Source organism: Eucalyptus grandis, chromosome 8, assembly GCF_016545825.1.
Source record: "Eucalyptus grandis isolate ANBG69807.140 chromosome 8, ASM1654582v1, whole genome shotgun sequence".
NCBI classification, from domain to species: domain Eukaryota; kingdom Viridiplantae; phylum Streptophyta; class Magnoliopsida; order Myrtales; family Myrtaceae; genus Eucalyptus; species Eucalyptus grandis.
Genome location: NC_052619.1, coordinates 5,482,477 through 5,538,596, shown reverse-complemented (window position 1 = coordinate 5,538,596; position 56,120 = coordinate 5,482,477). Strand labels below are relative to the sequence as shown.

Below are 56,120 nucleotides of genomic sequence, written 5' to 3'. Positions count from 1 at the left end.
AAAAAAACTACCTTATTCGTTTTCTTAATTGAAAATTTGAGAAGGGTGGAATGCACTTTGCAAGCAAAAAGACTGGAAAGTCTTTACATGTGCTCTCTCATTTTTCTTAAGGCTGATTCTTTACCCCTACCTTTGGCAAAGATCTCTCCCTATTATATTCTAATAACTACTGCATTTTGAGGGAGACGAGACTATTGATAAATTTGGAGAGAGGGAGAGGGAGAGAGAAGGGGGGGAGGCGGGGGTGGTGTAGGAGAGGGGCCACTCCATTGTCTGTTGCTAGCCTGCTGTATACATTACCACCTAGAAGTCACCAAAAGAACGAGGACTTGACCAGTTTTACTCTCTTCAAAGGCAAAAACATCCTTGTCTCGCCGCTCTTCTTGGTCCCTCAAATAGTAATATCACTGGTTCATGGACATTGATACTCTTGAGGGTTTCTTGGGGTTGGTTCATTGGTTTCTCACCATTCATGGCTGAATGGTATTCAAGAAGATCATCACCACAAGCATTGCTTGTGTTTCTTGGGCTTCTCTTGATCCTTCCAATCTTGGCTTGCCCGGCAGATCTACCCGAAATATCCTCACCATCATCTCCGACGCACAGGCCACTCCTCTCTTCTGCTTCTTCTCTTGAAACCATGGAATTGCACCGAAAACTTGCAGAAGCTGCTGTCACTACTGCTTCAACAACAACAGCAACTGCTACTACCACGAGTCACACGAGGAGTAGGGAATTTGAAGCTGCGGCTCATGAAGTCCCAAGCGGTCCAAATCCGGAATCAAATAAGTAAGTGATGAATGATAATGAGATTATTATCACCTGTTTCATTGGGATCAGATGTCTCTACCAAGGTTTTCTGCTCCAATTTTCAACTATGTATATATGTTGAAGGATAGACCCAAAACATAAAAAGGTACTCCTATTTAAGGTTGTCCTTATCTGTTCTTAATAACTTATGGGTGTGGATATTCATGGTGATATGGTATATGGAGATGATTTTGGGTGATGAATGCCAATGGTTTGGCACAGAATGTGCAATTCTCTTTGCTTGTTCTTTGCCTTCTTGTTTTGCAACCTTCTCAATTTTTGAAACCCTGATCATGGAGATGCAAGTTGTAAAGGAAGACTGGCAGTGTCTGCAGAACAATGAAAAAGATGTCAGATCTGTCACACGTGATGCAGAGTTCCATGTGAAGACGCTAAAAGTCATGGCAATGATTCAGTAATCATAAGACCCCCCCTGTAAAATTGTTTACACAGGCGGGTCTAAATAAATGTCATGTTTGTTTTGAAGATATTTTGTGGAGTCCTTGCCCTCATTTTTCGTATTACATGGATTTGTATTTGATTTTTTTTCTTGGAAGATAAGGAGTAAATTAGGTTTGAGACTGATGGAATTATATTACAAAGTTGTTCATCGAACCTGATAATAGCTCATAATTTAGACATTCATCTGCTAAAGAGGAGCTTCAAAGTTCTAAAGTATTTACCTTTTTTCTTCTGAAGTTGCAGCATCTTTCTCGGCAAATTTCTTTCATTAATCTAATTTTCCGGAGAAATTATGGTTCAGAATTTTCAAGGTATTCCATAGGCCTAAGCAAAAAATTATGGTTGGAATGTGTTAGTATGCATATTGGTGACATAGTTTTAGAGTAAGCATGCATTGTCACATGGGTTTGTGAATGCAAGACGGGCAATCAATACATAATTATAAAAATGACTATCAATAAAATATTTTTCGTGAAATGAGAATTTATATTAAAAAGTACGTTTTTTTTTTTTTTTTTTTTGCTAGAATTTAGACATTTATCAGATTGGTAACAAAGATTAAAAAAGTACAAGTCATTTATTTAAAAATAAGATTTACTATTAGATTTTTAATTTTGTTTCGATTTTATATTAGAAGCGTTTCCTCAATTTTTGCTATCATAAGCCCTAAAGTAGTTATTTTTCATAATAAGTTGCACTTTAAAGTTCTCGATTTATTCGATTTCAGTATAAAATGGTATTTATAACTTTCAAAAATAAAAAATAAGACTGCATAAGTATCATATAAGTTCTTTTTCAGTAATATATGTCTTTTGAGTCCTGGTAATCTTTTTTAATGTACTTTCATTTATTTTACTTCAAAATAGTATATTCATTGGCTAAATTATTTGAAATAATTAGTATATACTCAATATCTTCTCTCTTATCCACTTTTAATATAAATTCAAATTTAAAGGTACTTGTAAATAAACTTACTCTATTTAATTCTTAGTTAAATACATTTATGTTTGGCCAGAAAATGTACACTTTCCTGAATTGAATGGGGAACTAAGAACATGGATAATATAAAAAGAACCTTCTTTCTCTCAAATTTCGAATTTTCGATTTCATTTTAAATATGTGTTAATCGGATTCGAGAAATAGGTAATATGGCTACGTAGGTTATAAATAACTTATGGCTAGAGTAAGAGATATTCTTTAGAGTCTTTATTATTAATTTTGTAGACTCTTACATTGACCATAAATCTATTCACTCAGTAATATAATTCGAACTTGAAATAACAAAAAAGATTCAAGTAATTATAGCATTGCAATGAATTTTTTTTTTTTTATATGTGCAGCTTTATAAATCATTAGTCCGAAAGAGTGGATGGTTATAATTCTCAAATCAAAATTGGATAAGACCACTTGTTAAAATTTCCTTTGCACTGGCGGTGTATGCTGTAACTTTTTCGTAAGATTCTTTGCAACGTGTGTCAATTTTTAATATCATACATTTTCAATTTTTTTTTTAATATTGGGATCTTTAAATTGGTGAACTTTAAAATTAAATTTTTTTTCGGATTATAAAAAAAAGCTATACGTCATACTATTAATAACTTATTTATACTGCTCATGTAATAAAGTGTATTTTTCATCTTGTGTTAGTTTAAAATCAAATGGACAACTGTATTATAAAATTTACTGATTACCTTCTAATATCTATATTATTGACGTAATTAGATGTAATACTCATTGACGAGTACTTTGAATTGGATAATAATTCCTCTGTTATAGTTACATTTTAAAGAACCTACAATATTTGAATATGTGCTTTAGCTTCATCAATTTTTTTCTAAAATTTGGAATCAATTAACAAGAGATAAAAGTAGGATTAAAAATTGTATGTCAAAACTTATTGGCGGAATGTGTGCTCACATGGTGAATTTATTAGGACTGTCAAATGAGTGGGCCGCATAAAAAATCATCCAATCCAATTCAACCTATTTAATCCATTTTAACGAATTTATATGCAATATAAATTTAGCAACTCATACTTGATCCACATTATTAAAACACATAAATATTTAAAAACAAGAACTCTTATGCCATGAGTCTAGTGTAGAAGATAAAATTTTTACCAGTTTTATAAGGTTCCAAATAAAATTTTCTACTTCTTGTGACTCTTTCTTTATTGCAAATCTTTTCAGTTTCACAATGCAGTATCTGACATCTCTTAAAATCAATAAAAATTTAGCTGATCCATATATAACCCAATCCATCATATATGGGTCAATAAATGGGTTTTTAACCCATTTTAACACCTTTAGAATTTATGCAATGTCTATGTCAATTGGCAATCACATGTGCCAAACAGCGAGCACGGAGACGAACTTCTCTCGGAGCTATCCTTAATAATATAAGATAGATAATAATGACACATAAATAGATAGATATAGATATAGAGAATGCCATACTGATTGACAGAGAACAAGAGGATATTTATTTTTCGATGTGAATTTTGTTACTCAGTTCAGAGCCTGCAGAACAGAGCCACTGCCCAAGTTCACAGAAACATGCATTTGTCCATTTGTTTGTTGTATAAGATCTCATCTAACAAAACGCCAGATTTACACTTCAGAAGACACAGCAGTGCAGCACCTCATCTGCTGTCAATTTGATTGATGGCTTTCATCAGGCAGACGGCGTTCATGGGCTTTCGCATGTGGAAATCCATCCCGGCCTTGAATATCTTCTCCACTTCGGAGGCTGAGGAATGAGCCGTCAATGCTATGATCGGTGTGCGGACGCCATAATGCTTTTCCTCCTCTCTAATCAGTCTTGCTGCTTCATAACCATCCATTATCGGCATCTAGATAGAAACAGAAACAACCAGAAACACAAAAACAAAAGTGCAGATTCAGCTTTACATTGACTTCAAGATCTCAAGTCAACAGCGAAAATTCCTGATCCGGTGATCCTAGTTTCCGATGGTTTGATCATGTTTGACTTAACCATCGGGGTAAAAACTTTGTAAAAATAATAGGATCTGGTAGTAAATGTGAACGTTTTACCTCGCAGTCCATCAATATATAATCATAAGGACGAACATCATAAGCTCCTCGTTGCCTCTGCTCGCTAAGCCCCCTGCGAAACGATTCAACAGCTTCTTGCCCGTTTTCACAGAGATGGATGGTCGCACCAAGATTTGAAAGATGAGCTACAGCCAGCTTTCGCATTACATTGCCGTCATCGGCAACCAGCACTTTCTTTCCTCTCAAAGGCTTCTCATTGCTAGTGTTTCCAGGTTCTTGCGCTACAAGTTTAGTCACTTCCACATGCTGAATCAATCTCTCCTCCGCCTGCTCATTCAACGTTCTTAATACAGAACCCCCGAACTCCGGAAGAAGCCTTATCACTTGAAACAGACGGGTCCCGTGAAAGGGCTTTGACATGACAATGTCACGGGGATCTAACTTGCCGTCTGTAATGGCCCTTTGGTCGATATTCCTCATCATCGGCTTGTCCAACCACACGACCTTATAACAATTGCTCGGCATAAATTGTCTAAATTCAGCCACGGCCTTACATAGCTCTCGAAATGACCCGGAGCTTGCGTCGATTATAAGTAGCACGAAGCCCGCTTTGATTTTGCGACTATTCCTCTTGTAGTGGACAGGGAGGATTTGGTCTGCTCCATCCGGGGAACTTAGAGGCACGCCCTGGCTTTGCCATTGGACTTGTCACTGGAAACGCTCCCCAAACTCATGTCCGATTTTCCTGAGGAGCTATGGTGCGAGAGGTTGACCTTTGTTCGCACCTTCTTGAGAATTATACGAAGATCCTGCCACTGGCTCGCTATGAGTACTTTTATTCCAAGTCTTTCCATGAAACTCTGACAAATTCTCCTCCGCTCTTCACTCTGGATCAGTAGCACAACACGAGAGCCTTCTGATCTGGGACTAAGGGCTTGTCGAGAGCTACGAAAGCTCGGGGCAGGACTAGGAGTGTGGACAGTTAACCCAAGACTGCATGCCATGCTGTAACCTCTGGGCCCAAGGTCTCTGTCTGATGATTTCTCGGCGCCGGCTTCACATGGAGTGAGAAAAACATTGAACCTGAAGCATGTCCCTCTCTCGCCAATGTCCTTATCCGCTATCTCTATGTCTCCACCCATGAGGCGAACCTGGTATAGATGTTAGTCAGCAGAGGAGAGAGATTCCTCAATTCTATCAAAAATGATAACGTGTTTCCTTTATCTAATCAAACCACTTGATCTCAAGCAGAGAGACTGAGCAAAGGAAGTTTCTTTCTTTTTTTTTTGGTCGGTCTAAAAGGAAGTTACTTTCAAAGAGCAGCATCTGGGACGGTAAAAGCAACAGATACAGAGAAGGGGGACATACCAGAGACTGAACAATGCCGAGGCCCAAACCGGTGCCTCCTTTTCCTTGAGCCGTTTCTTTCACCTGGATATAGTTTTCAAAGACCGACTTCCACTTCTCTTTGGGAATTCCTTTGCCCGTATCATTTACCTCGAATACAAATTCTGCAGAAGCAGGATTTTGCCGGACTTCACTCACTGCTTCATCGTCATTCTCGTCTTTCTCAGAGAACAAGCATGATAAGCATGTCAGCCAGCTATTCCGAGCAGAAGCCTGTATTGAATTTTCGAAGCTGGGTTTTTGAAGCCATGCTCGAACAGATATATGACCAATGTCCGTGAATTTAACGGCATTGCTTAACAAATTAGACAGGATCTGTTTGAGCTTTCCTCGATCACCTTTAACAAGTGAATGCTTGAGGACCGAGCCATCGCTTGGGTCTAGGATCATGTCTACACCTTTTCTCATGGCCACTGGGTGATATAAATCGACCACGTCTTCGAGAAGTTGAGCCAAGTCGAATTCTTCTTCTTCTAGTTGCATTTTCCCAGCCTCCATTTTACTCATATCGAGAATGGAATTTAACAAAGCTGCAAACCAGAAATGCATGAACTTTAACTCCGTCTTACCTCATAACAAATTCATCAATGGGATTTACTAAAATCTACGAACTAGCATATTACCCAACAGGTCCTTCGCACAAGCTTCCATCTGCTTCAGATTTTTCGCTAGCTCAGAGCCTGGGGAAACTTCATCGTAACTTATCTCTATAAGGCCAGTAATTCCAGCTAGAGAAGTGCGAATGTCGTGGCTCGCTTGAGCAAATGCGTTGCTCTTGCTCATGCTCTTACGCTCAGCTTGCCAAGTTGCCTCCATTTGCTTTATAAGTGTGGCACGCATGTGCATCTCTCTTCTCAAAGCCCTCATAACTAAGAATACAAAACTCAAAGTGGTGATGACCTCCATGCTCAGCAATGCTACAAGAAGTGACAATAATGTGTGCTTCTGGTGAGCAAAACCAATCAATGGTTGGTCAGGGACGACTAATACGTACACCTGATATGCAAGAACAGAATTCTATTATCGCTGCAACTTATATTTACTTAAGAAAATATATGAAAATGTCAACTCTGAAAAAACTTTTTAAATAGGTGAACAGGAACCAAATAGTGCTTACAGATTGCTTTCCCAATATATTGACTGGTGCACAGTGGAGCGTATACTTCATTTTCTGATAATTCATTGTGGATGTTCCCGATTTGGCGTCGCCTAATTTGCAGGAAAATTTACTGATATGACCTGCTCTGACACCATCTCTAGCCATTTCCTGAACTGAAACAGAATCATCAGAAATAAATATACGGGTGTTTGGAAGGCCCTGTAGAAGTACTTCCCCATCTTCACCAACCAAGTACAAGCTGCTTCCCCCTAAGTTTATGTCTGAGAAAAAGTCGGTTACTTGCTTGACAAGAATCCCAACAGAGACTACTCCTCTTGCATTGACACTCGCAGCATTAAGAAATACACGGTCCTGCGCGTGGTTCCATCCAATGTCTAATGAGGCGACCCCATTCGTGCTATTCAAGGCTTCTCGGAACCAAGAAGAACTAACAAGAGATCGAGGACGAGATGTGGTTGCATCTCCATGGAGCTTTCCTGTATTAGGGTTTACCGGCTGTTTATACCAAATGTAGTTTGCGTCAGGCGAACTTGAATTGGCATAGAGCGAAGAGTTTGCATACAGCACGAAGACTTGGTTGCGATCAATATAGTAGGTGAAGAAGAGTCCGTCTACTCCAGCATAAGAAATCTGATTAACGTGCGGAACCACCAATAATGCTTGAAACATTAACGGAGCCACCTGTGAAATTTATAATCTCAAATACTTGTTTAATTGTTGTATGCTAAGGTGGGACATATCACATTTCACGGACCATTGATAATGAGCTTGTACCTTAGTTTCGATGTCCACGAATGAAAAATTTGTGTCGCTTAGAGATGAATGCAGAACTGGGGCTAAAGCTGTAGCTGTCGAGTTCATCGAGTGTAAGATTTTTGCTGTGTGCTCGACTTCTGATTTCATTTGGGAACTGAAGCTCTCAGATTGCAATTTTAAGTCATCCTCAACATGCCTCATCATACTTATCCAGCTCGGGAAGATTAAACAAGGAAGAATCAGATCCACGATCACCTGCATTCAGAATTCGAGATTTCACCAAAGTGAAAGTCGTTAAAGGGAAGGGGGAAAAGTTCATAAAAGCACGATTTTGACAATAAAAAAAATTTAACTCTTTTACATCGAGATCATGGAAACTGCACTGCGAGGATCCTTGGCATGTTATATGACATGTTCAATCTTACAATACTATTTTAGGACATACTATTATTAGTCTCTAAAAAGCATGAGATGACAAATTTAAAGCGAGTTTCCAGGAATCACCAGAATAACGAAGTAGTAATCGAGCCGCAACACTGAAGCCGAGCTGAGTTTCATCGGATCTTCCTGCTATGACAAGCAAAATTTCTGCATGGCTGTTCAGAGCACAGAAAAAATAAACAAAGAAGATATGCTTTGGATACATGCTAGTTTTATTTAAGGCATAAAATCAGAATAAATTACTTCCTATCTAAATCTTACCTAATTTCTCAGAATAATGACACGATATTGTATGTTTTCAGCAGAACAGCTGTCTAGATCATGTCTTTTTACTTCTGTTTCCTATTTAGCGTTCTTTGAGGATTTTTTCAGGTTAAGAATCTAGGACATGACATTGAAATTTTGTCTCTCACATAAAATATTAGGTTAAGTTTTATAAACTGAAATATATAGGAAGTTTCATCACTGTACCATATCAAGCATCTGTTAAGCATAGTGATATATTTCCCAACAAGAGTAAATATCTAGTAGCACCCACTTTAATATAGATCCACAGTTTGCTTAGTGAGGTGAAGGATACGAAATAGTCAGCTTACATTAGAACTAAAAGAATGGTTTAACACGAACAGTTATCCTGACAAATGAAACTCGATAATCCCTCAACTTATGGCTCACTGTTCTCCAAAACATCGTATTAAAAATATAATTGGCAAAACCAATTTCAAGGAAAATCACCGTTGCTGGTAAGTAAAGAACTTAAACCCCTGAAAATTCAAGTTTCCAACAGAAAGAAGTGTATTAGAACCGAGGATAAATTACATTACCTGCGAGGGATTACACAAGAAGCATACATGTAGATGATGTAGTAAAAACTCATGAGGAATCTCCCAGTCTAACCTACTTAGCAGAATTCGCAGGGACTAGCTTTAGGAATTCAACCAAAAGGAATGCCCCACTTATTTCACCGTTGTTTTAAAATTAAAACTGTGTATGCTCACACTGGGTTATCAGATTCTGTCTAATACTATTAGCCTATTCCAAGACTTTCTTGATGCAGAAGAAACCCAAATTGCTTAAGATCGATGCAGTGGAAGCCAAATGAAGTACAGACTGTTAACAAGTGGAGTCAAATTCTGTAGACCCCTACTCCATACTCGCCCAATGCTCATGACGTTATTTTGAACAAAAACAAGAAAAGAAAGCCTTTAGGTTAACATGCAGTCTGATTCATCGAATAAATGGTGAGATACATGGTGTGAAATAGCCATGTGACTTTTATTGACATGTACATTGTTGAATCCATGACTCAAAGGAATATATATAAAGATCTTCTATATATGCTACTCGATATATTCAGTTGTATAGATACACATGGTTAATTGCTTCCCTGTCAAGTTATTCTTTTAAAGGAACTTTAAACGGACATCGAATTGAGGGTATGAATTGCATGAAGTGTATCATTATCTGCTTAATATTAGTCAATACTTTATTCTATATCAACTACTCGTTATACTTCATCAGAATAATAACAAACAAGTAGCAACAGTCTTTTGAAAATTCTACTATGGTTATATTTACATTGGATTATGGCAGAAAAATATACATTATACTTTTGCAAAGAAGTTTTGAAACAATGCATGTGCATTTGGACCCAATATAATTGCACCTTATGAAAACTGCAGATCGACTAGGTTTATAAACAATTTATAGTATGTCGGGACTGAGTTTTTATAAGATAGAAGGTTTTGTTTTGGGACCAAGTTTTGACATGATTTTATTACAAATTAGCAGCCAAAAAGATAAAAATCAACCTTAAACAAACATAAAATGATTGATTGTTCATATGCATTAGGTTTCTTGAACTCCGTTCAGGGTCAAGATCTTTGAACTTTGTACTTCCATATGAACACAAGAATGGATGTCCTAAGAAGGAAAATTAATCAATAAAGAATAAAACTACATCCTACTTCTCTTAATTACTTGATAATCCAGGGATATTCATGCAGCTAAAGAGCTAATATTAATCGCCAGAAGGTAGTGGTCCAAAAAGAAAAAGTCATCACAAGAACATAACCGAAATGCATTTGATCAGAGTTTTCATGAAGAAATTGCATTGTAGGGTTTTATTGCAAGAAGATAACCGCAATGCATTTGGTCAGAGTTTTCATGAAGAAATTTCCTTTAAGGGTTTGCTTAAAGACACGTTGAATAAGATTCTTGTACCTTTAAAGCTTCATGAGGAACGCATAGCTAGTCAGATAATCAAATCTCACAATCTATCACGTCATAGTAGTCAAATAATCAAATCTTACAATCTATCACATTGGCGATGGTTTTTTATTTGTGCCCTAGGTAAGATTCGGGCGTATTCTTGTTCTATCTTGTTTTGTGTTCATTATTTTTCCGGATTCCTGGAGAGACTAGAATAGATATTTGTCACCAATGCCAATTCCAAGTTATTTTCTTCCCCAGAATCTAAAAAAGAGTACTCTTCAAAACAATTAACCTCATAAACCAGCAAGAATCAGAATGCAACCCAAAAAAAAAAAAAAGAAATCTGCTTTCACAAAGTATGATCTTTAATACCCTTTCCAGATTCTTGCTTATAGATGTCTAAATCTCCTGCTCCTGCATGATCCAAAGAGAAAAGGCAAACAGATTAGTGACAATTACAACCAAAAAGAAATAGAGATGCAGAGAAATGGAGGAGCTGTGGAAGAGAGTGTAGACTCACTCCCTCTGTCTCTTGCTTTCAGCAGTGCAAATCCTTGGCCCTAGAGAAACCTTTTAGTTTGTGAGAAGGCATGGAACTCCCGCTTTCCTGCAATGCTTTTTGGTAAACGCAATTAACAGCATTAAATCCTCAAGAAAAAGTTCAGATTGTGTTTAGCAGTATTAATTGAAGAGGGAAATAAAAGGCAAATTAGCAATACCGGGGGCCAGTCATGATACAAGTTTGGTGAAGAGAATAGCGAGTCGAACGTTATGAGCGTCATAGATCATGTGCAGCTTGGTGAAGAAAACTAGCGAGGCAAACGTGATGAGCACCGTATATACATCAGCTGGATGTACGATCTATTATCCAAGAGGCAATGTCTACAAACTTTCTATCTTTCAATCGATCGGTTGGGTGGGGTAGCAGCAATCTTTGGTTCAAGATTTTAGATTAAGGGGAGCTAAATTTTGACATCTTTTCTAATCTTCAATCGGCTGATGTTAACATCCACAGATTCGAAGCTGATTAGTCGGTAATTAATGAGTAATGCCAAGTGTACTTGCTAAGTCATTAATGACAACAAATTACTTGCTGATAATGACTTGTCTCTCAAAACCTAATACATCGGAGCAGTAGACATAACAGTACCAATCTAGAATAACGAAAGGATTACCAGCTAATTGTTTTGATCCCAGAGATCCAGCATCAAACAAATGCTATGTGGATCAGCTAGCATCTACATCCACTAAAAATTCGCAACATCCATATTCGCCCTAGTTAATAGTATTAGATGTTCTATAGAGATTTAATTAAATGATTGAGGCTATTTTGAAGAGACGACAAGTTTATTGAAAGCGCCATTCAGCGCTTTCTTTTCTGAGTTAAACTCCACGTACAAGTGCTATCTAAATTCAAACTAATCAAGAAGTTCCATAGAAGTTGATAGATAGTCGAGTATAAGATTAACACAAAAATCATTGCCGACGGGCGACGATTCATAAACTGGTAGGTTTTGATAAACTTTTTAAACCGATTCAATCATACATAGTTTAGGAAATGCATATATAAAAGTGAAACAGAAGAATCTTGACATAAATTAACTTAGCTTTTATAGAGTATTTTGAGGTCGAATGTATCGAATATGGAGAGATCTTCTGAATACTCCAGACCGAAGAAATGCTACATGTAGAAAAGGATTGAGTTAGGCCGATTCTCAATCTGATTCGATCACCAAACAGTGGACTAATGGACAACTTTAGTAGTTCTTCTTTGACAAGAAAGTCAAAGGTTGTAATCGATTTGTTTCCTTTTAAGTGCCGTCTGAGAATCTTAGGTACGTAGTTTAAGGAAAAATATCCGGACGAGCCCAGTGCGTAATTCGAATCATTGTGTCTAATTAAGAAACCAAGAAATTTCTGGCATTTGCTTAACTTGTCGAATTAATTCGGATTCGCTCAAATATTTGTTGACGAATGCATTTGTTTTTTGTCATCTAAAAAGAGTTCTGCATAAATTTGTATTAATAAATCATATACACTCAGGTTGGTGACTAACTCCAATATGATAACATGTTGCCCAATTGAAACGGGCAAGGAGTACTCTCCTAGCATACAATACCCTCTAACCGCCTCCCATTCCCCCGGGATGGGACAACGCGTGTCCATTTGCACAAAAATAAAGATTTGATTTTCATGAGTAATTTGATCAGTGTACGATACCTTTGTTATTTTTATTTTATTTATTTTCATTTTTACTCATTAAATTCAGGAGTAGATTCATTCACATATTATCTCAAATGACAAGATAAAAAGGTGTTATTGTTATAAGGTCACTCTTTATTCTAAAATCAAAAAATAGATTCGATATGATTAAAAAAAATTACTAAAAAACCTGTTGTTGGATTGAATTCTAACAAATCCTTCATGAATTTGTAAGAAACTCTTTATTTTTTATTTAATAAATTCTAATTTGAAGACAAGAATAGAATAGATTATCATATGTATATTTTTATATTTCATGTAGAAAGATAAAAATGAATAAGTCTCATTTATTTAATTATCCATTCCTTACACTTATTATTGAATATATATAGTCACTTCCACATACTCAATATAATTATATACGGATTATAATTATTCTAAGATATCTTTCTAACAATAACAGGTACAAATAACGATATCTTTCTAACAATAACATGGAAGGAGGTACAAATAAGTTTCGACTCCCATGTGACCTTCCACTTGTCCTCCAATGTTCACCCGCACAATCACACAAGATAATAATTTTATGGAAATGAATTCTCCTTGGAAATCATTATATAGAGCCATCTCCCATGGGACGTGAGATTAGTAAAACGTTACGTAACTTCCCTCTCATCTTTCTTAAAAAGATTGGGAGCTGTACTTGATCTCAAAATTAGTCTTTGAAACTTTACTACATCCTTACCTTCCATAGAAAACTCGCCATTTCCTGCCATTCTCTCTTTTTCCCCATTACTTTTGTGCCTTTTCCTGTTGCGTACAGTTTGTCTCTCATGCTAATTGCTTTTGATTGGCAGACAAAGAAGCTTATAATAAAAAAATTTAAATCAATGAAATTTATTGATAATCGATGAGAGTCATATTGCAACTTCGAGATATTGAAAAAGGAAAAATATGGAATATACATTGTTCTTGGAAATTTTTATAGAAATGCCTTAAGGTTATTACAGTCTTTTTTGGGTGGGACATTAAACTCGAGTCGACCCGTTCTTTTGATGTAATAGTGCTCCCTTTTATCTCTCCTCCCTTATCTGATATTGTACTAAAAGTGAATTTTACGCATTCAATGAATTCAATTTTGCTAAAAGGAGTATTTTCTTTTTCAAAATAAGAATTTAAGAGTTGCGAAGAAAAACTAATAGTTTAGAGGAAAGTTTCTTGAACAAAAGTAGGAAAATTGACTGTACGAGAATGAGAATTTTTTTTTATTGAAAAATTCAGAGAACTTTTTTATTAGAAAATCTCATGATAAAAGGGAGTAAAATTGACTTTACAAAAATAAATTCAAGAGAATCTTTTTTAGTAATATATAAAACATATAAGTAGTAAATTCAACTCCGTGAAATTGAAAAAGTAATTATGTCCATAAATTCCCGTAAAATTGACTTATTATGATTGACTCTATTATGCATGACATGTGATGTGATACAAAAAATAATAAATATATCGATGTGTCTATAGAATAATACAAATAGCAAATTGAGTTTGTCCCTCACAATATAATACACCATAAAGAGTGAAATTACTTCTATTCCATCCAATATAACGTCTAGTTAATTGACTACGGTTAACAGCAAGTTAAGAACTCCAATCTCAAACTCGAAATTTTAACAAGACTTCTTGGAAAGCTCATCCCTAACTTAACCATCACAATCCGGATAACTATCAAGATATCTTACTTTCCCAATTTGATCTCAATATAATTATCAGGTATGTAATTCATAATACCCTCATTTTTCCAACTTTTACAACAGCTTAAATTTATATTCTCGTGATGGAGTAAGGGTGCATTTGGAAGAGCATTTAGGGAAAGCCTTTGGAGGAATGCAAAGGGCTTTAATTACAAGGGCTTTTTTTTTTTTCCAAATGCAAATAATGTTCGGCAAAGTGTAATTGAAAAGTACATTTTGATTTAAATACTGTTTGGAAAAAAAATACATCTACAAAGAACTTTAGTTATATTTTCAAAGGGCATTACTTGATCAGATTCATCCCTTTTTTCCAATTTCCAAAACAAGAGCCATAAAAGAGAAAAACAAATCATCTGAAATCTTCGGATGCCTTCCATTAGAGGTCTTTTTCGAGTTCTAACCCATTGTCCCTTACCCCCATCCCACCCCAATAGCCTTCACTGGCTTAATCACGTCGCCGAAGGCAGAGGAGAAGGAAATGGAATTTGTAAACGAAGACTTTTAGAGCACTCATAACGTTAAAATTAGAGATTCTTAGCTCTTTTAAGCCCGTAATTTTCCCATAATACATGTAGCCGATACTTGGAAAATCGATCATGTCCTCGTTAAAGTACACTCAGCTAGTGTGCTCAGAGCACTTACGACTTGCTCTACCTGAACAAATGAACGAGTAAAATCACGATGGAGTGAACATGTTTTGTAGCATTCAGAATCCTTTTGAAAGGGTTGAAGACTTTACTTATGTATTGATCGGACGAGTGCAGCTCAATGGAAGAGCACGCGAGAGGAGACAGATTTTTTATCAACAGAAGAACAGTGCTGATTTACATGAAATGCAAACCTTCAAATTACGTGCATTTATATATAATTTGATAAGATGAAACATTTAAACTAGCTCGCGGACTTTCTTGGCAGATATAGCGAATTACACATACGCAACGAGATGATAAGGACTGTTCGGCAAGCAACTGACTTCATTGAAGAATTTTCTCTTCATACGACACTTAATTAAGAAAACGAAAGCAAATTCGATGTGAAAAAAGAAAAACAAGAAAAAAAGAAACCGAAATGTCCCGTGCGTCATCGCATGCTGCCACCTTCATGTTATACCGCGTAAAGCTCATAGACGCAGTTTTTTGCGGCCTCCGCCTGCTCCAAATCCGGCATCTCCGCCGGCTCCGGCTCCGGCTCCGGCTCCACCATCACCACCTAGACCACCCCCTCCGCCGAAGCCACCACCCGCTCCTCCGCCTGCTCCTCCACCAACGCCTCCTCCAGCACCTCCTCCAGCACCTCCACCGGCACCCCCGCCACCACCAAATCCACCTCCACCGCCCGCACCACCGCCAAGACCTCCACCACCTCCCACACCGCCACCGAAGCCGCCTCCTGCACCACCGCCGGCACCTCCCCTATGCCTCCGCCACCGCCGCCACCGAAGCCACCGCCTCCTCCAGCACCTCCTCCGAGCCCTCCTCCTCCACCCACTCCGCCACCGTAACCACCTCCGGCTCCAGCACCTCCACCAGCCCCACCTCCAAGACCCCCACCACCTCCTAACCCGCCGCCACCGCCACCTCCTAGACCACCCCCGCCGCCAACCCCCCTCCAGCACCCCCGCCGGCCCCACCTCCAAGTCCACCTCCACCTCCACCCCCTAAGCCCCCACCGCCGCCATATCCTCCTCCAAGACCGCCTCCACCCAACCCCCCGTGCCCAAAACCTTTCTTGTAAATCCCATGCCCTAAACCCGGGTGGGGAAACAAGTGCTTGTCGTCTTTGACGCCATCTGCGTCTCCGACGGCGGCACCAACTAGCAACGCACAAAAGAGTGCAACCCCGGCACAACGCGAAACTACCCTCATCGTTGCTCAAACCCGCAGAGAGATCAAAGGAAGCTCAGAAGCTCACTGCGCATGCCGGCATCGAGCTATGGGGCAAAGCTTAATATAGCCAGAGAATCCACGTCGTTCCGCTGCGTTGCGAGCTCTTAAAGGAGATGGCCCCTCGACGCCCCAACTGTCACGCTGTTTCAAGTTAATGAGCCTCATCTGCCCATTGGCCATCGAATTCATTCCTCATCCAACTGTCTGCTTCGCTTGCCCACCACAAAAAACACGGAAGCGTCCTCGTAAGTTAATGCACTCTAGTTAGGGTTTTGACTTGTGGGTGGGCGGGCATCTCGCTTCCTATCCAGAAACGAGTCAACTTAATTTCTTGATTTCCGCTTTCGTGAGTTGGCATGGCAGCGGATCTCTCGACCACTGATCGAGATTTGACGGGAGGAAGGCATTTTGCTTTTAGCAACGTGATCTCATTCAATGGTGCAGCTTCTAAATGCCCATTTATGGATCGACCAAACCGTGTACTGTCCACCATAAACACTCTCTCTCTCTCTCTCTCTCTCTCTCTCTCTCTCTCTCTCTCTCTCTCTGCTTCGCAATAGGAAAAAGATCGAATTCCCGTGTGCCATCTACGTAGGTGGGATGAAAAATGAAAAACTTTGCCTTGTAATTGAAAGGAAGTGGGATGTTTACACGTCAGAGTATGATGGCTTTCATCTTGGAATTTATTTCGAAAGTTGAAAAAATGACTAGGAACCCATTAAGTGTGTGATCAATTGCATCGTGGTTAGACCAAAGAGATCAGCCATATAAAGAAACACATACAAAATCCAACTTGTAAAGAAAAAATCCGCGTGTCCCTACACTTACTTTGATGTACTTAATGAGAAATAGCGATGAACTCTTCTCATAGATATGAAAGATCATATTGGCTAAGTGGCACAGCCTCATTGCTAAAATTTGTGTGTATCGAAACTTTTAGATTTACCATTTTCCAACTGCACTATCCGAATCGAATTTTCAGCTACATATGGTCAAATGGGGGAATAGAGGTTTAGAGTACTTCCCTAAACAATTAAGTGAATAACTAAATGAGGAAAAAGACGCACATGGCATTCACCAACTCAAAACTCTCAAACAACTTAGTAACAATTTTTTCTTATTCACCAAAAGAAAAATAGGAAAGTTTAAAATAACAAAACATGTAATTGAAATATCAGGATACCTTCTAGTATCACTATACATGAAAATCACATATTCCGCTTGTGTGATTACAGCAAGAATCTGCTCTTTCCTTTTTACTCTAGACCCATTAAAGCAAATCATAAACTCATTTCTTAATTCATATGGGGTTAAATGAGCTATATATGGCTTAGTTATATTGAATAAATGAGTTTAAACATAATATAAGTATTAAATGGGTCATAAATGAGTTTACAATTTACCCAACCCATTTCTATAGCGCTCTCTTCATTTTCTCTTGCTTTAACTTGATCTCACACTGCTCCGCATTCTGACCTCAATTGGGAATTGAATTTTCATAAATTAGGTTAAATGTGGAAGTGTTTTAGCAATATAGGTTAGGTCATGTGTGGATCGGGTGGGGTATAATTCGCTAAATTTGCATTATGTGGAAATTGGTCAAAACAGATTAAATGGGTTTAGATTATTTATAACCCAATCCCACCCATTTGATGAGTCTACTAGTCTACAGACTAAATGGGTCTGGACTATTTATAACCCAATCCCATCCATTTGATGAGTCTATTAGTCTACAAATTAAATGGGTCTGGACTATTTATAACCCAATCTCACCCATTTGATGAGTCTACTAGTCTACTTGAGAGAGAGAGAGAGAGAGAGGCACATTTTAGGGATAGGGATTTGTGGGTGCATGGCTTCTCACACTTAAATAAGTAATACAATGTGTCATCTAACCCCTAAGACCTTACTGGTTTTATTTATACAAAAACCAAACGAGAACAGCCGTTTGGAGACGCATTCCAAACGGCTAAATCGTCGACCGTGGGACTTCTAGGCCACCGCTCTTCTAATTTCGGTCCCCCCATATAGTCTTCAAAAAAATGGGCCAAAATAGAGGTCTAGGCTTCTAGCCGACAGCCTGGACCTACTTTATTTCCAAAATAACCTTGGATCCATACAAAACTTCCTCAGAAGCCAAATCTCATTAACTTTCACAATAAATAAATAAATCTTCTGAAATAATAATTTCTTGCAACACGTCCAAATTTGCCAAAACAATATAAGTATACATGAGATGCAAAACCTCTTAAGACAGAAAATGCCTGTGATGAGCATAATCATTTCTATGAGTCGCATTATGTCTAACAAGCTTAATTTTTCTTCCATTCTTGCTTCATTCAACTTTTTGAGAGGAAGAACTCAACTCATCATTATCATTTTGCCAAACCATGATTTCATTTTTCAAACTTATCTCGAAAGATTCAAATTCTTCTCCAAATCAACGTTCTCTCGTCTTTAAGGATTCATTTTCAGTTTTTTTTAATACTTGTCTTCATTTGTCAAAGCATCCATCGCCTTTTTCAAAGCACAATTTTCTTATACTCAACAACAAGATCATCAAGAGCACTTTACAATTGATAGCATAGCAAAAATAGTTTGAATCATATTTTAGTTATGCCAATTGGATCATAAACTTTTCTTTTTCGATTGAGTTTTGAAACTTTTGTATTTGTATCAATTCAGTTTATCCAGCCAATTTGGATCAGAAATCACAAATATGGGTGCTAGCTAACTTACATAGTGTGATCAAGGCTAATGTGGACAATAAATAAATAAATAAAAATTTTGAAAAAAATAAAAATATTACTTATTGTTGTGCACCTCTTCCTCTTCATGTTGATTGTTGAGTCACGAGGCATTCTAATTAGCTACCTCTTCGTGACTTGAATGGTCAGGTTGGCTTTCGCTTTCACTCTAATGTGGCTAGGGCTTTCTTCTTTTGATCGGGCTTCGGACACTCGTTTCTCTAGTGGACCCAGCTTATTGCATTCTTAGCATCTTACGTTCTTACTTCAATTTGAATTATTCATTTCTATAACTTATGCATCAGATCTCATAAATTTTGCTTTATAAATTTACAGAATCTCAATCTCATCGGTAGACTCATAAAATATCACACAATTAAGAGCTAGATAGCTTTGAGCGAACCCACATCAATTAGTTTGCTTTTCACCTGTAGGCTTGTTTCCCGACACTAATGAAAAATGCAGGTACTTGTCAAATTCAAAATAAATAAATAAATAAATAAATATTTAAAAAATGACGAAAAACATCTTGATTTTAGATATATTGTAATTTAATATTAGGAACTCATGACAGGAGGGATAGGAGCTTGACATATAGAGCTTGATCAATTTATTTTTTTTCCAATTTAGTAAGAGCCCAGCCCAGATATGTTATCTGTTTGAGGACATGTCTATTATATATCCTTTCTATTAGTCATTTAGATTTTATAGGGGGGCTCAATATATGCATAAGCCCACATGAAAATATCATAAGCCCAACTCACGAAAGCCCATTTCTTTCACATCTGTCTCTTTCGACATTTGGTACCATCGGTTTGGTTGAGTCGCCGACTTAGGAATCGCGGGGTGTCCGCCTGAGAAGAAAGTCAATTTTTTATTTTTGTTGGTGTGCCAATTTCGAAGCCTAAGATTTGCGTACCATCAACGTGTCGGTATCTATGTGGTTTGTATATGATATTTTCTCCCTAAGGTATAGCCTACATTCAAAAGCATCCCTAGATCGGTTGCTGACCTTTTTGTTGTCTTCCATATAGAAAGTTAGAAGCCACCCCACACTCGACAACGACTTGATACAAACCAACCCAATTTTGGAACCTAAAAAGCCTCTTGGCATGAATTCTCCGCCGTAATCTCTTTATTGAAAATGGAGACTCTATATAAGGTGTTTGACTGCTATCTCATAATTATACTTTTACAGCTGTAATGGCTTATAACCCTTTTTAGGAAACGATGCCACCCAATTTCCAGAAAAAAAAATTACCAAAAATATCATAAATCTATTATACTTATATTTATTCAATTCTTAATATTTTAATTTAGTCAATTTAGTTCTAAACTTATTGGCAATTTATTAATGTAGTCAATCTGGTCGGTTTTAGCCAAAAATTGTTGACGTTGATGTCATCCATCTTACGTGACATACCATCACTAACGTGGATAATTTTACAATTTATTTTAATGTTTTTGATTTTTTAAAAAAAGAATTGAATTTATTCTTTTCTTTTCTTTTCCTTTATTTCGGCTGGTGATGACCGATCGCTTCAAAGGGCTACAAGCCCTCGTAGGCCATCGGTGAGGGCAATCCTCGTTGGCAAGGGTCCCTCACCCAAGCAAGGCCAGTCTATGGCGATCACCTAAGACTAGCCACCGACAAAATGTAAAAAACCAAACAAAAAAGGAAAAGGAAAAAAAATTGTTCACATCACACTACATAGGTGGTGATCACTAATTGTTTTTCAGTCAAGATTGATTGCAGGGCTACATTGGCAAATCATCAAAAAGCTTAAAATTAAATTCATATAATAAAAAAGTTTATAGTTAAATCAACACAAGTGCAATATATTTAGGACATTTTTTGTAATTTTTCTCTTAGCTTCATGGTAATATATCTCGTAAAGTATAGGATTAAACACCCACATCACAACGCAGCAAAAGCCTAGGTATAACAAAACTCAGAATCACTTGTTAAATCACATCTTATGGTGCAATGGTTTGTTAATCGTCTCTATATTGAGATGGGAAAGTATACATCACTGTCAAAATGCATAAAACTTGTTACAGCGAATTAGCCATACATAGTTTATATGCACTCAACACATACCAAATATGATATCATGAATAATTGTAGACCCTATTACTTAACAAAATCAATTTCGTATATCGATCTTAGGATATGTTCATTAGGAGTAGAAAATTTTCAAGAAAATATTTTCCGACTTTTCACCTATTTGAACACTTGAAAATGAATTGGCCAATAGGAAATATTTTTCATTGACCAAAATTGGCATGCTACGATTTTGAAAAATGAATTCCCCTCCCATGAAAAGGAAAATCATTTTCCCCAAAGAGACACCATCGCGGTGCATTAGTATGCACATCTCTCTCTACTACGTCCCTCTCAATTTCATGCTCACAAGCAAAGAAGGAAAAATCAATCACTTTCCTTAAAAATGAAATTCAAGTAAATACATTTCCTTTAACATAAAGTTTTTCATGAAAGAAACACGTCCTTAAGCTGCATTTAGTAATTCGAATTTGAGTCATTCTATATGGTGTTTGGTGACATCCTCCAAACTAAATAAATTCAAATATACCAGGATAAAATGTTTGATAAAATGTTTGATAAGTGTTTCGCTGGAATTTAGCCTACGACAAAACATCTTTTCCAAAAGTCGTTCTTCGACTTTTGATGAGAGCAGACGAGTTCTATGGCAACTTTGGATAGAAAATATCCAGGTGGACAAAAAGTAATGACAAACCTTTATTTCAAACTTCGAACCAAATTATACATACAAACCGTGCCCGAATTCAATCAACAACAAGGCTTGGAAATACGACCATTTCTACAATGATACATGTGCACGAAATGTATCGGAATTTAATCAACGACAAAACTCGAGAATGTGTAAAGATGTAATGTCGGAATTTAATCGACGACGCAACACCCATTGTAGAGATGCACGCTGGAATTGAATTGACCACGAAACATTGGGATAAAGATACATATCGAAATTTAATCGACAACACGAATCAAAAAGCTATAACTAAGGAAAATAAAGCGCAGAAAATTAAAGATAATAAAATATTACATTTTGGTTGTCGAGAGAGTCTCTTCCAATTGATAGATTTTGGCATTTATAGACATTCTATCATATGACTGTATGGGAGCAGTTTCTTCATGGTTGAATTGTAGCTGGATACTTTCGAAAATAATGGTCCCATATTCCCACACTATCAACTTCCTTCAAAATAGCAACCTCAATCTCCATTTTCACCTACCTATTCTCCACGGTCTCTTTAATGGATTTACACCTACTTGAGCCTAAGATGAAATCCTCTAAATTGATAATCTGCTCATTAGTTAACACACTATCGATAGCTTTGATAAATTAATCTGTCATCATTTGTCACTCGTTGACATGTGCTAATACTTTCATCCAAGTCATCAACCGCATATACTATCAACCAATCTTTAATCCATTCAATTGGTTTCCTCCACGAATGACCATACATGTTTGAATAGTATAATCTTCATTATTTTCCTTTTCTTCACTAATTTTGATGTTACATATGAAGTTGCCCAATCCACTTTTGTTATTTTCGAACAATTATCGCATATCGATAATAGTTTAAAATTAGAGTTTTTTGGGTGTCAACAATAAGAAATCTCATACAAGAGTTAGATAAACCCGAATTAGATTTTAAAAAATTAAAAATAACTTAACAAACCCTATTATTTTCCAACCATGAAGTGACGCATTCGGATATTGCTTCGCCGACCACCACAACCATAACCGATCATCATCACTTCCGACTACCACGCGATTGTCGTCATTTCCGACCACCGCCAATTGTCACCACTAGCTAATCGATAGTGTTTTGTCAACTAAGGGTGTAAAAGAGTCTGAAAATGACACCGTTGCTTCCGATCATGGGATTGATTTGCCAGATTGGGTTGTGTCAAGAAGCCAAAATTAAAATTGATGATTCCATGGCCTATACAAGACAAGTGACCACGAGAACCAAGCATTGTCGCAATGGTTGAGAAAGTTCGACGACTATGAAACTCAACCATCTGCCGGGCGTATAATCTAATTGTTTTTATCCAAAGCATGTTAACTATTGCATAAGTGCGTAACCGTGAATATAACAACTTTTCCGCAACTATGTTGAAAATTTCCCAATTCCTTTTAAAACATCATCTACTTTTTTTTTTTGGGGTCAAAAGTAACGACTTCATTGAAATAACTAAGTCATGTTTGGAGATAATACATTAAATGCATCAGCACATAGTAGATCAAACAGAGCAGGTGGGGGATTTTCTAACCAATTTAGTGGAAGGATATTGGTTCTGCACTTCGCCAGCCAGTCTGCGGGCCGGTTCGAGTCCCTGTTGCAATGGGCTAAGGAGAGAGCCCGATACTCCTTCATTTTTGTCCTGGCTTGGTCCACAACAAAGTGTTGCAACCGTGCACGAGTAGGAGACAGTCAGACATCACTTCTAGTGAGAGATGAGTTCAGTCGGAGAAAAAAATTAGGGTTTCAAGAAGAGCGATTACTTCTGCCTGTTCTGTCGAGGACGCGGCCACTAATTTCGCGAAGCCGTTGACAACCCATCCCCTGGAGTCGCGACACAAGCAAGCTATTGCTCCTCTGTTCTCACGTTCTCCCATGTTTACCCTAGTTTCTGATTTAGCGTCGCTGCTTGGGAGGAATGAGGCGTTTATGTTGATTTTCAACGAATCGGGAGGTGGGGGCTGCCATCTTTGAGGTATGGTCTCTTTATGTTGCTCCCCTTTCATTTTTTTGTTCCAAGTGGCAGAACTCTCGTGCAAAGCCGCAGCCTTAAAGATTGTTTGCTATGGTTGCAGAGGGCGATGGCCATATATGAACTAGTTTCGGTCTTTCCAGATGCTCCATAGGGTAACTGCGATGAGGTCGAACTTGTTTGCACTGGTTGGATTTGCTTTCGCCATGTACAACCAGTCATCGAATCTGGTTAAACCTATTCTTGACACTCTGATGTGCAGGGGGGCTGCTTGCCAAATCCTTGTCGTCCATGAGCATAGCAGCAGGGTATGTTCGATTGTTTCAGTTTCCTGTTTGCAGAGAGGGCATAGCGGATCAGGTACTATTTTCCGCTTGTATAGATTTTCCATAGTTGGTATGGCATTTTGGCAAGCGTTCCATAAAAAGTGTTTAATTTTGGGTAAACTATCAGATTGCCATATGAACTTCCATAATGCTGGTTTTGGCTAATATGAGGAGGTTGCTGCTACTGATTGATGTGATGAATTGCCTGCTGTTGCTTGCTTGTTTGGTGTGTTTTCTCTGTTGGTATAGTATCCGCTTTGAACTGTGTATGTTCCTGTTTTGTTCTTCGCCCAAACCAGTCTATCCTCTTCATTTGGCAGTCCGATTGGTGTTGCTAATATGTCTTGGACTCTTTGGTCATCAAACAAAGCTTTTATCAATGGTTCATTCCAGTTTCCAGTCTCTTGATCAATGAGACCAGCCACCTGCCTTGGTTCCCCATTCATAGCCGAGCCACCAATCTGTCCGCTTTTTAGCCATTTGTCCTCTCTAATCGATATTACATTGCCATTCCCAACTAAGAACATTATATGTGGAGAGATAGAGTCTCTTCCCATCAATATACTCTACCATCCCCATGAAGATCTTGATCCTTTGCCAGCCTTCCAGAACTCACTCTGTGGATAGTACAATCTTTTCATTACTTTGCTTAGTAGGGACTGAGGATGCTATGATATTCTCCATGCTTGTTTTCCCAACATAGCCTTATTAAAAGCTATTAAATCTTTAAAGCCAAGACCCCCTTCCTTCCTAATTTTCAAATTTTCCCATTTTTTCCAATGTATCCTAGCACTCCTGGTACTGTTTCTCCACCAGAAGTTTGCCACTTTCTTCTCTATAGCTTTGCAAATCAAAATAGGGATTTTGAAGATAGACATGGCATAGTGAGGAATGGCTTGTATCACTAATTTAATTAAGATTTCCTTCCCCGCTTTCGTTAATAGATTCTCCTTCCAGCTTTCCAATTTCATGTGAACCTTTGCAAGGATCCAGCCAAACATATCATTCTTTGAAGCCCCCCAATCCAACGGCATTCCTAAATACTTCCCGGTTTTTTCAATTTCTGTCACACGTAGTTCAGAAGCCATATTTCTCCTCAAGCTATTTGGGCATTTTTTACTGACATAGATGCCTGATTTATTAAGATTGATAGCTTGACCAGATGCAAAACAGTATTGGTGTATGATGTTTGCTAGGTTTTGACACTCCAATATTGTTCCATTGAGGAAGAAAATAAAATCATTCGCGAATAACAAGTGTGATAGAGTAGGGCAGCTGCTATTTAACTTGACTCCTCTTAATGTGCCGTCATCAATTGCTCGTCTCATCATGTTAGAGAGCACATTTACCACTAGAATGAATAAATAGGGCGAAAGATGATCACCTTGTCTAATTCCGCGTGTGGGCTTGAAATAGGGCTGAGATTCCCCATTGAAATTTATGCTGAATGTGACTGTTGAAACACACTGCATCACCCATTGAACCCACTGCTCACAGAATCCCATCTTGATTAAGCTTGCCCTAAGAAAATCCCATTCAATTCTGTCATAAGCCTTCTGCATGTCTAGCTTTAGAACAGCTTGAAACTTCCATTTATTCTCCCTTGTTCTCAACCTGTGTAGGACTTCCTACAAAATCAATATGTTGTCTTGGATTTGCCTACCCCCCACAAAGGCGCTTTGTTCTTCAGCAATTAGGCTAGGTAGCAACGGTTTGAGCCTGTTTGTCATCACTTTGGAAATGATTTTATAGATAAAGTTGCATAGGCTAATTGGTCTATATTGCTCAAGTTTTTTAGGGTTTGAGATTTTTGGGATGAGGGTTATATGTGTTTTGTTCATGTCAGAATTTAAGTATCCTATGGTGAAAAAGTTTTGTGTTTCTGTGAGGATATCCCGACATATATCTGTCCAATGTCGTCGAAAGAATAGTCCATGAAGCCCATCTGGTCCAGGAGCTTTAGTTGCTCCTAATTGTTGCATAGCAGTAGTTATTTCCTCCATATTGACATCTGCAACTAACCTTTTATTCATATTTTCGTCTACCAAGGTAGGAATATTCTGAAGTATAGGCTGGAAATCTCTGTGGCCAACTGATTGATATAGATTTTGGAAGTATTTCCCAGTCATTTCCTGCAGATGCTGCTCCTCTCTTACCCATACATCCTCTTCATTCTTCAGCAAGGATATTTTATTTCTAGTCATTCTCTGTATTACTGTGGCATGAAAGAATTTGGAGTTTCTGTCACCCCATTTGAGCCATCTGATTCTGGACCGCATACCCCAATACATCTCATCTTGTCTCCACAGTTGTTCTATTTCTTGTATTATTTTTTTCGCTGCTGCACTCTCTTGGAGGTCTGCCGTTCGATTCATCAAAGTTTGGAGTTCATTATTTAGCCATGCAATTCTCGTTTTAGCATTTGAGAAACAGTTTTTTCCCCACTTCATCAACTGATTTGCTGTAATTTGGAGTTTTTCCATCACTGTTGTTTGTTGGGTACCGGGATCAGCCCAAATTGCCTTGACTACTTGTGTACATTCTTCTTCCTCTGCCCAGAATGCTTCATATTTGAATCTCTGTGCTCGTTTCTTCCGTTGCGGGTTAAGTGAAACTATGATAGGGCTATGATCGTGACCCTATAGGTGATAATGCTACACTTTCTGCTATAGGATATGTTGTTCTGCAAGTAGTAGTGCAAAGAGCTCTATCCAGACGCTTCTTTACTAACTGATCCCCTTCTCTGTTGTTTGTCCAGGTGAACGCACAACCTTTGCTCTCCAAATCCATTAATGAACAGCGTTGAATGAAGTCTCTGAAGGCTGTGAGTCGATAAGTTTCTGCTCGGTGCTTTCCCACCTTTTCTCAGTTGTATAAGATCTCATTAAAATCCCCTAGACAAAACCAAGGCTGGTGTAGTGGAGACTTTCTCTCGTATATAGCTTCCCATAATAAAACTCTCTCTTTGAAGTCATTTGGAGCATGAATAAATGTCAGCTGCATCCTCTGTTGTGTGGCTGTAATTTGACATTGTGCATTAATAGCATTTGCCAAGAATGAGTCGATAGACACATTAACCTAATCATCCCAAAAAATGGCCCAGACCCCCGCTGTCCCCGCCATCTAATATAAAACCTGCGTTACTGAAACTTTAGTCTTCTCCTTTCTCTAAGCATCTTTTGCTCTTAATTTTTAGTTTTCATAATAAATATAATGCTAGGCCTTTCTTGAGTCACTAGGACTCTCAAAGCTTGAACTGTCAAGGGTGTGCCCAACTCCTGACAGTTTTAACTTAGGATTTTCATGGCTAATTTGGTGGCTTATTAGGGTTAGCCACCAAAGCCCATTGATCTAACTTCGCAACCACTTTTATAGGAGTTTCCAACAGCTGTGTATGTTCAAGTGTTGATGTAATTGATGTGTTAGCTTCATATGAACAGAACCGTTTCCCTTTTTTTGATGATGAGGCCTTTGCACTTTTCGATTTCTTTCTGATTAGCCCCTTCTCATTTATTAAATTTTCTTGCATTTCCTCATCTGCTTCCTTCATTTGCTCCTCATATATCACCATAACTATGCTTCATCCAAGCAATAACTCCCTCTTTTCTGGGTGTCTTTTCCTTCCATAGGGACAATTGCTAAAGAGGAGGTGGGGTGATAGTTCTCCATTGTTGGGTTTGTGGCATTATGCTGTTCACCTATAGGAGTCTCGTGTACTTGCTCAACATCTTCTTGTGGAATTTCTTGCTTGCCGTAAAAAATTTTTCCATACGGACTCAGTGCCTTCACTTCAGCTCTCAACCAGTGCCCAAATCTTCCCGGTAAGTTCTCAGCCAGCCCTGAATTCTCATATGGTATTTCTTTGCAATCAGTTGCATAATGACCTATTTTTCCACATGAATAGCAATAATGTGGAAGTCCTTCATACTTGAATTCCACCCATAGCCTTTTTTTATCCAGGTTTACAATAACTCCTGTCTTAAGGGGATCTTCCAGATTAAGCTTGACTCTTGCCTTCCCTGTCTTGTAGCTATTGTTTCCTTTAGCTTCTAGTTTTACATCTAACGCTTCTCCTATTTTTGATGCAATATTTCGGACCACTGCAGCTGACGTTCGCCCTAGGGGAAGACCCGAGAGATTCACCCAGAATGCACAGTGTTTAAAGTCATAGCAGATTTCGGGGGTATTTGGATCACATTCCTGCAAAACTAGTAGGTTGCTGGAGAAAGACCAAGGTCCAGAGTCTAGCACTCTCTGTTTATCTGCCTCAGACTGAAAGGAAAAAGAGAAATACCCAGGTTCTATCATTGTGCAGGTAACATTTTCCGTTTTCCAAGCTTTTTTCATAACACCGATAAATGCTAGATAGTTCACATTCGGCTTAGAAAATAGTTTCCCAAACAGGGTTTTACGACATGCTATCAAATTTTCTTCAGAAATCTCGCCTATTACATCAACCACATCCTCTTTCAACTAAAGCTTACCTAGGCTTTTGCATAGGGCAGTCACCCTTCTCTCCTCCTCATACTGATCAGCCATCTTTTCTCCAGGGGCGAGATAGAAATGAAGTCGCAAGCTGACTTGCTGGTTTGGATTTGGTTGACAATGAGCACTGTTCGTTTTTAATTGAAGGGAGCTCTAGATCATGTGTGTTTGAAGGGCCTCCGTGTCAGTGATTTGGTGAGGGATTATGGGGTTTCATTAGGTTGAAGAGGAAGACCATGGCATTGACGAAGATGTTGGGGGATTAGGGTTTTACCTGCATACGGTGGAGAAACGTCCATACCATCGCAGGAGAGGGAGCTTTGCTGTAATATAGGGTTTTCCACATTTCCGAAAGATTTAATCGGAGAAGGGGTGGGGATTGACGTTTACCTTATGTGATGATGAAAGTGGAGGGGTACTACCCAGTTGGTAGAGAGAAAGCTCCAACGCAGGGAGCATATTTCGCATTCGGCTTATCCGTCTTTCACTACATGTGGATAATTCTTGCGCAACAAAATGCATGATAGGTCGCGAATCGAGACTCACATCATCTACTTTAACCCTCTACTATATGTCACCTAGAATTCACTCAATTCATCACATCCGAAATAGCCATTTAAAAGGGACCAAAACCCAACAATAACATGAGTATGAAGGGGCGGCCCGTCGTCTCCCTCTTGTTGTGGATCAAAGTGTTTCTCTGCCTCTCTCTGTCAAATCAGCTAGACACATTTTCAAGAATTTTCAATCTTATCATAAGTTGCACTAAATATTTAATGGGATTTTCTACGATTCGGAAGGTATTCAAAGCATTCCTAATCCAACATTTATCTTATTATGTCTCAATTTGAATCGTACTAACCCAATACAACCTAATTAATAACACAAATAATTTTCAGACTTTCACTTAATATATAACCTCATTCTTAAATTTTCAAATTATGCAGTATGATCCTTGAACTTCAATCTAACACGTAATATCATTTTTGAAACTTTAATTTATTCTATATAATCTAATTATTGATAAATGTTTAATGTTGTCAATTCTTTCATGTCATTTTCACTTAGTTTAAGGATGAAATTGGATATTTACCAATAATTCGGCGGTCCTATTAAATAAATATAAAAGTTTAGTGATGAATAATATTAAATAAATTAAAAGTCCAAAAACGGTATCATTACGCTGGACCAACGTTTTCAGGGCCATTTACGTCATTTTGCCCGGTGTATTACAGCACATGGCTTTTCCCCTACCCAAGACGGTTTCACGTTTCGCCCCTTCTGCCTTCCCGCTCATCCTTCCACGTCGGACGATCCAACGGCGCTCCTCCCTCCTTCCCTCTCCGTCAAAACACCCGAGCCAATCCAAGTCTCCCGAGTCTCCGCCGAACCCCCAGGCCGAACCTCTCGCTCCGGATCCGAGCCTCCGCGTCCGAGCCTCCGGCCCCCTTATAAAAATCGGAAAAAAAAAGGAAAGCCTGGCCTTCTCCTCTTCCCGACGGAAGTGAAGCTCTCTCACTCTTCTCACAAAAATCCTCAGCAGAATTTTCCAGAATCCCGAAGAACGGCGAGCGATAATGCGCCGCTGCTGATCGCGCGATTACGCGCTGGAAATCGTCTCCGAATTCGGATCGATCGCCGAGGTTTCTGCCGGTCTTGTTGTCGAGCGGTGGGGGGGATCGGGATCGGCGACCGCCGCGGGGTTCTTTAGGTCTCGGTACGGGGCCGGAGGGGAGCTCGGATTCGGGGCGCGGCGCTGGCGGGATGGGGAATTCGCGATGGTGAATCGCAATTCCGGTTCGGGCCGTGGCCGATCGCCGCATTGCATGCGCTGAGACTGCTCTGCTCCTCGCCCCTCGCCCCGCGCGCGCTGAGACTGTTCGGTCGGCCGGTTTTTTTGGAGGTTGAGCTGGTTCTTCGGCCGTCCGGGGAGGTGCAATGGCGCAGAATCAGAGCAACTGGGAGGCGGATAAGATGTGCGTTTGCTGCATTCGCCTTGGGATTTTCCTGGTTTTGTTTTGGCTGAGAATTGTGTGGCTTAAGGAGTTTCCGTTTTTCTTTTTTTGTTGTTGTTGTTCTCGGGCTGTGTGGTTTGTGCAGGCTCGACGTTTACATCTATGACTACTTGATGAAGAAGAAGCTGCACAACACGGCGAAGTCATTCATGACTGAAGGGAAGGTGTCGCCGGATCCCGTTGGTAAGACAGAATTTATGATGCCAAAGTTTGGTTTTTTTTTTTTTTTTTTTTTAATTTTATTTTTAATTTAGCAATGCTGAACCCTGTTCTGCTTTTAGATAGTCATAATCTGAGCCTAAATGAAGTAGGACTTGAGCCTGAGGCCGTGCTTAGGTGCACGGTTGGGTAACTCGAAAGGGAACTCAAATGTCGTCGGATTGCAAGTTATTCTCAGGACTTCATGATGGTTTCCACGTTTGGTGTGGTCCAGAATCGCTCACTGTTATTTAAACATGTTTGATTTTTCCAATGAGTAAACTGAATGCAGTCTCGCTTAAGCAAATCCTTCATTTAAGCTAAATGTTTACTTGAGTGTTTAGTCAGCAGAAATTTATCGGTCAATATTCGTCACTACAAAAAGGATAACGGTAACCCCCATTAACTACTGAATTTCATAGTAATAGGAATAAGTTGTCGTGGGATGAAGTTGGATGGGGGATTTACTTCACGGGCGTACAAAAAGAATTCCAATCCTGATGCAGAGTTTCACTCCATGATTTAAAGGATCAGATATTTTCAAATTAAATTTTTTCCTCATAATGCATAGACAAACATTGGAACTAGAACAGTTGAGTCGCAGTCCATTCACCTGAATTTAATGCGACCAACTCAATGAACCTCACCTTTTATCTTTTCTGATAGATGGCTAAGAGCCCATTCTGTCAAAGTTGCACTTTTTTTCTCCCAAGGACTGTATTTTGAGCTTGTGAAAAGAATTATGACCTGTGAATTATGCTGGCTAATTCACAATCCTCATGTTTAGTCTTGGTGAATCAGTTGATAGAATTTGTATCTATTAGTTGAATTGGTGTCGTTACTGTTCATTCGAGTTGAGCATCCTGGTCAATTCTCCATTCGAGCAATTTTGGAATAATTTGTTTTCTGTACATGCAGCGATTGATGCTCCTGGGGGATTTCTTTTTGAGTGGTGGTCAGTCTTTTGGGATATATTTATTGCAAGGACTAATGAGAAACATTCTGAAGCTGCTGCAGCATATATTGAGGTGGCTTCATATTTGTTGGGACTTCATCTAATGTTACCTGGAAGGCTATTTTCCTTTATTGTATGATCTGTGTGATTTTATAGGCACAACAAGGTAAAGCAAGAGAGCAGAGCAGCAGCAGCAGCAGCAGCAACAGCAACTGCAGATGCAACAATTGCATCTTATGCGTCAAGCTCAGCTGCAAAGAAGAGACTCTGCTCAGACTTCACTTGGTCCTGCAAACGCCGTCAACTCTGAAGGAATGTTAGGGCAACCTACCGCCAGTGCACTAGCAGCAAAAATGTACGAGGAGCGCTTAAAACTGTCTAATCCGATGGATTCCCAGGTTTCCCAACCACTTCTTGATGCTAGGTTGGCCCTCCTAAAGTCAACATCAAGTCATCCTGGGTAAATTTTGCATGTCAATTCCATCTAATGACACACATTTTCTTGATAGTCTTATTCTCTTGTGGACATAGCAACTAATAGCTTGATCTTCCTGTCACAGTCAATTGGTCCAAGGAAATTCTGGGAGCGTAACGGCAGCACTGCAACAAATCCAGGCAAGAGAACAGACAGTTCATAGCTGCATTACCTAATCCTATAACTTTCCAGCCCTTATTTTCTTCATTTAATTTTCATCTGCTCATGGCATGTAGGACATCAAAGGTGAGGTTAACATAACTGGAACTCCGAGGTCGTTGCCTATGAACCCTTCTTCAATGTACAGCCAGGGAGTCATGCAGCCAAGACCTGGAATTGGGAATGCAGGTAAATTAAGTTCTTCATTGATAGAGGTCCACACTTCAATCGAGCTGAATGGATACAAAGCTTTTTCCCTTCTTCAGCCTTCTAATTGTCCCATAAATTGCCCTCAGCTTACCATTTCACATGTCTTTCTCTAAAACCACAATTAAGTTATGAGACACTGGATGGTTATCAAATTTATGGACTTGGTTCATGAGCTAAGAATGTGCAATATATCTGTAAAAAGGAAAAAGAAAAAAAAAAAAACTGCTTCTATTGAGCTCCCCATTGAGGTTAGAAATGCCGAAATAGTTTTCTACTTAGAGAAATAAAGAAGATGGAGTTTTTTATCTTGATCTAGTTGGTCTTATTGCAATGGATTCAATCGACTCCTATTAGATCATTAATAAGTTGCAAGGCTTATGCCATTTGGTGTTCCCTAGTCGAAAGATTCAAACCTCATTTGCCATCTACTTGGAACCAAGGATCAATTTAGCATTTAGCAAGTTAAACATATAAGAACAATAACTTAGTGTGAAACTCGTCCATTTAGTTAGGCTGTTTTCTGCAATAACTAATTGGAGGAACCTAACTTTTAAGCAAAGGTCACTTCTGGATTACATTGTGTGTTCTGTTACTATCTTAAAAAGAAAAAAATCTTTTGTCTTGTTAAGGATTAAACCCTGGAGCAGGCGATTTACCACTGAAAGGATGGCCTTTGACGGTGAGTTGAGTACATTGCTTATCTGGTGAAAGTTCGTGCATTCATATTGTGTTGTCTTAAAATTTTGCCGGCCAATCTCTTTTCAGGGTATTGAGCAGATTCGACCAGGCTTGGGTGCACAGGTCCAAAAACCATTTTTACAGAGTGCAACTCAGTTTCAGCTGTTGCCACATCAACAGCAGCAGCAGCTTTTAGCTCAAGTTCAGTCGCATGGAAACATCAATAACTCACCTATCTTTGGTGACATGGATCCTCGAGTCTTTAGAGGACTACCCAGGGGTACTTTAAATGCAAAAGAAGGCCAGGTGGTTGCAAATGATGGATCTGTCGGCTCTCCAATGCAATCTACTTCATCAAAGGTAATTTCAGTTTTTAATGCATTGGTGAAGATCTACTATAGTTGTACATATACCAGGCACTTTCTAGTTTTGATTTTGTTGCTGAAAGGTTATTGGTTTCTGTGTTGATCTATTTGCCAGAATGACCCTGAAACCTTATCGTATGGTTCTAAGAGATAAATTTTGTGACTAAAAGGAAAAATGGAGAAGTCATCATGCTATCACTATGCTTCAATTGTTGACATTCCTGTGAAATAAGATTTTGTTACCAGAAAAATGGAAAAACCATGATTTTATGAGTATCTATTTTGCTTCCATCAATTACATTGAAAAGAGAAGGGTTAATGTCATCAATGGTCTGTGCATTTTTGCCCGAAATTTAAAATCTTTACTCCACTTTTGTTTTGTTCAAAAGCATGGCTCTACTTTTCAGAAAGTGTCTCGTGTCATCCCTATATCGGTTGAGTGATGGAATTTGTTAAAGTGGAGTTAAATGCCATTAAATATTTGACGTTGTGGATTTTCTTTCTTTTTTCAAACCCAAGGGGAAAATTTTGTCTTAATTTTCCTTTTGTTGTTCAAACCAAAGTTGACATGACTCTCTCTCTCTCTCTCTCTCTCTCTCTCTCTAGTGTAATTTTCCTTTCAGCTTCTTTCCTTATGCTTTGTACTCTTCTATCTCATTTCGACAAAGCCAAGTAAAGCCTCCATAGCCATAAGCCCACTAAAAGTTACCACGAAAATTCATGCCCAATTGCTACTTTATTTTGTGTCCTTGAGTGAGCAAGTAGAGGTGATGTCACGGGGACACCATCACCCAAATCAACAAATTAAGGTCTTTGAACCTAAGCCTCTTGAATGAGAAGCCTGGACATGTTTTTGTGCACTCAAGACACGGCCATGACCAGGAGACTTGAACTGGAGTGGCCATGGCAGCTACAAACCAGAGTTCGAGTTCAAGAGGCCACAATAGTCACAAGCTCAAGATCAGCAGCCATGGTCATGAGTTCAACTTGAGCTCAAATGGCCATGTCCAGGAACTTGAGATATGGCGTTCGAGTGGCCATGGCCATAGCAAGCTTGAAGCTCAAGCATCCATGGCCATGAGCCCCAAATCTCATGTCAATGGTTGGGAACCTTGAGCACGATCACTAGCACGAGCTCGAAGTGCGAGTAGCCATGGCCATTGCAAGTTCAAATCAGCGGCTATTGCCAAGAGGTCGAGATATAGTGGAACAACTCAATCAGATGAAGGGAAGGAGCAGGCTGGGGCCAAACGTCTCATGACAAGAAGCAGCTCCTAGCTAGCTTATAGGATGGCGAAGGGGCAAGAAGGAACTGAATTGCACACCATATGGGGGGAAAACATCCTAGGAATGTGTGTGTGTGAAAAATGGAATTAACTCATGGAGGCTCCTTATGATGTAATGGTAAGCACTACTTTGGAACTCTGAAGTTAAGGTTGCTTAGGCTAGAGCACTATCAAGATAAGTAACCTCTTAACCTCTAGGGAAATTGTTTGCATGTACGCTAAAGGATAAAATGGTGAGGCTTGGTATGGGATGGACCAAAATGGACAATATCTTCATGAGTCAATCCAGAAATGTCACTATATAGTATTGGAGTGGGACTCCTCTCGTAGGGGTGTGATTCAGTGACAAATCATGTGGAAGTTGTTGGGCCTGTAACGACCTAGTCCAAGTCCAACAAGTGTGGGGAGTGGTTGCTGGTAAGAAGCGGTAGGCTTCTAGGATGGCGAAAGGGATAAAGAGTGAACTAAATTGCACACCAAATAAGGGGAGAGCGTGCTTGGAATGTGTATGTGAAAAATGGAATTAACTCAGGGAAGTGCATTTTGATGTAAGAAGCTTTGCTTTAGAACTCCAAAGTTAAACATACTCAGGCTAGAGTACTACCGAGATGGGTAACCTCTAAGTTAATCCAGGGACGTCACATATGGTTAGCTTCAATTTGGCCATGGCAGCCATGAGCTTGAGCTTGAATTGCCATGGCCGCTGTAGCTTAGAACTTGAGGTTGTGGCCATGGCACCCGTGATTGTCTCCCTCCCTCCCTCCCTCTCTCCCTCTCTCACAGTTTTACTTTTTTCTTCTATAAGGTCTTATATTGCTTGATGTGGCGCCTATTTGGCGCTACATAACAATTTTGAGCAAACCATTATACAACAAGTGTAATCCAGGGTCCATGTCAGCAAAATGGACTGGCAAGAGAAAATGTATGACTAGAGAACGATTTGGATCTTCTGGTAAAAGTATAGGGACCATCAGTTACATTAAACCCAAAATAAAAGGTTCCTCTTTTAACTTCCAGCAAGACAGAAGGTGCCTTCCCCTTGTCCAGATTGACCCTTTTGCATGAAGTGTGAGGCATCTACTCAAAAGGGCATTTTCAATTTGTTTCTGCCTGAGGACATTTTCTCAGATCAGAATAATAGAAGTGCTTGTGAGGAGGCCATCAAGATTAGCTAGTTTATGCTGTTTGTTGACTCAGTGGTTTACGTGCATCGCCAGCATTAAGTACTTTACAACATCACTTTGAGCTTTTTGTCCAAGCCAAATTTCAATACTTTGCAGATGAATATGCCGCAGCAGTCTTCGTCTCAGCAACAGCAGGATCCTTTGCAGTCACAGCAAATGCAACAGGTTTGGCTCCTTCTATTATAGAGATGATTTGTGTCTTTTCCTATTGAGAAAACCTTTAGCTATGTTTAGAAAGCGAATTTCAAATTAACTACAGGATGTCTTTTGAGTAATACTCACTGGACCAAAAATCTTTATTCAAAATATTGACAGTACTTTCAGATAGGATCTTTGTTCTGAATGGCAAAGTGATGACTTTTTCTTTTGATGTAACAGAACAACAGGAAGAGGAAGGGGCTTTCATCTTCTGGACCTGCTAACAGTACAGGCACAGGAACTACAGTTGGAGCCCCCAACTCCCAACCATCTACTCCTTCAACTCATACACCTGGCGATGGAGTTTCCATGGCAAGCAATGTGCAACAAGCTGGTAGTATGTCGAAAGGTTTGATGATGTATGGTTCAAATGGATTGGCCGGTCTTACATCTTCTGCAAACCAGCTGGTATTTATCTTAACTCATGTGATCCTTGTGGCCAAGAAATTAGTTGCTTGTCCTTTCTTATCATCACTGGCAATGTCATTATTGTCCTCAATTGCTTGATTTTACATTTAACAAGTCACTGACTGTATAAATATGCACCTTAGTAATCATACTAATTATAGTGTGCCAACCAGTTGTTTAGTTATATAGGTGTTCTCTGCTAGTCTATTTTCTTGGAGTGGTGACGCTGGAATGCTAGCATAAGTGGTCATTTCAGGAATCAAAAATCTGCCTGGATTCCTATTTAAATGTTTGAAATATCCATGCAAGAATGTCACCAGGAGTGCCCGGTCTCATAGAACAATGATCTTTTGCATTTTTTTCTGCCTGCAGCACATGTATCTCTACAAGCCAGTGGTCTGCATTTATTGTTACACCTGCATTTTGTGTGGAAACACCTTTAGATAACTCATAGTTCTTATGAGTCATTGGCACATACCTTGTTTACCATTCCATCTGGATTGCAGGATGACATAGATCATTTTGGGGATGTTGGCTCTTTAGATGATAATGTAGAATCTTTTCTCTCACATGATGCTGGTGATGGAAGAGACATGTTTGGAAAGCTAAAGCAGAACACCGCTGAACATGCTGCAGATTCTTCAAAAGGTAATTGACCGACTTCTTCCTTCTATTTGCAGTCAGAGGTTGATAGCTGACCCTATTTTTCCTTTTCAGAGTTTTCCTTCAGTGAAGTTAGTTCCATACGCAAGAGCAATAGCAAAGTTGTCTGCTGTCATTTTTCTTCGGATGGGAAGTACTTGGCAAGTGCTGGTCATGACAAGAAGGCAAGTACTATCCTGGGAAACAGATTGATACTGAGCATAATTTGCTTCTAGCCGACGAATGTAAATGGATCATAATTGTTATTCAAATGTTTGTACATTGTGCTTCCCTTGAGCTCTTGGTGTTTAAGCTTTGTGCCGCGTGAAAATTTCTGCACTTGAGGTCTGCACTAGTGTTTGAGGGTTGTGCAAAGTACTGAAAATTTGTCTAGTTCATAATGTCAGATGGTTATGTTGATTATAAACAATATGATGATGTTAGATACTTTTCTGTGTGACATCAATAGGTTATCCTCTGGAATGTGGAGACTTTTCAAACTGAGAGCACTCCAGAAGAACATACTTACATAATCACTGATGTGCGTTTCAGACCAAACTCGACACAATTGGCAACATCTTCTTTTGATACAACCATTCGGGTTTGGGATGCGGCGCAAGTATAGTCTCTACCTTATTTCATTTCTTGTCTAACATCTTTCACCCTAAATAGGTCAAAAATGAATTGTGCTTATGATCTTTGGGTGTTGCAGCCAACCTATTGCTTACAGTCATTTACTGGACACACCTCCCAGGTGATGTCCCTCGACTTCCACCCTAAGAAGAATGATCTTTTCTGCTCTTGCGACAGTAACAGTGAGATTCGTTTCTGGAGTATTAATCAATACTCGTGCACCCGTGTCTCCAAGGTTACAAACAAATCTCAGCTGATTTTTTAATTCTCAGACCTTATTGCAGCTGTTCTGAAGTACTTGATTGTTGGATGTGCAGGGAGGTGTTGCACAGGTAAGATTTCAACCCAGGATAGGGCAGTTGCTTGCAGCAGCAGCAAATGATGTGGTGTCTGTCTTCGATTTTGAGACAGACAGGCAGACTCACTTGTTGAAGGTACCAATATATATTTCACTAGAGTGAAAGGGTGCTCTGAATTTGTCTAAAAGGAAGTTGTACATATAAGTTCCAAGAATGGGGCGGACATTTTAACCGGAATTGCTAATTGTAGTGGGATAACTCTTTACATTTCCAGGGGCACCCGTCGGATGTACATTCTCTAAGTTGGGACGCCAATGGAGATTATTTGGCATCTGTCTGCCCGGATTCTGTTCGGGTGTGGCGACTGTCCTCTGGTGAATGTGTTCACGAACTCAATTCCAGTGGAAACAAGTTTCACTCATGCGTGTTCCATCCAACCTATTCCAATCTTTTGGTTATTGGCTGTTATCAGGTGATAATTGGTGCTATTGTTGGTATATGTGCTGCACATGATTGCTTTTATTTCACTATTAGAATGCAATCAGCTTTTATTTCACTGTTCAAATGCAATTCCGCTTGTAGAGCGTTTCAATCACATTTAGGTGCATTTCTTATCCTGTGGAACCAATTCATACTTCAGAAAGAATTGGTTGGATAAATAAATCCCTAGAAGTGTTCTACAAATCTTTTTTCAACAATAATCTATTTAGATTCTTTTTTGGGCCAAATCTTTAAGTAAGAATCTGACTCATATTTGAAGGGCTTTGAAAAGGAATTACAACTTTCTGTCATGGATGTTGCACATCACATGGATTTCTTTAGACCGAATGACTTGTGGGAATTGTAACTGTTATCAATACTTTTTAGTTTTTCAGCCTTAGTTCGGAATTGTTTGATGTATGCTTTATCCCTTGCAGTCATTGGAGTTGTGGAACATGGTAGAGAACAAGTGTCTGACGGTCACAGCTCATGAGTGTGTTATTTCGGCGTTGGCGCAGTCACCGCTGACAGGGATGATTGCCTCGGCTAGTCATGACAAGTCGGTCAAGATTTGGAAGTGAAAGTTCACTCCTGCTTCTTTTCTTGTTTTTTAGAAGCCTTCGATTTGAGCGTGTGTCGAGCTGAGGAGCGTCACAAAGCAGCCAAAAACCACTGGTGGTTGGCACTCATACTTCGCCAACATAATCTATCCATTTAATAAGGTTGAAGCAGGATCTCACTCGGCTTCGTCATAATTGTGAGCCACCCTATTATCTGTAACACTATGATCGTCCCTTGGGAATGTACCAAGATCTTGATTTATCATCGTCGGAATCATAATTTCTTGTCTATCAAGATTGTCGGGTTAAAAGTTGCGTGACTTAGCTAGTTTAGGAGAAATTGTTTTTGTCTCCTTGAAACGTCTCAGAATTGCCTATCTACTTTGTCCTGATGACGTTAATGGAGTTGCTTGTACGCTCTTTTCATTTCTGTTTGTTCTTGGATGGACATATGTGAATCAAAGCATCCTGTGGGCTTTTTCCTTTCCGAGGTCGAGTAAAATGCGTGTCGATGTCTGATCATCGGACTAACTCGTTGGGTTGAGATTACACTGTTGATTGTTTTCTTGGATACAAGGAGTCGTCAAAAACTTGATCGTTTTATCTTTCTGTCTCGAGCACGGAGGTCTTGCAAGGATTTCAAATGTCTTCCCAAATGAGAGAGCAAGAGAGAACGAAACGTTGGCAGTAGCATGAAGGAGGTCGATGGTGGAGATGACAATTGCGGTGACGGAGGTGGTGGCAGAGGAAAGAATTGGAAGGAGGAGGAGAAGAAAAGGAAAAGATCGAGAGCTCTCCTCATATTGCAAGACATTTAATAGGGACAACTGCTACAACTGCTAACTCTTACATGTTTTGACAAAGGCGGGTACTGATATGAAATTTCCACTGCACATTTGAAAATGATGGATGGAAAGGAAAGCAGTGGAAGATGGAATGTCGGGTGACCTCAGGTTGACACTGCCTCTGTTTTTCCTCAGCTTTGCTGTCGTCCTTTACTAAATTAAACAACTAAAGATTCACGATAAATCAAACATTAAACAGTGGTAAAAAAAAAAAAAAAAGAACGTGTATGCAATTGCAAAAAGGAGCACCCACGTACGACTGCCAGCCCCTTCTTTGGAAGGAGGATCTTGGCAAGGGAAAAGTTTTTGAGAAAACGAAAGTTCCAGAAGTAAGGAATATTCAAGAGTATTTTTCTTTTCGTGGGAGAGGCCTTTGATGTTTACAGGACCTTGAGGCTTCTCTCACTGCAAAATTCTCTGACAAAGCTGAAAGCGAATCGAAGTTGCATGGCTCTCTCTCGTGTCTTTGCTTTCCCAGAAAAAAGCTCACATCATTGTCGACATAGAAAGAGGAAAGAAAAGGGTTGTGCTTAAGAAAATCTCAAACGGCCGGCACTTTCAAATCTTCCTCTTATTCCCACTTTTTCGCGTCCAGGTTTGTCGCATTGAACATAAATATTTATTATCAAATTAGGTGTTAATACTATCTTTCTTTGCGCCATAAATTAGGTATCACTATTGTCGTGTCACTTTCTCTTTGAAATTTTGTTCAATGCACAAGATGTGGAGACCAAATTTGCGGATATGCATGGCCTGTGTTATCTTGAACTTGACTTTTTTCTTGATGGCGCATATGATGCATCAAGTGCCCATGTAAATTTATTTATGCAGGCCATGACCCTAGAAAAATCTGTAGATCTCCCCATTCAAATCAATTTTAAACCCGCAAGATTGGTTTAATAATTAAAAACAAATATGTATGCGATTTAGGTGCGCGAGACAAAGTGTATGTTCCTCTGACAACTAGCTGCAAATAATCCCATGTTAATTCATCTGCCTAACCATTCGATTGTGCCTTACATTTTTCATGAGGCAGTTATTGTTTGTTAAATTAAGTTATGCCTAGACGAGTACTCTCCTCAATGTAAAAACTATATAAGCGTTCGAAAATAACGTCAAATTACATCTCCATTAGAATTGTTCGAATGTTCACACTCTTAAGTGTTTCTCGAGTCTAGATATACCCAAAGCAAAAACATTCTGAGATAAGCGAGAGAGAGAGAGAGAGAGAGAGAGAGAGAGAGATATCGGTGATAGGGAGCATCACGGCCCCGCAACCACAGGTAGGGCAGGCTTGGCTCTTGCTGGGGGCGCACTGGTGGTTACAAGAGGCCGTGACGCCTCTCTTTTCTCTCCTCTCTTGGCTTTCTTTGTATAGCGTTAGTTGATGGTGCACTTATTTAGTATCACATGCACATTTTATGTCACCTCAATAATTTGAGTTTGTCTCTAATAGTGATCGATGGAATGAATTGACTGCATAAACTGAAAAATTGAGGGACTTAAAGTGTAGAGAGGATAAAACTTGGAGAACTAAAAATGTGCTTTGCCGCTGTGCCTTGTCACCCCAAAAACACAATCAATTGATTGGCATATACACACAAAAACCCATATTCAGGTACTTAGATACCAATGGCCTAAATATGGTTGCTTTTTAAGTCTTTTTATTTCGCAAATTTGTATAAGTGAGCATTGTATGAAAGTCATGGTATTTGCGGAGTCTCAAAAGTTATACTCTTTCTCGTATATTCATGGTCTGATCTCAAGAAAGTATGTTTGGCTTATCTTGAGTCAAAGGGAGACGGTTATGTTTATCACTTAAACAATTTCATAGGTTAGAACTTAGAAAATTGTCTTCTTTGATCTCGGTGACAAGGGTAGTATGCTTAATTTAGAGCAACTCAACTTTCATAGTCTTAATCACTGAGAAACCTTCCCACATGAGAAGAAAGAGATGAAAGATTTGAATCTCTACATTCTCATGAGAGGTTGTGGTGAGAACGATTTAGTATAGGTGTGTGTTTCGACTCCTACGTTATACAATGAGATGAAACAAAAAATGTAAGAGTGGGTATTAAAATAAGAGTAGGGTAGAATTGACAAGAAAAAAAACTTTCATGAGTGCATAGCACAAGGACAGATAATATATTAAAAGATGCAACATTTGCTTAATAAGTGCATACAGCCACTCACAACAAATGAAATACCACTAAATGCACTGACCAAATTAATGCGGCAACCGTCTCGATAATGGTAGAGGGAGGCCAAAGGGTCAATCAAATTGAGTAAAGGGGCTGTGCAGAAGTATGAATCTTGAGTAATGATGGGCTAGAAGTCCGTTCCTGAGCAACAAAAGTCAAACCATCATTGCTTTCGAGCTGAACCAGTGGCTTTGAGACTTGAGAGCAGATTCCAGACGAGGGAAGATACATGGGAAAAGCCAAAAGATTTACATCATTTATGTCCTAGAAATTCATGTACATTTAGTGGCATTAACAGTACTCAGAGAGCAAGAAAAAGATGCTGCTTGAGTGCTGAGGGTCCGCTAGGTGAAAGGCCCCAATGATGATGGTAAGGAAAGAAATCTGATGAATTGATAATAAAAGAGCCACCAAGCTTGAGCACTATTTAGTATATTCTCTGAATTTCCAACAGTTAGATGACATTATGAACCGTGGGCATTGGAATGAAAACATACAGTTTTGTACCTAGAAATTGACTCTATTATATTGAATGATCAGACAAGTTGGAGCTTGTCAAATCATTATATCTTTTTGCATTTATCTATTATTCTATTGTTATACCCCGGCATTGTATATCTGCACATATAGTCCAAGAGAAGGGGAAAAAAATTGATTTAGCCAGTGGGTATGGTCAGAAACAAGCTGACATTGCTGTGACAATTATTCCAACTTCCCAAGCCATAATCAGATGGAATTTAGCTCCGTTCAAGATGTCAATGAGCTTTGCTAGTTTCAAACCAAAAACTATCATTCTTTAAGGCACTAGAGTGTATCCCCATTAAAAATGAACATTAATTAAAATTTCTCTAGATTGCCCACAGCCTCCTTAGCAACTTTATATCACCATAATGTCATAAGCTTGGCCCCATCGAGTGAGATATACATTGCAAACTAATTGAATGCTATCAGTATCATTTTATGAATTTTTCAGAAAATATCCTTTCGAGGGACACTCCTTGTCGAGCAATCAAATAATGAAATCTAACCATTTTTTAATGCATAGTGGATGTTTTAAAAATCGAACATTTTCCCATTGAATGCTCTCATAAGGATGCCCAAAACTTATCAGCTAAAGAAATCCAAAGCGACCATCGCTTATTCTATTTGGTCCGTCACACATCGCTTAGCGTCCGCTGCAGAAAAATCAATCACAGTTCAATATATTCCAGATTGAAGGTGATTAAGATAATTAATCAAATCAGCATTCACTAATTTAAAAAAAAATGATATTTTTTAAAAGGTGGGGTACACAGCCTAAATGGTAGACAAAAGGCCCTTTTGGCATTGGCCACACGCTCTCTCATGCATCAGTTTCCTTCTTTTTCCCTTTTTCTTTTCGGCAGTAACGCAGAAGAAAAATTCACATCAGATTATCCAATTAATTTAATTATAAAGAATATTAACAATAAAGAAAAAAAAATTCATAGTGGGGAATCTCTCGGCCAATGGGATAATTTCTCTATTTCTTATTTTTCTCCTTTTTCTCTTTTTCTCGTTGCATGTATCCGACAATTGGCATAAGATGCTCGTCTACATCACGGGAGCGCGTGGGCCGCAACCCCACACGGAGCGCGCGTGGGGGTCGCTACAAATCTTATCTGTAGAGAGAGAAAAGAAATGAAAATTCAAAAATGTATTTTTAATTTAGAAAAAAATTCTGGAAAAAAAGAAGAGCACTTTCCACCTGGCCACTAGAAAAGGAATCCAATGTCCTCAAGCCGTCGCAGTTCGCTCGATTTTCTCGCCGTCGTCGTCGCTTTTCTTCTTCTTTCTTCTTCTTCGTCTTATCGTATCGCGAGAAATTGGAAAAAGCGTGAAATAGACATGGCGTCAGCAATCTCGGGAGGGAGGGAAGGACCGGAGCATTGGGCGCGGACAAATATTAAGAAATCTTATTTTGAAATATTACTTTGATTTCTTTTTTTCCAAGATGTTACCCTGAGGTTTTCATTTTCACGTGATGTTTTTTTTTTTTTTTATATATAAAGGTAAGAATACATAAACGTGACGTTTTTTTCATTTGTTCAAAGATGAAATTGTCCCAAACCTTGGTAATGGGTGACCATGCCACAAAATAAAGTCAGCACCGCTTGGTGAAAAATAATTTTATTTCGGTGACCCTTTTTCTTACAATTTAAAAAAAAAATAAAATAAAATAAAAAATAAAATCCAGTAAATTTGATTGGAAAGTCTCGAGGAGAGGCGGGATTAAGGAAACATTGTTTGAGTTTGCATCTTATATAGATTGATAAGGTTTACCGAATATTTTATAGTCTTGCATATCTTTCATTTTTGTTAATAAAATGGAAAATAATTTCGAAAGGAAACATCCTTTAAAAACATAGGTTTAATATCCTAAAAATCTCTCAACTTAAATTCAATCCCAATCTATCATAATTTTTTTTTTGCATCTCCCATTTTTGACTAACTTTTAATTTAGTCTCAATTTTACACTAAACCTTTTTTTTTATCTTAAAAAAACGACCAACTTTTAGTTTAGTTCAAATTCTATCGTAAACTTTTCTTATCTTATAAAAAACCACCAACTTGTACTTAAGTCCTTTATTTGTCTCTATTAACACTCCTTTATTGCTCTAGATTTTCCTCAAATTTTAGATCAAATAAGGCATGCTTTGGAGATAAACGTCAACATCGGCTCAAACCACATCTTCTTCGCTCTTAAATTTTGGTAGAAAGTAGAGTACTTGGGGTCAGCATTTTTCAATGGCTCTTACTCTTATGAAAGTTTTCCTTCTATCTTGCCATGGGAATGTTCAATTTTGTATTTGGTTTTCAACATCTTGTGATTAAGAGTCTTACTTCTCTCAAGGTCAAGAGCCTTCACTCAGGGTGCTCGACCACCTCACACTTGGGAGCTTTTTCATCTCTAAGTTGATTAGAGAAATTTTAGACAAGGTTTGAATTGTCTTCATTTTCTAAAATTAAAGTCAAAAGTGGACTTTTTTTTCATATAAGTGTATGAAGTGGCCAAATCGTTTTAAATAAAGGTTTGAAGTGACCAAATAATTTCAAATAAGGGCATTTGGCTTGGCCCGTGACTATTCTAGTCATCGAAGAAGGGCATTTTCATCAAAAAATTGTTATCATATAAAATTTTTATTTTTTTCCTTTTTTTTTTTTTTTCCTCTTCCCTCCCCTAGCCATTGTTGTTGATGGTCGACAAAGGTTACTTGCATCAGGCAAGGCGACCCTTGCCAAATTAGGCAAAAAGCACCCTCGCTTGACATTGGTAGGGGCTACCCGTGAAGGCAAGGGTTGCCTTCGCCGAATCTAGCGACGAGCGCCCTTGCCAACACCAACGAGGGTGACTCTCACCTAAGTCTAACGACCTCCGCCATGACCACGGAGGAAAAAGGGGAAAAAGAAAAAAGAAATAAATGAATAAATAAATGAATTAAAAGACAAAAATGTCCTTCAATTTGAAATGTTAGGCCATTTATTGAAATTAATATGACCATTGTAGATCCTTATTTAAAACAAGTTCCATTCCATGCTCTTATTTGATATTATTTAACCACTTTAGGTTTTATTTGAAACAATATCCATTTCAAACCCTTATTTGAGAAAAGACCCTTAATTGGAATTTTCACGGTTTTTATGAGAGAAAAAGTTTAAGGTAGATTGAGATTGGATTTAAAGTTGAGGGTTTTTTTATTTTATTTTATTTATAAAGGATGGCTTCATCAAAGTACGATAGTAAGTTAAAGTTTCATTCGTATAAGATATTCGACATGGCTCTTGAGAGGAAAATTTTCTAAATGATTTGGGTTCATTTGAGTTTAATATATTTGAAATTTTCATATTATTGGTTCCCATATGAGACCCTCGGGATCTAAGAGCTAGAATCCACTAGGATCACATGAATTTGATGCACTTAGGAGTGCCTCATTCGAAAGTCATAGTCTGCGTTGGCAAAAGAACGCTTCAAGTGCTATAACTTTGGCCAAAAAAGACACTTATGCCAGCTAAACTTAAATTCATAGTCCTGCAAAGTGGCATTTTTCCAATGGCGAAGCGCCCAAAACGTTTTGCACGACGTGGTAATTTTAAAAAAAAATTAATTAAATTAAATTTAGTCAAAATATTTTTAAAAAAGGAAAATTGTCCAAACATTCTCATACTTGTATGGTAAAGGCCCGGCGACTCTCCCCAACTTAATTAATTTTTTTAAAATTTTTTTAAAATTTTTAATTATTTTTTAATATTTTGACTAGATTTAATTTTAAAATTATTATTTTTTAATATTTTAACTAAATTTAATTAAAAATTTTTTTTTCCATTTTGAAAACGATTTTTCAAAAAATTATTTTTGTTCATTCATTTTCATAAGCCAAACATTCTCATACTTGTATTTTTCATAATTTAGTTATAAATATTTTGACAATTTTTCAATTATTTTTTGTTCATTCATTTTCATAAGCGTTATAAGCAATTGATTTTAGAAAAATATTTTTCAAATCATTCATTTTCATGAAATAACTAGTAACCACACCCTCAGTTATAAACAAATCTTGTGCCTTTTAAATGTTGACCATTGGTCTTCGTTTTTCCTTGCCAAGTTGCTTTGAAGGAATTGTAAATTGGACATTGAAATGCTTATTTAAACAAATTATACATACTTGTCACTAGGTGATATGCTCAATTCCGGGCCGTCAATATTAGGAATTACATGCCTCTGATAAATTAAAATCCTAAATATTTTCTCTCAACAGTAAGAAGAATCATTTGGAACTTTGAGGTTCAAAATGTTCCATTTCAAATAAATCTTTCTTTTAAAGATCAACTCCCGTTTCCTTTAAGGAAGATATAATGAAATCTCGTTAGGCTTTGTGTCGCTATTATCAACGGTCACACCCTTTCATGGTTACATAACACATTTATGCTCCAGCCCACATGACTTTGTTGGCTAGAATGAAAATGTTATGTACATGGAGGATTAATCGTTACCATTTCGATTACCAACCCTATTTGGAACAGTGACCCTCTTTCCTCTCATGATCTCTAGATGTTCGAGACCAAATGCCCTTTTTATAAATACTTGTTGGACAAGCGTCACAAGATTTGTCACATCTCGCATTCATTAACCGACGACTCGAGCCCCGAAAAGATGGATATATAACCACCAAAATGTTCGAATACATTCTATTACTAGTGTGAAACCGAGTCATTTCTTTTAGTAATTGCGTGACGTAAACTCGACCTGATATTCGTATCGAATCAATTCACTTGATTCAAAAAATGGGATCCTCGTCAGTTGTCATGTTCAAGCTTGATTAGCAAAGGGAAAAAGAATCCGGCTAGTTAGAAATAAAAATCGATTAGGAAGAAATCCAAAATATATATATATATATATATATATAATAAAAATAAGTTACAATAGTACCCAAATGACTGTAAATTTTAATTATAGAAGGTAAGTTTATAAAGAATAATATGGGAGAGGACACGGAATATTCGGGGGGCAAAATATCGCGAGAAAATCGAAGTACAGCGCTCCCCCAGCCCCAACCCAACCCTACTTTTTAACACTCCTCTCTCCTCCATTTCACCCTTCTCTCTCTCTCTCTCTCTAAAAACCTTCAACTGCAAATCAAACCAACTCCTCCATCTCCATCTCCATCTCCCTCCTCTTTCTCTCTCCTCCCTCCCTCCCTCACATGAGCGATTCGTGCTAGCTGCTGTTGCAGGCGGATATAGAGATAGAGAGATAGAGAGAGAGAGAGGGGCAGAGGGCATGGGGAAGTACATCCGCAAGGCCAAGGCGGCCGGCGAGCTCGCCGTCATGGAGGCCACCCAGTCCTCCCTCGGCGTCCGCACCCGCGCCAAAACCCTCGCCTCCCAGCGCCTCCAGAAATCTCCCCCCGCCACCGCCACCGCCACCGCGACCGCCCAGCCTCCTCCGCCCCCGCCGCCGCCGCCGCCGCCGCCCGCCGCGGCGGCCAGCTGCTCCGGCTCCTACCTCCAGCTCCGCAGCCGGCGGCTCCCGAAGCCGCCGATCCTCGTGCGACCGAGCCACTACTCGAAGCGGCAGAGGAAGGTCGTCGGTCCCTCGGCCAAGAGCCCCAGCCGGGCGTCGAGCCCTAACCCTAGGGCGCGCTCGCGGTTGAGAGTCGGGTCGATGGAGTCGGTCGGGTCGTTCTTGAGCAACAGCGAGGGCGGCGGCGGCGACAAGAGCAAGGGCGGCGGCGAGGAGGCCAAGGATGAGGGGAATGCGGCGGAGAACGATAACGAGTGCAGCAGTAATGCCGATTTGGGGGTTGGAGAGGCTTCTTTCGGCGATAACGTTTTGGAATTTGAAGGCAGAGAAAGGCGAGAGTCTCTCTCTCTCTCTCTCTCTCTCTCTCAATTTTGGTCCTGCAAATTTGTCTTCTTTCATTTTTTTTTCCCGCATCACAATTTTTTTTTTTTGTTTTGGTCTGGATTATGATTCTCTGTTTGGTAGATGGGGAAAAGGGATTGGTAGGGCGGTTTGATTGATGAAAAAGAAGATTTTTTAGTTACTGACAAAGTTTAGGGCAAAGGGTAGTACACAACTTTTTTGCACAATTCATATGATTGATAATTAATTTTGATGCAGGGAAAGACCTGTAACTTCTAAAGGCCTTCTTTTGGTGCTTTCTTCAACTTCCAGTTTTTATTTTATTTTTTCAATTCTTTCTCTTTTGTTCTGCCTCTCTTTTTTTCCGTGGAATTTTTGGAGTCACCTTGTTGGGGGATCTTAAATTCTAACAATTTGATTAAATCCTTAGATATATGTGTTTGTTAAGTAGTTTAGAATTATAAAATTCTAGGTGAGATGAAGTCATGTTTGCTCTTGAGGATCAGTATCTGGATACCATCCTCCTCTCTTTGCTAAGCTGAAAAAAAGAAAAGAAAAAGAAAGCACAGAATAAACGGGAAGTTCTAAGTTTTCAGACCTTATGATAGGGCATAGGAATTTTTGCTGTGAAGACGGGGTTGATGCCCAGAGGGTAGATCATCAATTAATTTGTGAAATACAAGACCCACAAACAGACGAGGATGGTGTTGAGTCAGAGTACTATTTTTTCCTTGCACCAAACAAGTCTTATGTGTTTTATTTTGCCATCCGTTCTGATAGAATGAAGGAAATGAACTTAAGGTTATTGGCGAAGGTTCTTCCTAGTGGTCTCCTCAGTATGCTTAGGGAAGGATAGAGAAGGATTTAAAGATTGGGGAACTTTCTTTTCCAATTTCACATACCCTGAGTATATATTCATCGTAGGTAGTCTTCTCTTTTTGGAAGTTTTAACTAAGTGAAAAACTTATATTTCGAAATGGCGCTGCTGTCACAAATAACAATTGGAAAGAAGATTGATAGGGATAATGAGAAGATATGCAGTTGTTGATTGTCAGGTTTTTGAATGTGTTAGTGTGTTGTAATTGTGGAGGAAAAAGGAAAGAGAAGTATAGATTGTTTTAAGTGGAATCCTTTTATGTTCTTTTGGAAATTATACTTTAGGTGTAAAGTTTTTTCCTGGTTTGTAGTTTGTAACTTTTCTGAAAAAGTTTTACAGGGGCATCACTGATATAGTCTTTATCTGTGCGCTTTTTGTCGTACTGACCTTTACGTGATATATGGACAAAGCCTTTGTATCACCATGAGTGTTCTTGTGCCATTGTTCATGAGTCCTTTAGTTGATGTCAGACTTCTTTAACACGGGATATCATGTTTATTAGTTAATGCTGATTATCACAATATATATCATTTGTTAAAGAAATTTGGGTCAGAGCTTAATTCTTATGTTATGGAGTTAGTAATTGCATAGCCCTGTTTGTGAATTAATGCATTTGTTTCTACTAGAAGCACTCTGATTGAGTAAACTGACTTCGTACCTCCTTCATGGACGGTGAAGTTGATATAGAAACACATTTTATACCTGGTTAGGCCTACAATGGTGCAGGAGAACCTTTTTAATGACTGTGCATTGGCTTTTTTGGAATAAGTGAATGGCTGTCTATCACTAAAATGAAATTATTTTGTTGAACTTGAATCAGCTCCAGTCTTCAAGCTGAGAGACTGTTAAGTTGGATATTGATATAACTCTTTTGCCCATTTGTTCGTTGTACTGGCAACAAATAATTGGGGGTTCGCCTCTTGCTTCTTTAACTGCTTGACCTTTCCTGTTTTCATATCCGGATTAGTTTGGTGAAAGTGGTTCTGTCTTGTGGAATGGAATGTATTGAAAATACATCCCCCCTCTGTGTTGTGGTTATTATTGGATGCATGATTGGTAGGGTCCGACAATATTCATATATGTCCCTGCCGGCTGTCCTCTGCATGATTGAGGCATCAGAGAAGGGTGTTGGAATGGTACATTATTTACTTTTTTGCCATAGGTGCTTGAAATTTATTTAAGTAAAGGAAATTGTGCTTAGAAAAAGCAGAGAAGGAAGATGACAGCAAGTAAGAACAATTCTGAATAGTGCTTGTAATGGGTCATTTTTACCATGTGCTGATCTCTGTAAACATTTTATTACTGTCGAATTCTGTTTTAAGGTATCAGCAAGTCGGATATGTGATCTGATGTTATTTCACATTAGATTTTAACTCAGTGATCTTTCTTGCAGGAGTACTAGGGAATCGACACCCTGTAGTTTGATTAGAGACCCCGAAGCTGTGAGAACGCCTAGTTCTACTACCAGGCCCACCACCTTAACTGAGACTAACCGAAGAATACATAACGTTGACGGCAGACATATCCCGACGACACATGAAATGGACGAGTTCTTTGCTGGTGCAGAAGAAGAGCAGCAGAAAATTTTTATTGAGAAGTATAAATAACATTTACCCTTTCAGTTGCTTATTTGGTATTTCTGATTTAACCGTTACTCTCTGAGGTTTAGTTGCATTTTTAAGCTGCTTTCATTGCGTGTTCCGCAGATACAACTTTGACCCAGTGAACGACAAACCGCTGCCAGGACGCTTTGAGTGGCGGAAGTTGGATCCGTAGGAGATGCTGCAACTCTTCAGTAGTAATCATCCTGTGAATTCTAGGCCATTGTTTAGCTCTAGGGCTTGAAAGGTAGCGGGAAGTAAGTTTAATCGGTGAATGCGGTGGCGTTATTTCCATTTTCCATCGCCCCCTTCTTTATTACTTTGTAAAGAAAAGAAGTAGGACGCGAAAATTTGTGTAGACTAATGATCTGTAACATAACAGAGGGTTATGAGTGAGCGTGACTCATGACAAAAGAAAAAACAAATCCAAAGTCCTTTGGCTAACAGATCATCCATGTGACAGGGGAAGGGGATGTGGGAAGCTTGTTAGGTGTCAGCTTCAGGGTAAAACCTTTTTAGTCAACTAGGTCTAGTTTCTCTCTCTTATGGTACAGATGTCTCCAAAATTTGCTCTTCCTTGTTTTCTCTTTTCTTCTTCTCTCTTGTAATGTATCTCTGTCTTCCCCCCTTTTTTTTTCTCTTTGTTTGTCCATACTTGTACTGATGGAACCCTAAAAGAAGCTCCTTTGGAATAAACATGACCCATATTTCCCCATCTCCCTTCTTTCCTGTTCTCTTGTCTTTAGTTCCATCATCTTCTGCTCTTCAACAGTTAGGAGTTTTGGCCTCTTCATGTATTCCTTTGAGATAAGTGCATGACCTACATTATAACATGATTCCCGCTGTTCTTGATGGAGATGCAACAATAGGCATGACGTGTATGTACGCGCACACACACATATATACATGTGTATATTTTTTGGCTTTTTTGGGACCGCTGGCGTTTTCCTTTGCTGATAGGTGAATTGAATGGTGGTGGGGTTACCCATTATTGGGTGGTGGTGGGGTTGGAGAATCTGGTTCCTCTCTTATTATGTCTGTATATCGAACTGTGTGTTCTGCAACCTTCTCTTGCATCATAATTGCAAATTTTGCACGGGCCCTTGAGCAAAGGAAAAAAAGAGGCAAAGAGACAAGGAAAGAAACCGGTAGAGAAGGGTCTGTTTTCACTTCTTCAATCAGTAAGCGAAACCGTTGGCCAGAAAAAAATAGAAAGCAGTGAGTGAAACCAAATCAGTGAAGGCTCTAAATGAATGTCGATCCCATGCATTTACTCCTTCCCTGTTTTTACCCCTCGATTTCACTCGTCGGCTTATTGATACGTTTTAAATGCTCTTTCACCCTGGCTTTTTTTGGTGGCCATAGATGCGAATTATGGTAGATTTCAAATGATTCAAACTAGGGATGTTAGCGGAAAGATTTTTGCCATCAGGGGTCACTTTCTTTTGGCTATGTTTTTACATTATTTTGCTAGGAGGGTTGACGCATCTTGTTTTCTTCTGGACAGTGGAAGACTGCTCTCTTGCTTAGCTAGGAAGGTGAGTCTGCAAGCATCAATGGAAAATCTGGTCAGAAAATTTGGGCAATAAAAAGCAAAAGAAAAAGAAAAAAGAAAAAGAAAGTGGAAATGGTGGTTGTTGAAGTGGATGTGGGCGTTGCTTAAGAGAAAAAGTATTGGCTGAAACTGAGGAATCTTCAATTTCCAATGAACCTCTCCTTTTCAAAATCTCTGATGAGAGGAAAGAGAAGAGGAGAGAAGAAAGAGACGCCCAAAAGTTTCAACATTAGCACTCATTATGCCTTTGGCCAATGGAAGACTCTTTAAAGTAATCTGCCTCCCGCATTCAGTGTGATTTTGACTGTAATCTGCAGAATTAAAAAGATAGTGATATGTTCCGTGGAATGTGAAGAGACTGAATATGTATTTGTGTGTCTATATATATCTTTTCAGGGGCTTTATTGGGGGCAACTTAAATGGGAATTTCATGTCTGATTAAAAAAAAAAAACAGGGAATATCATGAAGGGTATTGTTTTGGTGAAATTAATGCGCTCAATACCCTGGCAAAAGTGGGAGCTTCTTGTGTTGTCTTTTCCATTTACTTGGCACTGGCACTTGCTCTACCACATAATGCATATAGCAGATCTGATGACACCCACAGACATTTTTTGTATTCAAACTCCACCCAGCAATGATTTTCCATGCAAGAAACGTTGGTTGAATCTGAACCTTTAATTTCCATCCATTTAAATGTCATTTAATTGGCCTTCCACGATGCCGCATCTCGATAGGCCTGACTTTGAACCCTGAAGTTACTGGCACCAAAACCACGAGGTGATTGACGCAATCCCGAAGGCCTTACCTACCATCGTTATCCTTTGTGCCAAAAATGATGTTTGACCCCTTTCATTAATCTCATGCTTGTTACACATCAAATTGCAACACATCTATCAATTGTTTCACTTGGGTTGCATCACTTGACAAGAGAAATTTATTTGAATTGCTGCAAGTGTTGATATCTGTTTTCAATTCGTTTTCCTTTTCGATGTTACTGAAGCCGCAGAGAGAACACGGATAGGACCTAAATAGCCTTCAACGACAATGGTTGCCCTACATCTCTCAGAAAAAGAAATTGGCCCCGCCAAATTGACACACACCCAAAAGATTAAAAACAAAATTATTACACTTTTTTCCTTTGCACAAAGCACAAACATATGGTGTCCTGAAGCTGAAGAAGGGGTGGACACGTTGACCCCCCCGAATTGGTGAAAAATTCTTTTGTACTTATAAAAGCTTTTTGGATGGCTTGTGAGGAAAATGTTAACTGCGAACAATCCTGGAAGCCTCAGGCACTGTCTCCAATTTGGGCCTTTCAAGGGGGACTAGAAAGAGTAGCTTTCAGTGAGCCCCTAGCAATTAATACTCACTAGATCTCAGTGACATGTTTCTTCATGTGCCTTTTGGAGTTTCTCTGTGCGTGGTCCTGGAAAATGTGTCCTTTGCATGTGTTATTGACACATGAGGTTAATGATCAACATCATCGCTTTGCAGTCCATGTAATGCTCCTTTGTTTCTTTCTCCAAGGACATAAAAAAGACTGGAGAGAGAAAATGTCATGGGAGGAGGGAGGTCCTTTTCCGGGGGAGCTGTGTGAAGCAAATTAAGCATAAGTTATGAACAAAAGCCCATCATTTTTAGAACATTATTTGTCTAATGAAGCTGTAGTTCTAAGTTTTAGGAGCAGAGCGTTAGTAAACCTTTCGGAGGATGTCTTAGAAAGAGGTTAAAGAATTGGATCATTCGTGTGAGCTTCGATTCTCTATATCACCTAGTATAAACGGTTTTTTATTTGGCCATCTCCTCAGGCTTTGATTTGTATCTTATTTGACACGTGATTAGTTAGGGCATTTGATGAGTTTGGAATTTATTCAAGGACAAATTAACTATTTCTTTCATTGCCCTAGATATACTAATATTAGCACTGATAGTACGTAAATGTAACTCGTTATTCAAACAACTATTCAAGTTCCCAAAGCTCCTTATAAGACTTGCTGGAAAAGTTATTGTTAGACTTGATTAACTCACTCTAATGAATGGTTTTGTTTTTGTAATTTTCTAATTGTTCCAAGGTCTTATAAGTTGAATTAATCAGATTCAACTTTTCTTGTTTTATCTTGGAGTATCCATTCACTCGAAATTGCACTACTTCCATTTCCACTTTTCTTCTTATTGATAAATCGATTTTCTTCTTGAGGCCTAATTTGATCTTTATAGATTTCTTTAGCTATTTTCTTACGAAATTTTGTGTCTTGGAAAATGTGTCCTTTGCATGTGTCATTGATACATGAGGTTAATGATGAACATCATCGTGTTGTCAAAAAAAAAAAAAAAACATCATCGTGTTGCAGTCCATGTAAGGTTCCTTTTTTTTTATTTTCTCCAGGGAAATAAAAAAGATTGGAGAGAGAAAATGTCATCGGAGGAGGGAGATCCTTTTCCGGGGGAGCTGTGTGAAGCAATTAAACATAAGTTGAACAAAAGCCCAGAACATTATTTGTCTACTGAAGCTCTAGTTCTAAGTTTTTGGAGCAGAACACAAGTAAACCTGTCGGGGGATATCTTAGAAAGAGGTTAAACATTTGGATCATTCGTGTTCGATTCTCCATATCATCTAGTATAAACAATTTTTTATTTGGCCATCTGATTTGTGTCTGCTCATTTGATGGTTTAGGATTTATTCTTTGATTTGTGTCTTATTTGACACATGTGATTAGTTGGGGCATTTGGTGAGTTTGGGATTTATTCAAGGACAAATCAGTTATTTCTTTCATCACCCCAAACATATCAATATTAGCACTAATAGTACATATATGTAACTCGTTATTCAAACAACTATTCAAAGTTCCTAAAGCTCCTTGTAAGGCTTGTTAGAAAATCCGTTGTCAAACTTGATTAAATCGAACTTTGTTGTTCAAAATGAATAGTTTCGTTTCTGTAATTTTCTAATTATTCCGAAGTCTTAGAAGTTGAATTAATTGGATTCAAATTTTTTTGTTCTATGTTAGAGTATCCATTCACTCAAAATTACACTGCTTCCATTTCCACTTTTCTTGTGATTGGCAGATCGATTTTCTTCTTGACACTTAATTCAATCTTCATAAATTTCTCTAGCTATTTTCTTATGAACTTTTGTTACAGCATCTATAACCGCCTTTGGTTGAAGTGGATAATGGGTTTTTTGTAATAAGTTCCATTAAGGCCCAATAGCTAAGATCAAGGCAGATTCAACATCAGTCACTGCTTTAATTTTCTATATAGACCACACGTGATTTCTCAAAATATGTCTATGAAAATGAGAATAATTTTAGTTTTTACTTTTGTATATTCGTAAATTATTGTGTTTGATTAGAAAAGAAAAAAGAAAAAAGAAGAGCGTGTTTTCTGACCGAGAACTACAGTTTCATTTTTGTCAAAACCATGTTCTGATTTTGGCCTGGTCCTCGTGGAAAGAGTGAAAATAATAAATGGGACGTTTTCAATTGTTTTCACTCAAAGATCTTTTTCATTACAATTTTGTTTCG

General features: G+C 38.7%; 5 protein-coding genes across 6 annotated transcripts; 2 read left to right on the top strand and 3 right to left on the bottom strand.

Moving 5' to 3' along the window:
* Positions 1 to 3,913: 3,913 nt before the first annotated feature.
* Positions 3,914 to 4,766, bottom strand: LOC120286926 (histidine kinase CKI1-like). The gene is made up of 2 exons (XM_039299534.1): positions 4,326 to 4,766; positions 3,914 to 4,123 (listed from the first exon to the last, which is right to left on the bottom strand). The coding sequence occupies exons 1-2, from the start codon at positions 4,764 to 4,766 to the stop codon at positions 3,914 to 3,916; spliced, it is 651 nt and encodes a 216-aa protein (XP_039155468.1).
* Positions 4,767 to 4,960: 194 nt separating this feature from the next.
* On the bottom strand, positions 4,961 to 8,127 carry LOC104416069 (histidine kinase CKI1). The gene is made up of 6 exons (XM_010027507.3): positions 8,074 to 8,127; positions 7,588 to 7,824; positions 6,811 to 7,494; positions 6,317 to 6,689; positions 5,655 to 6,223; positions 4,961 to 5,437 (listed from the first exon to the last, which is right to left on the bottom strand). Exons 1-6 carry the CDS (start codon positions 8,125 to 8,127, stop codon positions 4,961 to 4,963), a joined length of 2,394 nt encoding a protein of 797 aa, XP_010025809.2.
* Positions 8,128 to 15,000: 6,873 nt separating this feature from the next.
* On the bottom strand, positions 15,001 to 16,121 carry LOC120287797 (glycine-rich cell wall structural protein-like). Its single transcript, XM_039301188.1, is given in 3 exon segments — positions 15,001 to 15,584; positions 15,638 to 15,785; positions 15,788 to 16,121. Coding segments are annotated over 3 exon segments (690 nt in total). The 5' UTR covers positions 16,043 to 16,121; the 3' UTR covers positions 15,001 to 15,297.
* A 13,741-nt stretch (positions 16,122 to 29,862) lies between these two features.
* On the top strand, positions 29,863 to 39,615 carry LOC104456036 (transcriptional corepressor LEUNIG_HOMOLOG). 2 transcript variants are annotated; one of them, XM_010070746.3, is made up of 17 exons: positions 29,863 to 30,365; positions 30,490 to 30,587; positions 31,521 to 31,630; positions 31,714 to 32,017; positions 32,118 to 32,172; positions 32,269 to 32,380; positions 33,031 to 33,080; positions 33,167 to 33,439; positions 36,011 to 36,079; positions 36,293 to 36,520; positions 37,027 to 37,168; positions 37,238 to 37,347; positions 37,632 to 37,781; positions 37,875 to 38,030; positions 38,113 to 38,229; positions 38,369 to 38,566; positions 39,012 to 39,615. In XM_010070746.3, the coding sequence occupies exons 4-17, from the start codon at positions 31,776 to 31,778 to the stop codon at positions 39,153 to 39,155; spliced, it is 2,046 nt and encodes a 681-aa protein (XP_010069048.2). In that variant the 5' UTR covers positions 29,863 to 30,365; positions 30,490 to 30,587; positions 31,521 to 31,630; positions 31,714 to 31,775; the 3' UTR covers positions 39,156 to 39,615. The 2 variants fall into 2 exon arrangements, with proteins under 2 accessions (XP_010069048.2, XP_039156353.1); XM_039300419.1 differs by having other exon boundaries at positions 31,521 to 31,633; positions 31,743 to 32,017.
* An 8,171-nt stretch (positions 39,616 to 47,786) lies between these two features.
* Positions 47,787 to 51,892, top strand: LOC104456034 (cyclin-dependent kinase inhibitor 5). The gene is made up of 3 exons (XM_010070745.3): positions 47,787 to 48,552; positions 50,833 to 51,036; positions 51,146 to 51,892. The coding sequence occupies exons 1-3, from the start codon at positions 47,978 to 47,980 to the stop codon at positions 51,213 to 51,215; spliced, it is 849 nt and encodes a 282-aa protein (XP_010069047.2). The 5' UTR covers positions 47,787 to 47,977; the 3' UTR covers positions 51,216 to 51,892.
* Positions 51,893 to 56,120: the final 4,228 nt, after the last annotated feature.

Bases quoted from the DNA above. Each gene is read 5' to 3' on its own strand.
- LOC120286926 (XM_039299534.1), bottom strand. From the start codon at position 4,766: ATGAGGAATATCGACCAAAGGGCCATTACAGACGGCAAGTTAGATCCC. The intron at 4,124-4,325 runs GTAAAACGTTCA...GTTTCTATCTAG, and splicing joins ATATATTGATGGACTGCGAG to ATGCCGATAATGGATGGTTA.
- LOC104416069 (XM_010027507.3), bottom strand. From the start codon at position 8,127: ATGAAACTCAGCTCGGCTTCAGTGTTGCGGCTCGATTACTACTTCGTT. The intron at 7,825-8,073 runs GTGATTCCTGGA...TTCTGAATGCAG, and splicing joins ATTACTACTTCGTTATTCTG to GTGATCGTGGATCTGATTCT. The intron at 7,495-7,587 runs GTACAAGCTCAT...TAAATTTCACAG, and splicing joins TCGTGGACATCGAAACTAAG to GTGGCTCCGTTAATGTTTCA.
- LOC104456036 (XM_039300419.1), top strand. From the start codon at position 30,328: ATGGCGCAGAATCAGAGCAACTGGGAGGCGGATAAGAT. The intron at 37,782-37,874 runs GTATAGTCTCTA...TGGGTGTTGCAG, and splicing joins GGGTTTGGGATGCGGCGCAA to CCAACCTATTGCTTACAGTC. The intron at 38,567-39,011 runs GTGATAATTGGT...TATCCCTTGCAG, and splicing joins TGGTTATTGGCTGTTATCAG to TCATTGGAGTTGTGGAACAT.
- LOC104456034 (XM_010070745.3), top strand. From the start codon at position 47,978: ATGGGGAAGTACATCCGCAAGGCCAAGGCGGCCGGCGAGCTCGCCGTC. The intron at 48,553-50,832 runs GCGAGAGTCTCT...TCTTTCTTGCAG, and splicing joins GAATTTGAAGGCAGAGAAAG to GAGTACTAGGGAATCGACAC. The intron at 51,037-51,145 runs GTATAAATAACA...CGTGTTCCGCAG, and splicing joins CAGAAAATTTTTATTGAGAA to ATACAACTTTGACCCAGTGA.